Below are 60,948 nucleotides of genomic sequence, written 5' to 3'. Positions count from 1 at the left end.
CAAGCAGCCAGTTGAGATGTAAAGAGGTGGTGAGTCATAAGAAGAGGAAGGTATTGTAGAAAGTATGACCACGGCATCAGGGTTAGAGAAAGAAACATAAAATATATATTACCATTTAGATGTTACATCCTTAACAGTTTAAACAGAGATTAATAACTTGTCTATAAGAAGAAAGGTACAAATATATTATAATCCACTACAATTAGCAGTTGCATATACAAGACACACCCCCTTGTGTAGCCCCGCCCCCTTCCCACTGTCATATAAACACAGAGGAGGCAGAAGAAACTCTAGAACTTACATGCTTTTCTCATAGACAAAGACCAAGGATCATATTCCGTTTTCCTCAACAGTGTGACACTGTTTCCAAGGATTGATGGTCAGGACAAAAAGTCTTCTCAAGTGTCTTCATTCCATGCAAGGTGAGTTCCTAAAGAGATCAACAGAACGTTAATTACATAGTTGCATTTAATCGAGAACAGAGTGACGAGGCATATTATCTGTCACTTACTTAAAAAATGTAGTAAACCTGTTGCCTTAAAGTTACTAAGTAAATCAACTTAATGCTTAATTGAAAAAAAATAAGTTATGTGAACTTGACAATTCCACAGTACTTCATTTTTTCAATTAAGCATGAAGTTAATTTACTTAATTTTAAGGCAACAGGTTTACTGCATTTTTTAAAGTAATGTCAATTGATAACTTTTATAGGCTTATTATCAAATAAAACCATGAAAAGCATTTACATATAAAAAAAATATATATAAAAAATATAAAAAAACACTTGGCAAGCATATTTAATTTTTTGGGAGTTAACTTAATAAACTAAACACTAAAAATAAACAAATAAAACTATAGTTTTATTATTTATTTAAAAAATTACTCAAATTAAAATGAAAATATGATATGACATGATATAATATATATATTAACAAAAACTATAATAGTACACTGAAAAAGTTTTACAGTGTCCTATGCACTTACCATAATAATAATAGTAAATTTATGCTTAATTGCATACAACTAACCCTAAACCAAACCCTATTCCTATAACCCAATAGTTAGTACATGTTGTTAATTACTATTACTCAGTAGGCTACTTAAATATATAGTTACAATGTAACACAGACACCTTAAAATAAAGTGTCACTGAATATTTTTACAGTGTAATGATACTAATATAACACTTATTTATTGATTGGTTGATTGATTGATTGTGTGTAATTTGCATCCCTACAGGTCATACCATTATGGAAGTGGCTGTTTTGCTGTTGCTGACTATACCGATGAACACAGCCACACAAGTGAGACAGACACGGAGGTGTGTGCATTTACACACACACACACACACACACACACACACACACACACACACACACACACACACACACACACACACACACACACACACACACACACACACACACACACACACACACACACACACACACACACACACACACACACACACACACACACACACACACACACACACACACACACACTTTGGGTTTACATGTTTTACGTGCTACATAATCTCACACAGTATTTTCACATGTATTTAACAGGACACAGACAGAAAGCCTCTCACTAGTGAAGGGCATACAGAGGTCAAGGGACGTGACCATGGTCGGCACTGACAGAGAGACTCCATCAATGGAGACCAAAACCACCAGCAAACCCGATCCAGATCCTTTTCTGATTCTACAAACCATCCCTCAAAAAGCCAGAGAGTAAGTTAATCACTGTCCAGAGCTAAACATTTATCAAAGAATATACACTTCAAACGTTAAAAAAGTATCTTAGGCTCACTAAGGCTGCATTTATTTGATTAATTTTTTTTGTAAAACAGTGATTTTGTGAAATATTTTTTTACAATTTGAAATAACTGTTTTCTATTTTAACATATTTTAAAATGTATTTTATTCCAAATATTTTAGAATTCTTTGATCAGGATGAATAGAAGGGTAAAAATAACAGCATTTATTTAAAAAAAAGAAACATTTTCAACATTATAAATGTCTTTACTGTCACTTTTGATCAATTTAATGCACCCTCTCTGAATAGAAGATTTAGTGTATAAATATTATATGCAAGAACATAAACATATATATTTTTGTTTTCCTTGTCTGCTGCTTGCGGTTAAAGTTAATAACAAATATTAACAAGAACAAAACAAAAAGTGTGTTTCATATCGGTAGATTAAGGTTTCATTCATTAATATTAGCTAATTAACTAACATGAACTAACAATGAGCAATATTTGGTACAGTATTTATTAATCTTTGTTATTGTTGGTTAATAAAAATTCATTGTTTGTTCATGCTTGTTCAGTTCATTAACTAATGTTAACAAATACAACCTTTGATTTGAATAATGCATTAGGAAATGCAAATATCTTAAATCATAGATCAGTATAAATGCAGAAGCCCATGGATTGACATTTGTCTTCTCTCTCTCAGAAAGCGAGCAGCTCAGAGAGGCTGTCAGCTTGGAACATGTCAGGTACACAACCTGGCCAACAAGTTATACCGAATGGGTCAGAGCAACGGAAAAGACGAATCCAAAAAGGCCAACGACCCAACAGGATACGGACGCTGAGACTAAACATCCCAAACGAGCTTCTGCTCATTCATCAAAGGACAGAATGTGTTTGACTGGTACTGCTCAGGATATTGCTGATGTGAAAGAGTTCAAAGAAGAGAACTATTCTATATTATATGAACTAATTTACTAAGATATTGCATGTCTTTGATAGACTTTGTTTAGGCTGCTCTTATTATATAAAAGTTGTATGTATTCTATTTAAAAATTGTATATAATGATGACAAAAGTATAATTAATAAAAAACGTAACGACTTTATGGTTTAGAATTTGTGTTGTCCAACATGGTAGCTTCCTTTGGCATATTCATTTTGCTCTTGTGAATATGAAGGGTACAATGGGGCTTTTAACTAAAGGAAAATATGTCAAATATTTTGAGTACAAAAATATCTGACGAATAAAAAATTAAAAACTTTTTTTTTTTTGAATATTTAGATATTCAGTGTAAAGAAATATATTTTTTGATTTTCAAATATTTTGGCACTTAAAATGTTTGGCATAATTGAATAAACAATAAATAACACAATATTTTATTATTATTATATTTATTATTAATCTTATTATTAAAAATAGGTGATGAGGGGCATCTTTTACCTTACATTTAGAGTAAAATGTCTTTCAGCATTGAGGAAAGTTAATTTAATGTAACCTGCTTAATTGTAATTTAATATTTAATGTGCAATATTTAATTTAATGTAATTCGTAATTTAATATCTAAAATGTTGTTTTGATCTCTCTCTCTCTCTTTCTCTCTCTGTATATATATATATATATATATATATATATATATATATATGAAAATAATAAAATATAATTTTTATGAAATAAATAACATTTCTCACAGTTTTATATATTTATAAAAGAAATACAAGATTGCCACCAGATCAAATGGCATTTTAGTTCCGTTGTGGTAAATTAGGACACTTTTTTGGCACTGAGATAACTCAAATTATCTAAATGTTCCAATTATCTTGAATTATCCCTAACACAATAAGCACATGTATACAACAATTATAACCTGGCATTTTGTTGACGGTGATCAGACAAATCCTTTGTGTAGCGAACAATAAACCGGAATTTTGATTCAAGCATAAATGAGCATTATGTCTCGTCTCACAGGTAGCCTACTGTCTCGTTTTTAACACACACACACACACACACACACACACACACTTCCACCATCCCCTCTGTAGCCACACCCTGCGCGAGCGCTGGTTTCACCTGTTTTCTCAGGTAACCCGACAGTCTCGAGCGATCCCGGACTTCCTCTCACCGAATGGAGATTACGCGCTTCTGCAGGGCGCTTTGAAGTGAAACTTACTACAAACTAACAGCGACTTTATAAAGTCCATAAACAAACCAAGATGAATGAAAGGGACATTGAACAAGGTGGAGTCGTCGTGATGCCGAAAACAGATCTGGTAGGTCTGTCAGAAAGTTGATTACAGCGTCTAAGGCGACAACAGAAGCGCTTTTTGCATTTGATTTTGTATGGTTGTTTCAAACACGCTTTAGCTGTTTGCTTGTCATATATTATGTTCTTAAAGATTCAGTATTTTAAAGCATTCGGTGTCGTTAAGATTCAGTGTTGGCAATGAGCAGCAGGACTTCAGGGAGTTCCTCAAAACAACATACCATACCATGGGTTAAAACAAGACTGTGCGTGTGTGGTTGTCATGTGCGTCTTTTGTCATATGGCCTCACTTTACTAACTGCAGTGTTCATGTATTACAGTGCAGTTACATTTACTGTATTTTTTAAAAGTATTTTTTTTAAATGTTATTTATTAAAGTATTTTATGGAAGTTAGTCTGATTTACAGTCACCCTTAAGGTTAATCTAAATTATCATTAAATCAAACATTATCATTTCATTCAAAGTTGCATTCAGGGAAACAAAAAACAAAAAAAACTAAAAAAAAATCCCAGTTCATATGATCTAAATAAGTGATGAAGCACCTTAATGGCTAAACTGGTCTGTCTTGCTTTCCTGATGAAAGGGATGGGTGGGGATCTAATGATGAGTTAAAGTGAGCTGTTTACCCTAGCTTTGTGATTTTTCTCATTCTGACCTTCCTTGCGCAAAACCACTAGATAAGATAAAGTGTTACAAGCTTTGAAATTGCACTCAGTATTTTTCCCTCAATAGATCACATGATCAGCTTAATATACTATCTTGCTAACTTAGTGACATTGTTATTGTAAGTCCAAAACCACTGTTGTACTAGCTATCATGTTTTTAGTGCATTCATTAATTTTATTTTTATTTTTTTATTTTAGAGCTGGATTCCAAATTTCTTTAAAAAGAGAGTGTGCACAACATTTGTGGAGGACTCTTTCAGGTAAGATGTCAGACTTGGTGAGTGTTCAGTATGTCTTGTTAGATTCCTTCTGATCCGTCTGTTGTTTTGTAGCAATGGTGCTCTGTGTCAGTGTGGGTCCACGCGAGACACACACCCCTCAGCGGCCCTGGGCGATAACTTCAGCACAGCCATGGTCAGTCACTGGGACAGCACACAGCACTCCTCCGAACACCCCACAGACGCCTATGGAGAGCTGGAGTTTGCTGGGGCCGGCAAGAGACACAGCTATGTGAGTACCTCTCCATTGTGGATGGGCTGTATATGAGCTGTATGAGCTATAACGTTATAGATATTAGTGATCTGGATCGCATGGAAAATAGAGATTATTGAGATGGTCGGTCCATCACAGGGACCACACACACACACACACACACACACACACACACACACACACACACGTTCATTCACACTCACACCTACAGGCAAACTTACAGTCTCCAGTTCACCTGTCCTGTATATCTTTGGATTTTGGGGGAAAACAACGTCAACACAGAGAGAACATACAAACTCCACACAGAAAGAATTGTGACACATAGTTGTAGATGCAGACGATGATGAAGAAGATTTGTTAAAAGTGTTTAATTGGTTGCGTGACATCTGCGAGGTGTGGCTGGACAAGGCTGCTGTTATCCTCTGGTTTGCCCACTGTGAACACGGATCCATTTGTCCACGGCGCAAAGTTGATGTAACTTTCAAGGGTTCAGCAGGGATTGCCACGGGGCATGACGAAGCGGAGAAGGAAAAACTTTTCCATTTTTAGTACATCGTTGTCATGTAAACGTACCCTAAATTTGGTCTTCATATTACAAAAAGATTTAATATCAATCAACCCCTGGGACATAAAAATTGCCCAGAGTTGAAGAAATAACCACATTTAACAAATCAGTAGCTTGTTTCTGTAACTTAAAGTTGCTTCTCGCCATTGATTCCCGTTTTGATCTCTCTCCCCTTCTCTTTATCCCAGTTTTTGCGTCTCTCCAGCACAGCTGATTCATCCAGGGTCTTCAATATCATGAGGGAGCATTGGAAACTGCCGCAGCCCAACCTGGTGGTGTCAGTGGTTGGTGGTGAGAAAAAGTCAGAGGTCAAGACCTGGGTTCGAGAGGTGCTGAGGCATGGGCTGGTTAAAGCGGCACAGAGTACAGGTATCGTCTTCTCTCCACACTTAATATTATTCATATCTGTTTTCATGTTTTTCATACATTTCCATGCTATACAAAGGTTTGCATTATGCTACTTTCACAACGGTGTTAAAGTTGTGATATCGGAGTAGAAGTTTTGATTTACTGCCAGACTGTGATTTGTGAAAAGGTTTGCCTTGCGACTCTTTGTTCATAAATGTCAGACCTGAAATGATCGATGAGCAACCGAAAATTGCATGACCACAGTGATTTGAGCAAACTTCCACTCTGCCTTCTATTGTAAACTGACAAGATGCAAGAAGTATGAATATGAATTATACATTCATGTCTAGAGTAACTGCAAGTCATTAAAGACCCATAAATTCCTGCAGGACTATTTATTTCATCAACCTGGTGTATGTCTGGGAAGTCGCCCAGCAAGTTCTTCTCTGTGTGTATAAAGTAAAAAAAAAAAAAAAATTCCCTAAAAAAAATTATGCACAAAGCAATTTAATGGAAAATAATAATAATAATAATAATTAATATAAATAACTAAATATGACATAATTCATATTTTTAGAATGTTTGGGTCTGTGACAGGTAAAACAAAATCTTTTTGTTTTACAAAACAAAAGCAGCCAAAAATATATAAAAAACAATAAAATATAAGAATTCATAAGAATTATGACTAGTAAATATCATCAATGAAATAAAAAAAAGTAGATTTTGTATGTGGCTTACAAACACCTTATACATTACATATAGGTGCGTGGATCACAACCGGAGGGCTGATGGAAGGCCTCGGCAGGTGTGTAGGACAAGCTGTGAAAGATTATGCCACTGCAACATCTTCTGTCACTCTCAGTAAAGTGGTACTTATTGGCATCGCTCCCTGGGGCCTGGTGAAGAATCGGGAACAGCTCGTCAACCCTGAGGTAACGCAACTTAAAAAAATAAACAGTCCTGGTCAGAATCATTGGTACCCTAACAAAGAATGAACAAAGAAGCCTGTGAAGAAAAATCTGCATTAATCCTTTTGATCTCTTTTTTAAAAAAATCACAAAATTCGATCCTTTCATTGAAGTAAAACAGTTGGAAAATGTGGGGGACATCTCATTATGACATGTTTTTCTCCAATACACATTAGCCATAATTATTGGCACCCTTTTATTCAATACTTTTTCCCTCCTTTTGCCAAGATAACAGCTCTTCTCCTATAAATCCTGGTGAGGCTGAAGAACACTTGACGAGATCAGTGATCAGTGACAGTGACCCATTTTTGTGTTGGTTTTGATGTTTGTTTTGGATCATTGTCTTGATGGAAGATCCAACCATAGCCCATTATAAGATTTCTATAAGAGGCAGTCAGATTTTGAATTTTTTTGTTCCAGTCGTGTCTGGCAACTGAATATGCTGGAGTTTGTTTTTGGATGAGAGCAGAGGATTTTTCCTTTCTCAAACAACTTGTGATGTTTTTTTTTGTTTTTTCTCGGTTTTCTGACCCCAATACTCAATTTCTGCAATTTTCCAGCGGTGATCCTTGAAGAGTCTTTGGTCACCTGAACTATCCTCCTTACTTGTATAAGACAATGTAGACACACGTTCTCTTCCAGACAGATTCATAACATCGCCTGTTTTGGAACTTAATTATTGCCCTGATGTTGTAAATGGGAATTTTCAATCCTTTAGCTATTTTCTTACAGCCACTTTTCATTTTGTGAAGCCTAACAATCTTGCTGCACATCAGAACTACATTTCAGTTATGACAAATCCTGGAAAAGTTTTAGCATGTTATTGAATATGGCGATGTTGATGCATTTGGTCTTGACGAACTAGATCTGCTACACTGTACATTGGCGGTGGTTGAGGAGATTCCCCCCTTCTATGTAAAGCGCTTTGAGTGCCTAGAAAAGCGCTATATAAATGTAATGAATGATTATTATTATTATTATTATTATTACACTGCTGCTGCTGAGCAAGTATGGTCTTGCTACTGCTAACAGATACACAGACACGCTGCTGTGAGCATGTAAGATTTGCTGCTGCTGCTACTGCATAAATAGACATACATAAGTCCCGTAGCAGATCTAGGCAGGAGGAGCTGGGGGAGGTGGAGGGTTTCAGAGGGACTCTGATAGGGCGATGCAGGACTAACTTACAACAAACACTGACCCAGACTATTTAAACATTGAGCAAGCAATCTTACTGGCTGCAGGATCAGCAGAGGCCAATCAGCTTGTGCCAATGTGCCAATAGTGTGATTGCTTGCAGATTGCCGGTAAAGGACCTAAAAGCCTGTGCCCTCAAGAATTTCATAACTGAACTAGTTATTCTTCTATTTAATTTTTTTTAATCATTGTGATGTATGATCTATGGAATTTGGCCTTTGTGTTACCTCATATTTATACTCTTTATGGCTTGACAATTAAATGCTCCTAGTCACCCTGGTGTGCTAAAAATGTGTAAAGATGAGATATTCTTCAGAGATATTTTATTCATAAAAATTTCCAGGGGTACCAATAAGTCCACATGCTATGTACTGCATAGAGCAGTTGGTGTATGCAATTTCCCAATTTGAAGATAAACTACCATTCCACACTGAATTTGCATATGATCTTTCAGAACAACAGTGTCTCATTCTTTCTCTTAGGGAAGTTTCCCTGCAAAGTATTTAGTAAAAAACGGAGCACGGGACTCTTGCCATCTGGATAATAATTACAAGGCATTCCTTCTGGTGGATGATGGGACCATAGGGCGTAAAGGCGGTGAGGTCGCCTTCAGAGCCCGTCTGGAGGATTACATTTCACGTCAGCGCACAGGTACAAAAGGGCATTTTACGTGCTAACGTCCTTTACGGCATTAAACTTGATGGTCATGAGATACTTATGTTTAATAGAATATTACTGATGTAGAGATGAGTTTACATAATATGGTTTCATTGCAGTTATTTCATTGAACAGGAGTGCAACACGGTAACTAGCAAATACTTGGTTTGAACAAGGGAGGCTTAGATTTTTGGCCACCTAATGGCTATTTTGGGTGTTTTACAAGAGAATACCAAACTTTTAGATTAAAAGGCTACTAGGTGAACCATTCAGAAAGTGTTCGTAGAAGGTCATGTGAAGGTTTATTTTGACAAAGTATGACATTAGTAAGAGTTCAGTGATTCAGAGAACTGAAATATTAATGATAATCAATGAAAATGAATTCATTAATGTATATGTATGTATATATGTGTGTGTGTATGTGTGTATTAGGGCTGGGTGATAATCGCAATAAAATTTACGTCGATAACGATGATAAGTTGTGGACATTTTTTTACTCGGTATGGATAAATCAAACAGTCTATCACACAGCGGAAATAAACGTGACAACAGCCAGTCAGTGTATGTTGCTAATTTCACTGAAACTGAAACTAAAACTCAAAGATATCCACGACAAACTGTCAAAAGTAAAAGTTCGGTTTAACTTCAAGAAATTATGACAGAAATATATCACTACTGTATACTAAAAAGTACTTCTCAAAAAAAATAATATTTCTAAGGAATATCATAGAGGGTTCATAGAATATCTTAAAGGAATAAGAATTTTTTTTCATCTATGTTTTAAATTTATACAGTTTTGTTTTACAGCGTCTTATTTGACAAAAAATACAAATGCAATGTTTTGTTGTAAATGGATTGTTTTTCATTCAATTACATTTTAAAAACTTGATTAAATTGGTAAAGTTTATTTAAATTTGTATTAAATCATAAAACACAGAAAGCATTTCCTACCCCATTAATGGAAAAAAGTTTTTTTTGATGATAATATTTTTGGCCATATCGCCCAGCCCTATGTATGTACAGTATATATGTGTGCATTGTATTTTAAGGTTAAGATCTGTTTAATAAAAGCATCGAGGACTATATACTTGAATGCAATTGCTAAAACACAATCTCATGTGCAGGCAGTGCAAGTATTGACATTCCTGTCCTGAATATGCTGATATCTGGAGAAGCTACCATGCTGGAGGTGAGCAGATTCCAGTTTAATTACATGCACAACGTCCTCAGTCCTATCTCTTAATTCTCTCTTACAATGTTTCTTCATTTCAGGCATTAGATATCTCTCTGAAGAATTCCATGCCCTGGTTGGTCCTGGCTGGTTCGGGGGGGCTTGCCAATCTTGTGTGTGACATCGTGGAGAACGTGCAATCTGCTCCGATGCCCTCAACTGGAGGAGCAGAGAAGGAGGAAGGGACTCCCAACATGGAGCTTAGAGAACGATTGGCGGAGAAACTAAAGATATACTTTCCTTCAGAGCTGGAGATGGACAAACAAGTTGACAGGGTAAATGTTACACTCTTTACTTGATCACAAACATCAAAATACTAAAACTGAATTGTTTTTTTAGTGCTGTTTTTTCTTCTTGTTGTTGCTTGGCTGGTACCTGAAAGGTTTTAAGCATCTACCAAAACAAAGACCTCATCTGCATTTATAACGCGGAACAGGAAGGAGCAGATGATTTTGACACTGTGATGCTCAAAGTCCTTGTTAAAGGTAAACTTTAAACTGTTTATTACAGTGTTTCTGCATCTCTTCAACTTGGAACCCCTTCGGTCTACAGTGGACCTATTCATTAAATCTTTTTCTGTGTATCCTTTTTACTCTCTCTCTCTTTGTGTGTGTGTGTGTGTGTGTGTGTTAGCAAGTAAAAAACATGCTATGGGCAATTCTAATCCCTATACCGATGAGTTGAGGCTTGCTGTAACATGGAACAGAGTGGACATTGCCAAGAGTGAACTCTTCAATGGAAACATCGACTGGAAGGTAGAGGATTGTGGGAAATATACTGTAAATGGGCTTTTAAACTAGGGCTAGTTGTCGAGTGCTCCTGTACTTTAAACAGTACAGCAGGGCTCTCGAAAAGCCAGAGTCATGGGTTTGATTCCCAGAGAATACTTGAACTGATTACATGTATACCTCAAGTCAATTTGGATAAAGTGGCAAAATTTTAAATATCTAATGGAGGGATAAAATGGTTAAATACACTACTGTTCAAATTCAAATATTTGTGGTCAATGAGTTTATTTTTTAAAGAAAGATTTTAAAACAAGACAAATACATATTCAGCACAGCTGTTTTCAACAGTCATTATAATATGAAGTATTTTCTTGAGCAGCAAATCATCATATTAGAATGATTTGTGAAGGATCATGTGACACTGAAGACTAGAGTAATAATGCTAAAAATTCAGCTTTGATCACAGGAATAAATTACATTTTAAAATATGTTCAAATAGAAAACAGTTATTTTAATGTCCTTTTATGACCTTATACTTAGTCTTGATTTAGTTTTTGGGGTGTAAAAGAATGCTTTTTATATATATTTTAGATGCAAAGTTATACATAATTTAATCATGATACTTGTCAGAAAACTATGGTAATACAAACAGTAATCGATAACAAAACCATGGCTAATTTTCTTAAGGAGCGTAATAAACTTACACAAGCTACAGTAAACACTAGCCACGTTTCCATTACACTTCAAATTGCGCAAATTGAAATTGTGAATTGAAAATACTAATGGAAACACGTCAATTTTGCAAAAACTCCCATTTATCGCAAAAAAAGTTTTTACGCTCGCATGAGGTTGTTTTCCAGGCAATTCGAAAAAGGAATATTTCACACTCTAAGTTTGTCAACATTAGATATAATAATGAGTTCTCTTACGAGAGTACTCTCGTATTGCGTAAGCTAGCTTACGCTACGGGAAAAACCCTTTTCTCGAGAATACTGAAGCCAAAAAATTATCCTTAATTTTTGCATTAGTTTAAAACGCATTGCTGCATAAGCAGACCTAGGCAGAGCGGCTCGCGCGCCTATTGGTTGCTCAGCAGCAACTGCTGCAACCTATCCAGGACCTGCTCGGGACGAAGCACCAATGAGGGCGCGGGCGCCCGTGCGCGTCACGTCCCGCCAGAATGGGCGTGGCTACAGGCTATAAAAGCAGGCCCGTGAGGTTGTTCTCTGATTTTTCAACTCTTCAGCGAAGTGGACACTCACCTCGCTGTTCTCCGGAGAAGCTGCGCCGTCGAAGAGCCTTCAGCGGGACGAGCTTCAAGCCGGCCATCTCGCCGCTTCCTCTGCCGTTCCTGCTGCGCTATCCGGCGCCGAATATCCTTTTCATTACCTCGTGTTACGTTACACACGCTTGCATCTAAAAGAGCGAGGCGTTGATGCAAATGCCTCTTTTCAAAAAGTGCGGCTCCTGCCGAGCCGATCTCAGTGACGGGGACCGCCACATCCTGTGCGTTTCCTGCCTGGGACAGACACACGCGGACCACGCGCTTTCCCTGGGCGGCTGCCCGGAATGTGAAGTGATGTCTATGGCGACCCTGCGGGCTCGCCTAGCATCTTTCAGCGTGGATCCCGCCCCTCCGCTTCTCTCTTCTGGGCCGCGCCGTAAAAAGCGCCGTTCACAGAGAACACCGGAGGCATCTGCCGCGAGCGCTTGCATGCCGGATCTCTCCCCATGTGCATCGCTCTCTGCATCCCCCACCTCTATCACGGCCGGCTAGCCGCCCGCTGTGGATATCGAGTCGGGGGGAGATGACGCAGAAGGGGACAGCTGCTCTATCCTGGCTTCTGACTGCGAAGGCTGGTCGGGCTCCATTCCGGACCCCGCCCCTTCTCTTCAGGAATCGAGCGGTGTGCGGTCTACGTTCGACGCCGAGCTTCTTCGCCTGCTTACCAAGGCCGCGGAGGACCTCGGCCTCGATTGGTCGCTTCGTGACGAGCCTGCACCCAGCAGGCTGGACGATTACTTTCTGCCAGGCCGCCGCTCGACGCCTCACACGAGGCCTGCCCCCTTTCTTCCGGAGCTCCACGAGGAGCTCACTAAGAGCTGGAAGGCGCCATTTTCTGCCAGGCTGCGTTCTACTGTCTCTTCGACGCTCTCTCTAGTAGACGGCGCGAAAGACAAGGGCTACCTCTGCATTCCTCCGGTCGAGGAACCGGTAGCCACGCACCTCTGCCCGCCTTCCGCCGGATGGCAGTCTCATCCTTCACTGCCTTCCAAAGCCTGCAGGACTACTTCGGCTTTGATCGGTCGCGCCTACACCGCGTCCGGTCAAGCCGCGTCCGCACTTCACACGATGGCCATGCTTCAGGTGTATCAGGCCGACCTTCTCCGTAAAATGGACGAGGCGGGCCCGAACCCTGAGAATTTTAATGACCTCAGGAGCGCGACCGACTTAGCGCTACGAGACACTAAGTCCGCTGCTCAGGCCATCGGGAGGAATATGGCGTCTCTCACTGTCACCGAGAGACACTTGTGGTTAACGCTGTCCGACATGAAGGAGTCCGACAGAGCCACTTTCCTCGACGCGCCGGTGGCGCCATCCGGTCTCTTCGGCCCGGCTGTCAAGGGGTTTTCGGAACGGTACTCCGAGGTTCAGAAAACCTCCCAGGCTATGCGGCATTTCTTGCCGAAGCGCTCCAGTTCCGCTACGGGTCGCTCTAAACAGCCGCCCAACCGGAAATCAGCGCCACAGCCTCCCCCGCCGTCAGCCTCACAGCGCCGTCAGCCGAGGGATTCCCACCGCTCACGCTCTTCCAGCCGCCACAGACCGCCTCCCCCTCGGGGACCCCGGTCCAAGATTGTGCTGAAGGCAGAGCCCTCAAAGTCTTCCTGACCGCGTTAGGAAGACGAAGATGGTCGAGTCCCGCTGCGGCCGGACCGCCATCAAAATCAGCGCGCCTCGCTCTCACAGTTCCCTCAGCAGAGGTGACTGGAGATGTGTATTTCACAGCCAACGAGCCCGTTACACAACACGCTCGCCTGTACCCAAAGGCCGTTTTTACGGCCGCCCAAATAAATCTCAGAAAGAGCATTCTGTCTGTTTATTCGGCTCACGCCGATGGTGTTATAAATGTAGGTCATGTGCCCACTCCACAGTGTTCGCGCCTACATACAAACACGGCCGACTCAGTGACTCACACTCATTCACGGCCCATATCCATAAACTCGGCTCACGCCGTGTGTGTTTTGAATGTGGGAAAGGTGCCCGCTGTACAGCGCTCATCCCTACACACAAACACGGGCTGCTCTGTGATAAGCACTCATTCAGAGCCCCCGTCAATGAACACAAAACGTGTCCTGTGTGTAAATCACCCTCTACCAGACACGAGCTGTGTTATGTGTGTGCGAAGCGCGCGCGCGCCTCCATGAGCGCGCGCTCTCTCTCAGGCGCTGTGAGATATGTGCCACACACACACAGCGACAACAGCCCGCGCGTTATTCTCCCTCTAGCTTTTCACATAAAGGCATGGAGGGAGCTGCCGGGCGTGTCAGAATGGGTACTGAACACGGTAGAACGAGGCTATTCACTACAGTTCGCTCGCAGACCCCCTTGCTTTCGAGCCAGGGTCGAAACCACGGTGAACAGCGAAGTAGCACACCTACTTCGCGCCGAGATTGCGAAACTGTTAGAGAAACGAGCCGTAGAAGCCGTCCCTCACACACTGAGCGAGGAAGGTTTTTACAGCAGATATTTCCTCGTTCCAAAGAAGGATGGCGGTCTCAGACCCATCCTAGATCTCAGACGGCTGAACAGAGCCCTTATGCAGAGATCGTTTAAAATGCTCACGACCAGTCAGATTCTCGCGCAAATTCGCCCGAGGGACTGGTTTATATCTGTGGATCTGAAAGACGCATATTTTCAGATTCAAATAGCGCCCCATCACAGGCCTTTCTTGCGATTCGCCTTCGAGGGGCTGAGCTATCAGTACACCGTCCTGCCGTTCGGTCTGTCCTTAGCACCCCGTACATTCACGAAGTGCATTGGATGCAGCGCTCGCTCCCCTGAGACAACGGGGGATGCGAATACTGAACTATCTGGACGACTGGCTTATTCTAGCCCAGTCAGAGTTAATAGCGCACATGGCTCTATTACTCGACCATTTACGGGATTTAGGTCTCCAAATCAACTGGACCAAGAGTTTACTGTCTCCCAGCCAGATAATCTCTTTTCTGGGAACAGACTTAGACTCTGTGTCAATGACAGCGCGGCTGACGTCATAGCGCGCGCTGCAGATTCAGCGCTCAGCTGCAGCTTTCAGGGCCGGCAGCATTTTTCCTCTCAAACGTTTTCAGAGGATGCTGGGTCTTATGGCTTCGGCCTCGGCAGTGCTTCAGCTGGGCTTGCTTTTCATGCGCCCGCTGCAGCACTGGCTGAAGACGCGGGTCCCGCTGCGCGAGCATGGTCCGCTGGCCGCGTTCGCCTCAGGGTAACTCAGAACTGTGTCACAGCACTGAATCCCTGGAAGGCGGCAGACTGGTATCAGTCAGGAGTGGATCTGGGCATGGCTTCGAGACGAAAAGTAATCTCGACAGACGCATCCAACTCAGGTTGGGGCGCCCTCTACGAGGGCAGACCAGTGTTTGGTCTGTGGGCAGCCTCAGAAAGGCGCCTACACATAAACTGTCTGGAGATGAAAGCGGTCGAAAATGCCTTGAGATACTTTCTCCCCCTCCTCAAAGGCCACAACGTTTTGGTCCGCACGGACAACATGTCAGTGGTGTCATACATCAACCGCCAGGGCGGTCTCAGGTCACGGAGCCTTCACAAGCTGGTGGAACGCCTCCTCTTGTGGGCCCATCACAACCTGCGCTCACTGAGAGCATCACATGTCCCGGGCTCCCAAAATGTGGGCCCAGACATGCTGTCCAGGGACAACGTTCCCCCCGGGGAATGGTCCCTGCACCCTCAGATAGCCCAGTTACTATGGGACATCTTCGGCAGAGCGGATGTCGACCTCTTTGCGTCGACGGAGAACGCGCACTGCCCAGTATTCTTCACGAAACAGAGAGATGCGCTGGCCCACGACTGGCCCAGCCGTCCGCTCTATGCGTTTCCCCCGATCGCGATGTTACCACAGGTAATCAAGCGCATCAGGGAGAGCAAATGCTCTGTGCTCCTCGTGGCGCCGCTCTGGAGGAATCAAGTGTGGTTCTCAGAGCTGATGCAACTGACGAGCACGACCCCGTGGCCGATTCCGGTGAGGAAAGATCTCCTCTCCCAGGCCAGGGGCGCGATCTGGCACCCGCGCCCCAACTTATGGGCCCTGCATGCATGGGCCATCAACGGGTACCCGCTGACCTCCTAGCGGCAGTGTTGAACACAATTACTCAGGCTAGAGCACCCTCTATGAGAAGGCTCTACGCCTCTAAATGGTCAGTGTTTTCCGGCTGGTGCTCGGCCCGAAACTTAGACCCACAGCGCTGTAGCGTTGCAAAGGTTCTCTCCTTTCTGCAAGAGCTTTTGGACGAGGGCAGGTCCCCCTCCACGCTCAAAGTGTATGTGGCGGCCATTGCGGCGTTTACAAAACCTTTGCATGGCCGGTCACTAGGTAGAGACGACCTCATTGTTAGGTTCCTAAGAGGAGCTAGGAGGTTAAATCCTCCTCAGCCCCCTCTGGTTCCAGCCTGGGACCTCTCCTTGGTCCTGGAAGCCATGAAGGGCGAACCCTTTGAACCCCTTCAGTCCGTGGATTTGCGGTATCTTTCACTGAAGACCGCTTTTCTCATGGCTCTCGCTTCAGTTAAGCGAGTGGGTGACCTTCACGCGCTCTCTATGAGTGCTTCGTGCTTGGAGTTTGGGCCTAATGACTCTAAAGTTATCCTTAAACCGAGACACGGTTATGTCCCCAAAGTGCTTTCCACTCCGTTCAGATCACAAATCATTTCACTGTCAGCTCTTCCGAGATCTGAGGGTGAGGACGATGTGAATTTTCTCTGCCCCGTCAGGGCGCTGAGAATATATGTCGAACGGTCTGATGCTTTCAGGCAGTCAGAGCAGCTCTTCGTTTCGTTCGGTGGCCGCACTAAGGGCTTAGCCACATCGAAACAGAGCCTGTCCAGATGGATAGTTGACGCTATCGCTATGGCTTATAGGTCTAAGAACCTTCATTGCCCTCTGGGCGTCAGAGCGCACTCCACCAGAGGCATGGCCTCGTCGTGGGCGTGGTCTCGCGGAGTCTCGCTCCATGATATTTGTACGTCGGCGGGCTGAGCCTCTCCATCTACATTTATCAGGTTTTATAACCTGGAGGTGCCTGCCCTACAGGTTAAACTGTTGTCAGTCTAACATACTAGCTCTGTTCGCTCTCGCTGCAGATCGACACAGACTGTGTGTGGTTTGTGTTATACACAGGCTCCAGATCGACAGACCAGGTCTTCCTGTCTGTGATCGTTTTTCACCAGTCCTTCGGGTTCAGGTGGCTGACAGGCAGTGTTATCATTCTTAGTTCAGCCCACGGATGTACCTGGCTGTTCTATTGTATTAAGCACCCATTCCCACTCTCTGCAATGGTTATCTCTCCCTGGGCCCAACCCTCATCGGCCCAGATATTACCACTTACGTTTGTCGCCGGGCACATGCCCTTGGGAACGTGCATGTGGACCTTCTCTAGCACGCACGGCGTTTTACATTGGGTTCCCATAGCGTAAGCTAGTTACGCAACACGAGAGTACTCTCGTAAGAGAACGCTCTCGGTTACTAACGTATCCTCGGTTCTCTCTAGATAAGGGAACGAGTGTTGCGTAACCCTGCCGTGCTTGTGCTACTTCTGGTTCGCTTCAGATTGAAAAACCAGAGAACAACCTCACGGGCCTGCTTTTATAGCCTGTAGCCACGCCCATTCTGGCGGGACGTGACGCGCACGGGCGCCCGCGCCCTCATTGGTGCTTCGTCACGAGCAGGTCCTGGATAGGTTGCAGCAGTTGCTGCTGAACAACCAATAGGCGCGCGAGCCACTCTGCCTAGGTCTGCTTATGCAGCAATGCGTTTTAAACTAATGCAAAAATTAAGGATAATTTTTTGGCTTCAGTATTCTCGAGAAAATGGTTTTTCCCGTAGCGTAAGCTAGCTTACGCAACACTCGTTCCCTCATCTAGAGAGAACCGAGGTTACGTTAGTAACCGAGAGCGTTTTGTAAACGGAGTGGAAAAAACTCTTTGACAGCGACCACACTGTCTTCTCTAATACAGCTCAACTAGGCCTTGTCCGCTTTTGTGCGTATTCAGAAGGCGGGGATTATTTAAATGAGGAACATTATGACTTCACAAAGCCTGGAAAAAACGCGCTCTAGTCCAAATGAGTCGTTCGTTGTAGTTCTTGGAAAGTGGATTCTGTTAAATAAAATATCTCCCTTTGGAGTGGACTTTTAGCTTTTGTAACCTTGCAGATCCTTTTTTATGCTCAAACAGCAACATTACACACTAACTACAGTTGAAAAAGTGAAAAAGCATAATAGGACCCCTTTAAATAGTAATAATATTTTACAATAAGACTGTTTTTACTGTATTTTTGATCATATAAATGCAGTCTTGGTGAGCAGTTTTTCTGGTATGTGGTGATAACCTCGTATTTCTTTCCTGGCACATGCAGTACGATGATCTGAAAGATTCCATGACTGACGCGCTGATGAATGATAAACCCCAGTTTGTGCGTCTCTTCATTGATCATGGCCTGAACATTTTGAACTACCTGACTTACGAAAAACTGGAAGATCTTTACAACTCCATCCCTGACAACAGCCAGGTCGGCAAACTGCTGCAGAATATCCTGAAGGAGCGCAGGAACGAGTCCAGCAATAATAAGAAATACAGCATTAGCATTTATGAGGTGAGATCGGAAAATGATTGGACAAATATCGGCAGATTAATTAGTGTATTACCCCTCTACAGTAACACACACTGGAGGGCATAGCTAGGATTTCCCTTGCTACTCGCAAGTTATTCTTACCAGTTTTGTACTTGTATGCTAAAACAGTGATATTAAAAGACCAAATCCAGTATATACCTTATTGATAATACATACTATATACAGGCAAGCAGATGAGCCCAGAATATTAATGCAACACGCAAACTTGCATGCTAAACATTTTCCCATTGAAAACAATTATAAGGACAATGCGTATGTGGCTTAATGCATTAAGGCAGTGATACTGGAGGACCAAATTCAGTATACACCTCCTTATTGATAAAAATACTCTTTACAGGCAAGCAGATGAACCCATAATATGAACGAAACATGTAAAGTTTCATGTTAAGGGTTTTCCCTTTGAAAACTATTATAAAGTTAACTCATAACATGAAATGTATTGTGTTTTGTTTATATTTTGGGCTTATCTGCTTGCTTGTAAAAAATAATACATCATCAATAAGATGTATACCGAATCTGATCTTTTAAAATAAGTATATACTAAGTATATTAAGCGATTTTTACGTTAAGCATTGTAGAATGTCTCAATGTTTTTTAATGAAATACTGTGATGAGGGCTGTATATGGATCATAAGTGCCCAAAACTTGCAGTTTGTTCACATATCTTTGTTTTTCTTCTTTTGAGAGGTAAATGTTTGTGGATCGAAACTGTAGCAAAATTGACAGGCCTGTGCTGCAGTTCTTTAGATGTTTTGGCCGGTAGTCATGTGACTGAAAACTTTGAATATGCGCTGTTGTAAATTTCACCCGATTTCTCATCCCAGGTGTCCCAACTGCTGGAGTATCTGTTAGGAGATGTATGCCAGCCCTTCTACAAGTCTGTACTAATGGTGGACTCTTGTTCTACCAAAAGAAAAGCTTTTAAGGTACCAGACTTAGTACCTAGTACCTTAGAATTTAGACCTGTCTAGTCTGAATATTCATTTTTTCCCCATTCTTTCGTGTCTGCTCAGTCCCCAATAATAAAATGTCTTTAAAAACCTCCCTTCAGAAAGCATGCCAGGTCCTGCAGGGGGACTGTCTCTATCGGAAGAAGCCGTGTCAGCACGCGTGGTTATGTCTCTTCATCTGGGCAGTGCTGCAGAACCGCAGTGAGATGGCCATCTTCTGCTGGGAAATGGTAACATGCTTCTGATGAATTATCAATTTTTATCGATTTTATGTTCTGTCATTATTAGTCATATTGGACATTTAATTGTTTTATATTTAGATTACATGCGCTGTCTTTGAAAACTCACTTAAAGTTAATATTCAACCAAATTTATTAACTGTCAAAGTAAGATCTTTAGCAACTGAATATCACACATCTCGGGTGTGTGATAAAAAAAAAAATAAAATAAAAAAAAAATAAAATAAAAAAAAATATATATATATATATATTGTCGCAAAATCCAAATTGTATTTTCGCACAGTTTTCCATATAAAGTTTGATATGTATTTTATACATACAACATACACTATACTCGCGTAAAGCGATATATTTTTTAATAAACCTCAACTGCTTGACTTTTTTTTTTTTTTACTTTACCTGCATTAATACGGTACACTCACATAAAACTATTTACACTATATAGCAAATCTCAACTGCTTGACTTTTATTTAATCTTAAAATGTAATTATCACACAGCTCTTTATATAAAGTTGGATATAAAAGTATGTCCAACATTATCCGTATACATACAGCAATATACACTATATAGCAAAAAGCAACTGCTTGATTGCTGCAAAATTGTTATCGCTGTATTATTGCTAGATTAACTATATTATCACCAAGCTCTAATCTTCTAAATGCAACTATGTGGCATGAAGATATTAAAATATTGGAAACATTAACATCATTTTCTGTAATGCTTTGAAACAATGTGTATTGAGAAAAGCTCAATACAAATTAATTTGTATTTATGTATTTGTATATGTATAATGCCTAAATTTACTTTTAGCATTTAAAATGACCAATTTTAGTTTAACTCAATAGTAAGGAATCCTTATTTGTCAGCCATTAATAAAAAGTGAAATGTATAAAAGGATCTGCACTCTGATCTGCACTGCTGTTCTCTCTCAGTGCGGCGAGTCGGTACTGACGGCTCTGGGAGGATGTAAACTGTTGAGGGAGCTGTCTAAACAGGGGATTGAGACAGAGGCCAAGCTTTCCATCAAGGATTTGGCCCAGAAGTTTGAGAATATGGCTCACGGTATGATGGGTGAAAATATTCAGTTTTTGGCATCCTATAAACGTTCTAGTGATAAAACCCTCTGTTTTCTTCCCTGGCATTTTTTCGACAGATGTGTTTAGCATGTGCTACCAAACCAAAGCAAGTGATTCCTATAAGCTACTGATTCGCAAGTCTAAAATGTGGGGTGACGCCACCTGTCTAAAGATGGCCATGGCTGCTGACGCCCGTGTTTTCTTCAGCCACGATGGAGTACAGGTCTTTTGACATGCAAACAGTCATTAATAACATTGTTTGTTTGGTTTTGGTAAGTGTTTTTTTCTTAAAGAGTCTCTTTTTTTTAGTCGATGCTGTCTCAGATCTGGTGGGGTGAGATGGAAAGAGGAACTGAGCTCTGGAAACTTGCACTGACTATGGTCATTCCTCCTCTCTGCTACACCAACCTCATCAAATTCAGGTCAGTACGTCAACCATGTAACTTAGCTGCCGCTAGCTGCCTGTCCCCTGAACACACTGAAGTTAGGGATGGGGGGAAGGGGACGGGATGAGGAGGAGGGAAGGTCGAGCTAGCCTCCGTTTTGTTTGACAATATTTCGAATGTCAACAAGAAGTGATGTCACCCAACATCGCTTTGATCACCTTTAACAATGATCATTTTAATTCAGATCATCAGTATTTATTATTTTTTAATTAATAAAAAAATACAACTGCTCATTTTTAGTTGATGTTAGCATGCACAGGTTTGTTAAATATTATTAACTGATAAAACTTTTGATTTTAATGTGTTAGTAAATGTTGAAATTAACATTAACCAAGATTAATAAATGCATTAGAAGTATTTTTCATTGTTAATACCAATGTTGGTCATTTGATTTGACAGGATGGAGTAAGAGACAAACCAACTAATGTCACAGATCATCACCGAATTCCAATCCATTGCTAATATTTGCAGAAATTTGACCCAAACAGAACTCGAGTTTACAACATTTTGACATTCCATAAATATGATCCTATGTTGTGAGGAAACTGAAAGAATTTTGAACAAACTTGAAGATTACATTTTTAAGGTTTTTTAGCTCCCATCTGTGTCAAAAAAGACCTGAACAACCTTTTTTACTTGTCTACATTTACATTTTACATTTACATTTACATTTGTCTGTTATGCTCACCAAGGCAGTGGTGTAAAGTGACAGTGAAGACATTTATAATGTTACAAAATATGTATATTTAATAAATGCTTTAATAAATTTAATAAATAAATGCAAATAAATGCTGTTAATTTAACTGTGTGTCAAATAATTCTGATTTCTGAAAGATCACGTGACACTGAAGACTGGAGTAATGATGCTGACAATTCAGCTTTGCATCACAGGAATAAATTACACTTTAGAATATATTCAAATAGAAAACAGTTCTTTTAATTAGTAATAATATTTCACAATATAACAGCTTTTACTGTATTTTTGGTTAAATAAATGCAGCCTTGGTGAGCAGAAGAGACTTTTCAAATTATATATATATATTTTTTTATGTTTCCAAACATGACGGGTACTGTACAACACTCCCAAGAAAACAATTTGTTTTAATTTCAGAAAAGAAACAAATGAAGAAACGCTTGGAAAATGTCTTAATGAATTAGCATTACATCACACAGTGATGCGGAAATCAGTAACTAATAGTGAATAATTAACTAATCCATTTTTACAAGCTGTGAGTTTAACATTTGAAATGTATTGCTTATTAGGAATGACCGAAATTTTGATTTCTCACAGGAAAAAGGATCACGTGGAAGACAAATCGGTGATGGTACCTCCACCCTCAGCAACAGACTGTCACTACACAGAAACTGTCTTCTCCTTCAATGACATCAAACACCAGTAAATTAGCTTTTATTTAATACATCATGGATAAATATAAGATCTCTGTAGACAAACATACCTTTATCTGTGATCTTCTTATGATATTTACTAGTGAAGCCGAGCAAGAGGAATCAAATAATATCAGACGACCAACAAAAGGTTTGACTGTTCAGTTTGAAACCCATGGGCTAATAAACAATTTTCACAGAGATTTGTTCATTAATTGTCTTTTTTTGGTCTTTTAATTTGATCGGGTTGACCGAAATTTGTTGCCCTTATTACTTTTCCCTGTTTCTTCCTTCCTGTAACAGGTACTCTTGCACACGGCAAACCTAAGATGCCCTTTCTGGTTTCCCGCTGGAGGCAGTACTGGTACGCTCCTGTCACTTCATTTATCGGCAACGTTCTGATGTACTTCCTGTTCCTGTTTCTGTACGCCTACGTGCTATTGGTCGATTTCAAACCACCTCCCCCTCATGGTCCTGCCCCTTCGGAGTGTGTGCTGTATTTCTGGGTTTTCACTATCGTGTGTGAGGAGATTCGAGAGGTAGGTGCCGACACGGGTGCTTCACTTGTAAAAAATCGGCTTACAAGTGATCAGTGTTGGGGAACTAATGCCAGTTACGTAATCAGATTACTTCTTTCAAGTAACCAGTAAATAATGTTATTTTTTCAAATAAATAATTCAAGTTACTTTTGTTTTCCCATTTATTGAGTGACCGCTCTCTTGCCTCAATGTTGGGTAAATGCAGAGGCTTTTTGTGCGAAGTGTATACATGATGCTGTAGTTTTTGAGTTTCATAGTACATGTTGTTGTAGTTCTAGACTACAGATATACTCACATACAGTATTGTTCTAATTGAATAAAACAAGGAAATGCAAACTCAGAAAACTACGCAAACCTGCAATAATTAAATGTTAAATAACACAAATATACTTTATGTATTTAATATCACTTTATTAACCAATGTCGTCGTTACTGACCTTTGATGATCCAATTCCACCATACAAATCAGAAAAAATGACTTTAGTTAAACATCACATTTGTGTTTCTTTGTTTTTTTGCAATCCTTTTCTTCTGCGATCCAGAATGGGTTTGAGAGCCTCTACTGTAACAGGCTTGAATTTGCATTTCCTTCAGCCTGAGGCTGTTCATTTGACTTCTGGTGTGAAAGGGCCTTTACTTTTGCTAAAAATAGAACCTTTTTTGTTGTTATTTAAAAACAAACAAGCGAGCTCAGCCCAGGTGAGAAAAAGTAACGCAAAAGTAATTGCTTTTAATAAATAAATTTAATAAAAGAATTACTTTTTATAAGTAGCCTAACTAAGTAACGCAATTTGTAACTTTTTTAGGGAGTAACGCAATATTGCATAATATAATATAATATAATATAATATAATATAATATAATATAATATAATATAATATAATACAATATTATATAATATAACATTACTTTTAAAAGTAACTTTCCCCAACACTGCAAGTGATACAAAGAAATGAGAAAGAGATTTTCAGTTGAGTATAATGATTAATCCATCCATTTATTCTACTTTCTGCTGTCTTTCATTCCCAGGCGTTCATTGTGGGCAGTAAGACATTTACTCAGAGTTTGATGCTGTATGCTCAGGATGTGTGGAATAAGTGTGATGTTCTTGCCATCTCCCTCTTCATTGCTGGTTTGTGCTGCAGGTAATGGCCCTTGACAGTCCTGCAAGTTTTCATAAAAAATATTAAGCAGCAAAAAAGTTTTTAACATTGCTAAAAATAAGAAATGTTTCTTGAGCAGCAAATCAGCATATGTGACCCTGTACCACAAAACTAGTCACAAGTAGCACAGGTATATTTGTGGCAATAGTCAACAATACATTGTATGGGTCAAAAATATTGATTTGTATTTTTTTATGCCAAAAATCATTAGGATATTAAATAAAGATCATGTTCCATGAAAATATTTTGTAAATTTCCTACTGTAAATATACATATTTTTGTGAGTGGATGCAGCTAAATCGTGAACATAAATGGACAACTTTAAAGGCGATTTTCGCAATATTTCCCCCTCAGATTCCAGATTTTCAAATAGTTGTATCTCGGCCAAATATTGTCTTATCCTAACACACCATGCACCAATGGAAAGTTTATCTAATCAGCTTTCAGATGATGTATAAATCTCAATTTAAAAAAATTTACCCTTGTGACTGGTTTTGTGGTCCAGGGTCACATATTAGAAGGATTTCTTAAGGATCATGTGACACTGAAGACTTGGAGTAATGATGCTGAAAATTCAGCTTTGATCACAGAAATAAATTGCATGTTAAAATATATTGAAATAGAAAAGTAATTTTTTTAAGTTTAATATATATATATATATATATATATATATATATATATATATATATATATATATATATATATATATATATATATATATATATATATATATATATACATACACACACACACACACACACACACACACACACACACACACACACACACACACACACTTACACTTTTCCCCTTTATATTTTAAAAACATTATACATTAAGTCTTTTCAAGTATTGCAGGCTCTAGTATCAGGCTATGGTGTCACAATTTAGCAGTTATCGTTTACTAAATATTTATCATACCTGTGTGCATTCTACTACATTTTTGTGTAATCATCTGTATATGTGTGCCTTTGTGTCTGTCTCAGGATGTTCAGTTCGTCATACAGCATGGGACGTGGTATACTGTGTATTGACTACATGGTCTTCACGCTCCGACTCATTCACATTTTCGCTGTTCACAGACAGCTGGGTCCCAAAATCATCATACTTGTCAAAATGGTGAGACAAACAGAAACATTTTATAGTTCTAAGTTTAGCGTAAAATTCAGCGTATATTCCAGATGTAAAAAGTAAATTAAAATAAATAAATAAAATAAAAACATTTGAAAATACTTGAAAAATGCCGGACACCATTATATCCACTTATATATCACTCCTCTTTCTATTTTTCTCTTTCACAGATAAAGGATGCGTTCTTCTTCTTATTCTTTCTGGCGGTGTGGCTGAGTGCGTATGGAGTGGCCAATCAAGCTCTACTATACACATACGATCCAAGCCCTACTAGAGCGTTTCGGAGAGTGTTGTACAGACCATATTTGCACATATTTGGACAGATTCCTGTGGAAGAAATAGACAGTATGCTCACTTCTGATTTACACTTCACTTTACAATTAAAAATATTTTGCAAGTTTTTCTTAGCATCCACTGACTATATTGTATATTTGTGTGTGTTAAGCTGGCAAGTATTGGGATAGGGACTGCACAGATAATATCACATTGATTGATGAAGGGAAAGAGCCATGTAGAGACACCAGCCACAACTGGCTTGTGGTCATTTTGCTGGTCATCTTCCTACTGGTCACCAACATCCTACTTGTCAACCTGCTCATTGCCACATTCAGGTATTCTTTTTCTGTTCATTCATCCATCTGGTGTATGTAGCCATCAAATGACCCATCCATCCATGTATTTCTCTTGTCCTTGTGTCTGTTTGTGCAGCTATACATTCTCTAAGGTTCAGGAGCGCAGTGACACATACTGGAAGTTTCAACGCTATAATCTAATAGTGGAGTATCATTCTCGTCCAAATCTCGCTCCACCCTTCATCATCCTATCCCACATCAACCTCTTTATCAAAAGAAACCTCCGCAAAGTGCCATCCACCAAAATCCAACATTTTGGTAAATTATAGTAAACATTTTGGGTAAATTTGGTATGTAAGGGTGTGTTCACACTTCTAGTTCAGTTCTCTTGTTTTTTTTGGTCCGAACCAAAAAATAAATTGATACATTTAGTCCTGGTTTGCTCACACTGTCATTTTTAAGACTGGATAATTTTTTTTAAATATTTTTTGTGATGTATATTTTGCAACCAAACAATGCCAGGAAGTGCTTTTTAATCAAACTAAACATGCCTAGTGTGAACACACCCAATGATTCTAGTTCAAAAAGCAGATTTAAAAAAATATGACGTAACGTAAACATTTTATGAATTTGTCTCTTTTTAATAGCACTTGAATTGAGGGGTAGAGAGGCTAACAAGCTGGTGAAATGGGAGGCCTTGCAGAAGGAGAACTTCCTGGCTTTCGAGAGCAGAAAACAAAAAGGGACCGACTCTGAGAGGCTGAAACGCATGAGCGCTAAGTGAGTCAATCTGAATGAAAAATCACATTTTACTGTAATATAGACATACTCTTACAACTTTCTCACTAGTATTTAACAATGTGGATATAGATCTTAAGATGCTGTCACATAGGTGAAATTTTGCAGATCAAAAATCATTGTTCATTGTCAGTAGTGAAGCGATCTATGAAGTTCTGTTCACACAGAAGTCACTTTCAAATCGAGCAGCTTTCTGTTGGTCAACCCCGCAATTCAATGTGTTGGAAGTTTTTTTGCCCTCACATGAATTTTCAGATCACACATATTCCTATTAAAATGACTGGATTTCACCCACAAAATTTCGTCAGGCAATGCAAATGACAGCATCTTAATTGTGGACAATTCATCCATGGATGTTTCTTTTTTTTTTTTTTTATAAAGGTTTTGACCTCATAATGTTTCATCAGAATGTCATAACTGGACCTTCCGGTGAAATTGTCAAGCTCATACACAGCTGATACACTTTTGAGTGCCACGCCCACATCTCAACATCCAATCAACAGCGGATGAATAGAGCCAACTCCCGGCCCTACATTTTTTTTCTTTTTTGATAATCCGTTTCACTCAGGAACAGAGGTGTAAAGTCCAGGTTCAGAAAGTAAAAGTCCTCCTCAGTATTTTGTTACAATCACCTGGATTTGCTAATTAGCCCAGTTTTTCAGCCAGGAGATAGAACTAATTAGTGAAATCAACTGGCTGAGTTCATGGGTGGAATAAACATATGGCAGGACTTTTACTTTCTGACCCCTGGACTTTACACCTCTGCTCAGGTGTATGTCGAAATATGGAAGAAAACATGTCGCTGCTTCTTTTCCATTGGGACAGATGTGATTGTAAACCTTTTTACCTCAGATTAATGTGGAATGTTGATGTTTTGTGCATGTTTCAGGGTGGATGGTGTCCTCAAACAGGTTGGCGAGATCAGAGATGTTGACCGCAGACTGCGAACATTAGAATCAGAGGTAAAGACAAATGATGTGATATTTGTATTGCACTGTATATAGACTGTAGAAGCTGTTGCTCAAAGAGGAATACTCATCTATATGCAGATGGAGTTCTGTACATCTTCTCTTCAGTGGATTATGGAAGCTATGTCTCAAAGCAGTACGGCGAAGGGCACTAAAGCACACCCGACACGCAAAGGTACAACTGCTTGTGTCGCAGGACATACATTTTAAGTGTTTCTCAACTGGTGGGTCACAATTTAAAAATAATAGCATGTAAAAAAAAAAAAAATATATATATATATATATATATATTTATAATTATAATAAATTATCATTTAAATAAGGTGCTTCGAAATGTTTTTTGTTAGTCCAACAACTTACTCTTAAAATAATTTACTTTAAGCACCCCAAGAGAGATTTGAAGGTAATATTTAAATAATTTAACAACACATACTCATGTTTACGGTTCTCTGATATCGGTTAATGGTCACATGATATGAAATTACAATGATAAAATATTGAATCTTTTTTTATTACCCTAAGTGTTTTATTTGGATTGTTTTAAATTCTTAAAATATTTTAAATAAATGTTATAAATAAACTATTATTGTTATTAGTTTTAATTCTAATAATAAAAAATTAAAGATATATTACTGTAGGCCTAAATAAAAACAAATTATATAAATTGTTATTTTACAGTTATAATACTAATATATTTTATAATACTATATAATATTTTGTCATATATTGCGATTTGAAATGTTATTATTAGTTTCCACTCTAATTGTAAAAATGAATTAAATATATTGCTGTTGTAAATTAGGCCTACAATTGTACTGTAATATAAAAACATTAATTTCTATTTTACACAAAGTTATAATACTAATATTTATGTCTTAAGTGTCCTCACTTTCAAACATTTTAAACTCTCAAGCCTTTAACATTTCTAATAATAAAGCTTTTATTTTTGAGCATTACTTGTAAAATGCTATAAACTTCTTTCTGGAAATAATGCAATGTGTAAAATACAATTAATTGTAAGTACTCATGCATAGTTAGGATAGCATTATACATATATTTATCAGCTTTTAAAATGAAGGATGTTATTGATGGCAAAAAAAATTGTCCAATCAAACCAGCTGAGAACCTCAGCTTTAGTGGATGTAGGCCTATTTGCAATTGGCTGACAATTAGAAGACATTTTAATTTCCAACATGTACTGATGTTGTCACATTGATCTTTTCGTCATCAGCGGTTGTTTCAGCCTCCCTTGAGAAATGAAGAGCCTTCTCTTCTGTCTCTCACTCTCACGGACACATACAGCAAGAAGCCAGTCAAAGGAGGGGTGATGACTTGTCAAAAAACTACCCTCATTGTTTTGGTTTCCATTTTTAAATTGGTCATCCTGGCCTTTCCATGGTTCATCCTGCTCTTTCAACTTTAGTACTCCCAAATGACTTGTCCTCGTTTTCCATTGATTGTGGGAATGACTGGAGTAAGAGAACAGGGCACAGAATGTCCTTGAACTTACTGTACACTGAAAGGTCAGTTACGTCATCATGTTACATTCATAGATTAATCAAATAATAGTTTTATTGTCTGTAAATGTAGTTATTTTTTTAAAGGTCAAGGTGAATGTATTTGTAGAATCTGATTTTCAGAGCTATAACATTATTTAGAAGAAAGCGACATGACTTAAAAGCTTCAGTGGGAACAAACAAAGCATATTAGAACTTATGCATACAACATTTTATGCCTTATTGGTTGCAAACAACAAAAACAAAAAACACTTTACATTTATTGATTATGTAATCTTGGCAAATAATGTTACAGTACATCAAATAAGCCTAATGTTCAAAAGGATATTTTTTATATTAAGTCCAATAGAAGAGAGCGCATCTAAAGGAGAAGTGTCCAGTCAAGGTGTTCTATGGTCTAGATTTTTTAGTAGTCCATCAAAGAAAACTTTAGGAGGATCATGGCACTCTTTAAAATTAAAAAGCCTTTATTATCAGATGGCTACAAATCCTGGATATATATTGGCCTTTAATTTATAAATCCCAAATGTCTCCCTCTGATTCAGTTTAAGTTTCTATTCCCTTTCCTAATAGTACTGTTCACATGATCAACATTCTCAGGATAGAAGGGTTATTACTGTTATGCATTTAATATAAATGTCTTGCCATAGGATATTCTTCATTGCCCTTCCTGATGGCATATTTATGTTCAGCCAATCGATCTAATAACCGTCTTTTTGTTCTTCCAATATAAAATACTTTACATTGAGGACATTCCAGTCTATAAATTACATGAGTAGTTTGACCATTAATAAAATGTTTAATAGAATAGATCTTGTTTGTGTAGAAGCGTTTTATCTTGTACAACATTATCACAATGATTACAGTGATGACATTTAAAGCATCCCTTAGGTTGAACCCATAACCAGGAGCTTCTTCGAGTCGGTGGGAAATGGCTATGAACTAATTTGTCCCCTAAGGTTGAACTTTTTTTTAAACTTATCATTGGAGGATCTGGAAACACATTTCAAATTCATCACTTTGTAAAATGCACCAATTTTTTTATTATTCCTTTTAAAAAAATCAGCGACTCAGCGATATTTTTATATCTCACTGTATTAGTTGACAAAACAAACAAATTAAACACATATAATTGAGTGTTTTTTACAGTCAAACATGAAACAGATTGACGCAGTGAATGTTTACAATTTTAATATAGCAAAATATTTTGTACTTTTTCGTAAGATCAAATATTATGTAGCATGCTGTAACAATGTTCTTGGATTTTGCATGTTCTTTGTTTTGTTTTTGTGCATATTTATATAGTTTCATTTTGTGATGGCATTTTATTAACTCTTTCCCCGCCAGAGTTTTTGAAAAAGTTGCCAGCCAGTGCCAGAAGTTTCATAGCCCCCAGAATATTTTGTTGTATAAATATATGAACATGCAATATTTCAAAGGAAAGAACCGAACCTCTTGCATTCTTTTTTTAATCAACATTTGAATGTGGGTAAGTTTAATAAATAAAAAAAGCAACATTTTGAGCAAACGATCCAGAACGATGATCAAAACACAGATGGAGTAGATCAAGTCCATCAACACCCCCAAAGATTCACAGTCCTAAATCTCGTCCTGGGTCCACATTTCATTCGGGAACGTTAGACAGTTGTGATTTATATGCTGTTTAATGTTGATGATCGGATTTCATTTTCATATGCATCTGCTTACATATGCTATTGCTTGTTTCTGCTTCTTCTTTTCCTGTGTTTTAATAAGGGGATTCAGTACTCTTTCAGAAGATGCATAATAGCGCCCCTACTGTATAACAGTGAAAACACAGAGGGCTGGAAAATTCAGTCAATGGCGGGGAAAGAGTTAGGAGTTCTTCATTGTTTTTGATTTTTATGATATTGTATTTGCCTGTTGTTTTTGTATTGGACTACATTTTAATATACGTGTATCTAATAACTATTTAAAGGATTGTGAGTGTAACTATTTAAGGGATTGTAATGTCAACCTCAGCAGATGAGATAAATAGATTGTGTGTCCACGTTTGCCTCTCAGATTTCAGGAGCAACAAAGATCCTTCACTATGTTCTCTCTACCCTAATCCTCACCCCTCCAAAACAAATTAACACAAGCTAAAAGAATCCCAATGTTCTCTCTGGACTTGTACACCACACTAAGTTTTCTTGAAAATGTATTCTATTAAATGTGATCTACAAATCATCCAAAGACTATTAAAGTGTCTGTATATAATATGAGTTTTTCTTTTATTCATTTGTAGGGCTTGTTTTGTATGTTTTATGGAGGGTTCAGGACAATAAGAGATTATTACAATTAATTATTACATATTTTTTATGCAAATGTTTTGGCTAATTAAAAATATTTACATTATAAAACTGATACAAGAGCAGGCAAATAATAATAATAATTTAGATTTACTTTGAAACCATTTTCACTCAGAAATTTCTATTAAGTTTCACAAATAGAAATAATGTTGTGATTGATGGACAGATGTCAAATTCTGATGTTTCAGAAGGGTGGAAAACAAAATATTTTAAACTTGTGAGATATCTATTATCCGTCTTTAAAATAACCTATTATATGTGTTGCCTAAATATCAAGGACATTTTGATTTTCCATTTCATGACCCTTTTAAGTATGTAGCCTACTGCTAAAGTACTTTTTTGTACACTTTAAAGAGCACTCTAGCAAATAGATGTTTCAGAGCTAACAGACTAAGGGCCAGATTTACTAACAGCTTGTGCCACTGAAAACCCTCTTTTGGCATAAAAAAAAACTCAGGATGAAATTGTGAAACAATTGCACAGTTATTTTTGTAGCTGAGCTTATTGCGTACATGCATTTGTAGGAGTTTACCTTTCAGACGTAAAATGTATTTAGGTAATTATTTGAATATATTCTGCAACATGATTTACTAAGGTTTGTGGATGTCAGTTTAATGATAATGAAACACCTTTATTTAACACCCGAAAAATCTTAACCCATTTTGTTCTTGACATCCTGCGATAGTTGCTGAAAAGGATCCACAGAGAAACCGAGCGCGCCTGGCAGAAGAAAAAGATTTTCTCCACTCGTGTTCATGTATTTGGAATGCCAGAGGAAGACGTTATCCGAACATATTGTTTGCTGAACCACATTATAATTTTTTTCTATATGAAAATGACTATATATTAATGAACTGTGTCGGGTCTTTAATATGTGGATTGTTAGTAGATCACCCGCAGGACTTCTGCACTTTCATGGGATTGCGGTTTCACTCTAATGTGCCGTTTGAATAAATCTGACCTAAAGACTTGGGTTTCAAAAAACTGATACAGTAGAGGAACGTGGAGAACTCCACTGGCTTTTAGATGTGAAAATCTTCTGGAAAGAAAATACAAATTCTTTACATTTTCATTGCCCGAAATGTAGCAGCTGCAGAGAGAGGAGTTAAAAGGGTATGATATGGTTAAGAAATAATATAGAGTACAGATGTGACCTTTGGAAAAAGAGCTGGTATAGGGAAAGAGAGAGTGAGCGAGGGAGGGATGGAGTTTCAGCAGCTGAGTGATCTACTGAAGGTCAGATCATGCATGGTCTGCTGCTATCGAGAACCTCTTTATATAGCTTTCCACACGCCAGTTCCAGCCAGGCCTAAGGACAGCTTCACTCAATTGTGTGAATGTTTGTGTTGGTCCTAAAGTTGATTTGTTCCTCCCCGTAATCTTCCTTTTATTAATCTCACTTTCTCTCGCACATTCACATCTAGACAAAGATGTATTAATAAAGGGCATTACAAGTGTGTCTCGTGCATGTGGCCCTGTCAGTCATCTCAGTATGTTCCTCTGTGCAGAGAATGGTGTGAGTGTACATGTGACCGCACAACAGAGACCAGCCCCCTCTCTGTTACTCAACTAACTCTAATTCTCTCTGGTGGATCCGGCGACTGCAGCTCCGAGGAGGTTTGAAGGGTGTCCTTCTATGTGATCTTGAATCCTGGACCTGTTGAGTCTTGGAATCTTAGGTGGATACAAACACATTCTTATAGACTGGACTGTCTGGTTTTTCCTGTTGCATTTGTGTGAGGGAGTGAAGGCAAGATGGCAGTTTCACGCAGCTGGCTGTTAGGGCTTATCATAGCTCTGCTTTGCACTGGAGCGCAGGCCGAAGAAAGGCTCCGAAGTGAGGAAGCCGAGGAGCTGGGAGGTCTGGAGATGACTGGAGGTGAGAAAGAGGAGGTGGATGATGAGGAGGAAGGTGGAAACGCATCGGAAGAAGGAGATGAGGAAGAAGAGAGAGCTCCTGAGGAAGAGGCGTCTCCAGAAGCTGAGATAACAGAGGAGGAGGAGGAAGAAGAGGAAGATGATGAGATAGAAGGAGTAGATGAAGAACAAGAAGCTGCTGAGGAAGATAATGAGACTGGAGGAGTAGATGAACAAGAAGAAGCAGAGGAAGATGAGAGAGGAGGAGAAGAACCAGCAGCAGCAGATGAAGATGATGAGACGGGAGGAGTAGAAGATGAAGAGGAGGAAGAAGCAGATGAAGAGGAGGAAGAAGCAGACGAAGAGGAGGAAGAAACAGATGAAGAGGAGGAAGAAGCAGATGAAGAGGAGGAAGAAGAAGCAGACAAAGAGGAGGAAGAAGCAGAAGAGGAGGAAGAAGCAGATGAAGAGGAGGAAGAAGCTGATGAAGAGGAGGAAGAAGCAGATGAAGAGGAGGAAGAAACAGATGAAGAGGAGGAAGAAGCAGATGAAGCAGAAGCAGGAGACGAGGAGCAGATGGAGGAGGATGTAGAAAGATTAGCAGAAGATGAGAAATCAGCACAACAGACAGCAGAGGAAGAAGAGGAAGAGGCAGATGAGGAAACTGCTGATGAAGAGACTGTAGTTGAGGATGATGCTGAAGGTACAGTAAATACTGAATTAGCCTTTACAGAGAATCAATGTCATGTGCTCTTACTTACAAATGCTTGTTTTTCTGTATCACTCTAATCACTGGTTCCTATTGAGCTGGCTTCCAAGGCCACATCCTAACTGAAACTGAAGCTCATAAGTGACTGATCTGGAATGCTTTGCTTAGGCAGCAGAGCTCTGTGTGTCAAACAAATAGCCCTCTTCTCAGATTCAACTCACTATTGAATCGATTTCAATAGAGTTTACCATTAACATGTTGCTAGACTAAAACTTTGATGCTCTAACAGGCATAAAAACACAAATATTGAGTAACAGTTACTTTAATCAAATTATTCCATTCAATGCTTTTCATTATTTCTTTGTTCATCTTCCATCTTCAATGGCTTTTTTTCTATAGTTTGTCTCAATGAATAATGAGATTGGTCAAAGGAAGGTAACTCGAAGGTAAAAAGAATTATTGTGTCTACATTTTAGGATGGACCTATACCTTAACCCTGTAAGGCCTGATATTTTAGGTAATAGTCAGAACATTGAAAAGCTTTTTTAAGTCTAATATTTGATCAGGCTTTTATGGTTCATATAGTAAAAATATGGCCAAAAATATTAAATACAGAAATTCTTCTATTGACAGCAACTATCACTTTGATGCTTCAAAAAGTTCATAAAGAGATCGTAAAACAAATCCATATGAGTTGAGAGTTTTAGTCAAATTTTTCTGAAGAGACACGATCGCTTTATGGGGCAGATTCCCGGACAGAGATTAAGCCTATAGTCCTAGACTCCAATGGGCTTTTAAACCAGATTAACAGAAATCTGCTCTCACTGTCATGGTTTTAAATAGCCCTAGATTTAGTCCAGTCCAGCGTTTAATAAGATGATTTCCTGAGGAAGACTAGAGATACTTCAGGACTAAATTGAAACTTAAATTAAACCTGCCTCCTGTAGAAGCCCATCACAACTTCAGATTAATGTTGTGAACAGCATCAAAAAAACATTATACATACAGTACACACACACACACACACACACACACACACACACACACACACACACACACACACACACACACACACACACACACACACACACACACACACACACACACACACACACACACACACACACACACACACATTACTTGGAAGTAATACATGTGTGAATGTATATCTGATTTGTTGATGCTGTTCACTTCATTTTAACAATTCATTTTGATTTAACACCATTGTATGAAGTTTCTGGTTCAAATGGAATTGCTTCATGTTAAATTGACTTGAAACAGTTACTGTTTAACTGAAATGTTCTCATTTTTAAATAACATGTTTCAGTCAAGTAACCCAATCAAACAGGAGTTTCTCTTCCCATCATGCTTTGCACAGGGCTGAATTGGGATACATTTTTTAGCAAGATGAGAAAGTGGAGAGACCTTTTAATGTTTATTGTTCTATTATGTTGGTATTTAAAAGTTTCTGTTATGTTAGTGTTGTGGTGAAGTGTTGATCTTGTGCTTGGGTTGAGGACCTGCTGACAAGACTTCTAATTGAATAATAATAAAGCAATCACTATGATAATGCTCTAGATGAAACCATTATCACTTCTAGTCTGCCAACACTGAACATCACATGTGTAAAGAAAAGTTATGTTTAGTTTGTTGTTCTGTAAATCACAGGACTAAACAAGCAGCATTAAAGGATTATTTGAAAAATCCAATTTAAATGAAAACCATTTATTTAAGTTAAACTAAAACCATTTACACATATACAGTACATTATATTTAGAATCTATCTATTCTTTAGAATTCATTACAGATTTCCAGACATTCCTTTTCTTTTATTCCACAGCTGATGTGTGCAGTTTATTTCGATCGTTTTAAAAGAATGTTCTCGTGTTTAGTAAAAAAAAATGTTTATTGCAGTCTTTTTTCAGCTGCCATTGTTTTCCTTGGATTTGCTTCTCAGTTCCATGCAATTTTAAGCTTTTCTCTGTTCATTCCATGTTTTATAGGCAACCTCTGTCATGCTAATTCAGATTAGCATAGTCCAGGTGTTAGAAATCTGTACTTAATCTGTGTTTCAGAAAGCCATTTTTTAAGTCACAATTAACTATTCTAGATTACGGCCTACTCCTGTCTTAATTTAAACCCTGTCCCATACAGGGAAACCGCCCCATATGATGAATTTAGGCTTTTTTTCACATATAAACATTCATGAACTCACACATCAGTTGTGTTAAACAGAAGCTCAAGCATGTTCTTTTTGAAGTGTCAATAGTTGCGTAGCTGTCAATGGAGACACAGAAAGCTCTCAAATTTAATCAGAAAGATGAGACATGAGGGTGAGTAATTAATGACTGAATTTTCATTTTTGGGTGAACTATCCCTTTACAAACTATCAATTAGATAATCATGAAGTTGATTATGTAGAACATGCTTTTTAGCAGTTTTGATCATGTTGATCATTTAGAGGCCTTTGAAAATTGCTGTATCTATGATACAGTAGGCTTTATAGGGTTGTGCTCTCTACGTAGGCATTCACAGGTTTGGAACACAGCCATTGTCGGCTGTCTAAAGTCCTGTGTATACCCTTCAGTTAGTCAGTGAAGTCACACATGAGCCTTAAAATAGCTCACTATATCTGAACAGCTACAGCAGCTGAAATATTCCAACCACTTTAAGTCCTTTCTGGTTGAATGCTGTTGACATGCACCTAACAAATGGCATATATGTTACATGGTATCACACGACTGTATGGCCACCAGTGAAACCTAGGATCCGGGTTTAGCTTTAGTTAAAATTTACAAGCACAAAGTACATTTCCGTTTTAGCTGTCATTTGACATAGAACAAAGAAACCATACCTATTATCTATTAAACCAACTACTGTCCGATTAATATTTTCTTTACCAAACTTATGGCATTTAATGGCAGTTTCAATGAATGGAGCAGGAAAAATGGTCTGAAGCAATTTATTGAACAAATAAACTGTGAAATAATGTTGACTACAGGCTGGAGTTAGAGTTGTTGAACCCAGTTGTACAATGACCGTATGATGGCCTGATGGTTTAGATTGAGCTTTATCTTGAAAAGGTTCAGCTGAAAAGTGGCGAAGGTGTCCGAAAGGCATGCAGAGTATGAGGTGAGATTAGGGTTTCGATAGGTTAGAATGACAGGTAGAGCTGGCACCATCTGCGTAGGAGTGATATGGACTGCAATGTGAATTTGGACTGCAATGTGCCTTTATGATTTCCCTCCGTCGGGTTGCTTTCACACTGGCAGTTTAGTGCGGACCGGGGCACGGTTCGCATGAAAAATCGCTAATGTGAACGCTGTCATCGGACCCGGGTGCGCACTAGAGTACCGAACCCGAGACTACCTGGAGGAGGTGGTCTGAGCTCGGTTGCTCCCGAACCGTGGTGCGGTTCGCGTTAATGTGCAAGCAACACGGACTCGGGTGCGCGCTTGTTCAGGAAGTATAGTATCCCGCGCATGCGTATCACGGTTCACGGTTCATGGCTTCAAGAAAGAACATTCAACTGAGACTGCATTACTGTCAGTCACAGAAGCCCTACGGATCGCAAAAGCTGCTTCCAAATCTTCAGTCCTCATTCTCCTGGATCTGTCTGCTGCCTTCGACACGGTGAATCATCAGATCCTTATGTCCACCCTCTCATCACTGGGCATCACAGGAACTTCACTCCACTGGTTTGAGTCCTATCTCACAGGTAGGTCCTTCAAGGTCGCATGGAGAGGTGAGGTATCCAGAGCACATCAGCTGACCACAGGTGTTCCCCAGGGTTCAGTTCTTGGTCCCCTCCTCTTCTCCATCTACACCACATCACTGGGACACATCATACAGGCACACGGTTTTTCCTACCACTGCTATGCTGATGACACGCAGCTCTTCCTCTCCTTTCAACCAGATGATCCCACAGTAGCTGCACGGGTCTCAAGCTGTCTGGCGGACATCTCCACATGGATGAAGGAACATCACCTGCAGCTCAACCTGGCAAAGACTGAGCTTCTCGTCCTCCCTGCCAATCCGTCTCTACAGCACGACTTCACCATCCAGCTAGAGTCATCATTAATCACCCCATCAAGATCGGTCAGAAATCTTGGAGTAACGTTTGATGACCAGCTGACCTTCACAGATCACATTTCAAAGACAGCTCGATCATGCAGGTTTGCACTGCACAACATCAGGAAGATCAGGCCTTTCCTAACTGAGCATGCAACACAACTTATCGTCCAGGCCCGGGTCATCTCTAGGCTTGACTACTGCAATGCTCTTCTGGCTGGACTTCCAGCATGTGCAACCAAACCCCTACAGATGATCCAGAATGCTGCAGCTCGTCTTGTCTTCAACGAGCCCAAGAGGGCCCACGTCACTCCTCTGTTCATCTCTCTGCACTGGCTACCTCTCGCTGCTCGCATCAAGTTCAAGGCACTGATGCTTGCTTACAGAACTATCACAGGCTCAGCTCCCTCCTACTTTCACTCACTCCTACGAGTCTACATCCCTACCAGACACCTACGATCGGTCAACGAGCGACGTCTCATGGTTCCATCACAGAAAGCCACAAAATCACTTTCCAGAACATTCTCATTCACAGTTCCATGCTGGTGGAACGCTCTCCCCACCCTCATCCAGAATGCAGAATCCCTGACAACATTCAAAAGACAGCTGAAAACCAATCTCTTCCGCACTTAACCTTATAGAGAAAAAAAAAAAAAAAAAAAAAAAAAAAAAATTCCTTTCCCTTTGAAACATCACTTATCAGGCTTATGCTACTCTGAATAATACCTGAACTTCGTATTTTGAGCACTTCTTGCGTTGTTGTTGCTTTTGCCTCTTTATGATGACTCGCTGAATTTAGTCCTAATTTGTAAGTCGCTTTGGATAAAGGCGTCTGCTAAATGACTAAATGTAAATGTATCACTGTCGAATATCATTGTTTCCTCACACGAGTTGTATTCTCCATGCGTTTTCTGCGTGCGTTTGCGATGACGTAAGATCACTGCAAACGCACCTGGGTTCGATACAACTAATTGAGTGTGAAACCAGACCAACGCTGCGGGGGGCGCCGGAAACGAGCGCACTCGGGTTCGGACTGCCCCCCGCAGCGTTGGTCTGGTTTCACACTCAATTAGTTGTATCGAACCCAGGTGCGTTTGCAGTGATCTTACGTCATCGCAAACGCACACGGAAAATGCATGGATAATACAACTCGACTGAGCATAGCTGTAATTTGTCTGTTTTTTTGGTGCTATTATGCACAACATAGTGAGAGACATCACCTCTTCAGTGTCCCACAACGTTCCCCTGCCACTCATGGTTGTCGTGTGTGAGGAAACAATGATATCGACAGTGACACGCATGCGCGGGATACTATACTTCCTGAACAAGCGCGCACCCGAGTCCGTGTTGCTTGCACATTAACGCGAACCGCGCCACGGTTCGGGAGCGACCGAGCTCAGACCACCTCCTCCAGGTAGTCTCGGGTTCGGTACTCTAGTGCGCACCCGGGTCCGATGACAGCGTTCACATTAGCGATTTTTCATGCGAACCGTGCCCCGGTCCGCACTAAACTGCCAGTGTGAAAGCGCCCAAGAATAAGAAAGGACTCAGCACTGAACCTTGCACCCCAGTGATTAGCTGATGTGTCTTGGACACAAATTCTCTCCAGGAAACCTGAGAGTTGACTGAACACAACTCTTTCAAGAGCTTGTGACAGAAAGTTGGCAGGACTATTCTGTAGCTTTCAACTGTTGTACGGTTAAGTGTTGTTCCTGAGCCTGCTTAAATATGGTGGGAAAGTATTAAGAGATGTAGTAAGAGATGCACTGATGTGAGAGAGTGGAGTTTGAGAGATCTCTTGTTACAGATCCTGTGATTAGTTTGCATGTGTCTGAAGTGTTGCTGATCTTGTTTCGGTAGTACCTAAGTGACCTTGGCAGCAGAAACAACAACAGGAGGAGAATGAGATGATGGATTTATTCTTGCAGTAATTGCATTAGTCAGCAGTAATGAAGTGTGTGACAGATAACTGGAGAAAGGGATGGTCAGAGAAATGCAAGGAAGTGATGATTATTAGGGATATAGTTATGGATAAAGGCCCCGATATACTCACGGCAAAGTTCTTTTTCGTTCTTTGCTTAGTTCCTATTCAAACTTTGAAATACCTTTACGGATAGCAAACATCCCAAAGATTCCCACACTGCTTGGAGTGGCATTTAGCTGCAGAGTTAAGGTGCTGTATGTAATTTTTTGACTGTACTAAAGCATAAAAATACCATAATGTTTGCAGATATTTAGGAAACATGCTCATACTCATTCTTTGAAAAACAATACTACAGCCAGTTATTTTACTTTGAAATGTGTGTTCTGTGTCGGGATGTCTTTTTTTGTATTGGTCTGTGTGATCCCGCCCCAATTTACCCAATAGTATTTCGACACCACAGGTTGCCAGTTGGCAAAAAACACAACATTTTGCAGCCATGGAAGCCGGCAAATGAACTGGATCAGAGATTGCAGATTCTACCCGACCTAAAAAGCCTCAGCATCCATCTAAATATCTCTATGAACGGGAGCGTATTAAAACGTGGATAAATCAACTCATCAACTTACAGTGTGGAAGTTTTCTCGCCTTCCGTTGTCCATTGCGTTCGTTCCTGTTGCGTGTCCTCAAACTGGCAACCCGCGTGAGCGTCGAGTCTGAGGAGGAGGGGGCGGGGAAACAACTCTCTCCAATATTTTGAATTTGGAGTGCAGTGCCCATTTCAACTGCTAGCTGTCAATATTACATACTGCACCTTTTAGCTGCAACACACCTGCCTGCCTGGAAATTTCTGGTGGGCTTATCCTAATACCCACACTTGCGTCACAGGTGTTTTTAATTAGGGCTGGAGCTAAGTTCTGCTGAAAGGCACAGGATTGGACACCCCTGCTGGGTAGATCCATGTTGTCTGATTTGCAGGTTTTGACACGGTGAGAGCTACCACTTCCTCTAAAGAATCAACTACTAGTACTTGTTCATTTAGAGCTGAGCCTAACACTGACTGACGGATACTTTTTGCTTAATGGTTAAATGTACCTCTGGTGCCTTACCCATTACTAATGAAGACCTTTTTTAAACCCCATCTTTCCCTCGTGCTGTAGAAACTGCTGAGGAGGAAAATGTAGAGTCAGAAGAGGTGGTCTCCAAGGAGGATGAACAGTATAGGTCAGGCTCTTTCTGTGGCCTTTGCTCAGTCTGCGAGGTAAACCATGCTTCTACCACACTTTTTACCGATTTACACATTCCACAGCCTCAACATATGTTAATGAGTTTCAAACAAACTCAACAATCATGAAAAAACATCATGACGTCACCATGATCAGTGCATGAGGTATTAATATAGTTTTACCACATGTCAAACCCACTTGCATGACCCATGCTAAAGTACAGATCTGGGCTGCATCTGAAATCACATACTTCCCTACTATATAGTAGGTGAAAAACAGTACGTGACAAAAGAAGTATGTCCGAATTCACAGTACTCATAAAAGAGTAGGCAAAAAGTTCCTGAATGACCTGCTACTTCCGATGAGATTCTGAAGTGTGCATATGATGGACTCTTTATTATCCCATGAGGCCACGGGAGAGGATTTATGAATGGCAGTGAAGCAATGCAACTGATGCTGGTAGGTCACATGATAATGACAACATTGCGAATGTAGTACGTCCAGATTACATTCATACTACACACATTCATACTATATCGAACATACTTTTTTAGTGGCCGTGAAGCAATTACTTATTCAAAATAAGCTACTCAAGAGAGTATGCGATTTCAGACACAGCCTGGTGTGATCCCTTCCTAAATTCCCCCAATAAAGGGCAGAGATGCAACTTCTTATCTGTGTCTGGCTCTCTCTTTCCTCTCAGCACTGCAGTACCTGTGACAAATGTCCCTGTGAGGAAGGAGACACATCAGCACACTGCCATCACTGTGAAGTAAGTGTTACTTCGTAATATTATCAAAATCTATATTAATACACTACATGGGCAAAAGTCCTGTATGTGGACAACCGAACAATACACCTAATTTTAACCTTAAAAAGTCCATGAACATGTTATGCATCAAACTACCCTCTTACACTTGATTTCTCCTTCCACAGGGTTGTTCATACTGCTACATTTGTCCGGTGATCTGTGAGACCGTCTGCCAGCCAGGTAGGAGACTGCAGACGCACACTCTCGATTAATGCTAGAGTTTCAACGTTTCGGAAAATTACAGTGCATAGTTTAATGCTGATCCAAAAACTTTTTCAGATCTATATATTTTATGTAATCACTTTCAGTGTTTTTGGATAATATTTTGGAAATGTTTGTTTTTAGGTGGAATTCTTGATGTATTGAGCGGTTCTCTCTACCAGTAAGGATATAAAATCTATGCAGACTTTACTTGCAGAAAAATCACATTCATATATTCTATATTCATTCATACATACCTGTTATCATTCATATCATTCTTTATTTGTGTGTGTGTGTGTGTGTGTGTGTGTGTGTGTGTGTGTGTGTGTGTGTGTGTGTGTGTGTGTGTGTGTGTGTGTGTGTGTGTGTGTGTTTGTTTTGTTTTTGTCCTCATCTTCACCTACAGGACTGTGAACACATTACTCTGAATACGTTTGGTGTTCTTCACAGCGCCATCTTTTGGTGAACAGAGGAACTACAGACTAGCGGTCAGATCATTCACTTGTAGGCCTGATTATTTGACTGACCAGATCAGGGGATTTTCACTCTGAGGCCAATAATGGGAGTGGACAACCTACTGTATCCTAGATAAACCTGAGGAACTACCAGGACCCTAATGTTTACCATTTAATGGCACTTTAAAGGTGACTTTAGATGCTGCGTTAAATTAATAACAATTAAATATGATTAAGTGCAAAGGTTCTCGTATAAAATTGTACAATATTACTGTTTTTGACTGTATTTTTGATCAAATAAATGCAGCCTTGGTGAACATAAGACTCTTCTTTTATATACATGTTTAAAATCATACTGACCCCAAGCTTTTGAATGGTATGTACAGTATAGAATAATAATAGTGAAAAAGTTCTGGTCAATGTCTATTTGTATAAATATGTGTCAGTTTATCATAAAGTGTCATTCTGTTTTCAGATTACTCAGTCTCAATCTCAATAAATGAGTAAAATGTATGAGTGTGTGAATAAACACGATAAACACAATACAGTATTAAAGAAATAGATAAATGCCACACAGTATGTCTCAATTTGTAGTGCAGAAACACCAGCATATTATATTTATATATGTTTTTACACTGTTTTTCCCTCAGCTTCTACTGTAATTGTGTCTATTCAACATTTGATCGCTTTTTATTATTTCCTATTAAAAGGATAATTCACCCAAAAATTAAAATTATTTCATTATTCCAAACTTGAGATTCTCTCTTCCGCTGAATAAAAAATAAGATATTTTAAAGAAGGCTGGTAACCAGACAATAGACGGTAGCCACTGACTTCCATAGTAGGGAAAAAAAAAATACTATGGTAGTCAATGTTCACCGTCAATTGTCTGGTTTCCAGCCTTCTTAATAATAATCATAATCATAATCATCATCGTCATAATAATAATAATAATAATAAATAATAATAATATAAATATATATATGAGAGAGAGAGAGAGAGAGAGAGAGAGAGAGAGAGATTTTTGTTTTGTTTTTGTGTGTGTGTTCAGCAGAAGACATGAGGGTGAGTAACAACAACATGGGGGTGGGTAAATAATTACATCATTTTCCTTTTTGTGTATGACGGCATCATGGCAACAAATGTTCAAGGTGGCTTCATTGATGGATTTGTTTCATTGTGAGTCGCATTTGCAGTGTACATCCACTAGAGAGCAGTATTACAATTTCAATTTAGTTAGGAAGTAATGAAAAATTTTGCTTTGGCGACTAACTGAAATAAAACATGTTTAAGGTTTTCATTTTATTATTTATTTCAAGTAAAAAAAAAAAAAGATTTTAGTTTTAGTTAGCTATAATAATCCTGCCGAGGACGTCTTGTATAGGCCTATTGAACCAATGCTTGTCACGCAATTCTGGTTAACTAATTATAATTGTGGAAAAATGTAAGCTATAATTACAGTGTGCAGTGACTAAACTGAACTCTCTCTCTCTTTCTCGTTCATTTTGAAAAACACCATGTCTTGTATTCTAGTCTGATATTCTTATGGTAAACCTCCTCCACCATACCTAACTTAACTGTTTGATCTGAGCAAAAGCTTGAAAGAAATGATACAAATGAGCTGAATGATAGGATAAATGACATTATATCCTCTTTATGCCGTCTTCTGCTTTAAAGTCCCCATGAAATCATATAGTCAATTCTTGTTTTTATGGGGGCAGGGTTTATTATAAATAATATCCGTGCACATCATTTTTTTAAATTCACATGCCACAGAAGTACTGCAGATTGAGAATCACTGATGCATTTAGTATAACCTCTGTAAGACTTTAAAGGCACAATATGTAAGGTTTTTGGATTCAAATATCCAAAAAACCATTAGAACAGTGTTATATACAGTGTTATATACACTATATTGCCAAAAGTATTGGAAAACCCCTCCAAATCATTGAATTCAGGTGTTCCAATCACTTCCATGGACACAGTTGTATAAAATCAAGCACCTAGGCATGCAGACTACTTCTACAAACATTTGTGAGACAGTGGGTCGCTCTCAGTGAATTCAAGCGTGGTACCGAGATAGTATGCCACCTGTGCAATAAGTCCATTGGTGAAATTTCCTCACTACTAAATATTCCACGGTCAACTGTTAATGGTATTATAACAAATTAGAAGCAATTGGGAACATTAGCAACTCAGCCACGAAGTGGTAGGCCCAGGGTGGGAATTATGTAATTTTAGGGGCAAGGCCATTTGGCCTCCACCTTTTCTTTTTTTTTAGGGGCACCAAGGCCATATGACAGGGCACAAAGGCCATTGAGTACAATTCAATGGTTTTCCCATTCAGATTGATACCATAACATCCTAATTTGGAATAAGACATGGATTATGACTTTAAAAAAACAAAAAAAACATTATTTAATGAGAGAGAGAGAGAGAGAGAGAGAGAGAGAGAGAGAGAGAGAGAGAGAGAGAGAGAGAGAGTGTGCCATTACATCCAGAAGGTATACACCCTCACACAACAATAGAAACAACATAAATGCCAATAAAAGCATTCAGAAACAACACAAATGCCAATAAAAGCATTCAAAATATTCATTCAGTCCTCTATATCATGTGAGAATGTGAGTTATTAATTATGATTATCAAAGTTTACATCCAATATAGGCTATAAACAAATTTTGTGTAAACATGTTATAATTTGCCTATATATATATATACATACATACATACATATACATATATATATAACATAAATTGTAAGAATATGACTAATAGTAAAGACTAGTACTAATAAATAAACATTAGGCCTATACTAAAGTTATTAAATAGCAGTCCCAAACTAGTTTTTGTTAATACAATGTTGGTATGAGCCACTACAGTCATTTAAAAATCTAAAAAATAACACAAAGATAAAATAGTGGCATTTTGGGGTTAATATGGAAAGGACAGTTACCATGGTGAATACACAATATTAATTGTAACTGTTAATGAAACATGGAAACTGCTCCTGGTGAATAGAATAGAATGAAAATCATACCTGCATTACTTTTATTTCGTGTAATTTACAACGTAACGGCGTTTCATGCTCGTAGTTTCTTTTGCACTTGATCAGTGAGGCGATACAGCGCGCGCGCCGCCGCATTTGCGCGTGCAATTGAAGAGTGTGCGCTACGAGTACAGGATAACGGCTGACAGGACAAGAAAGTCATCTCAGCGTACACTTATGTCACTGCCTGGTAGTTCCTATTGTGCTGGGTTTTCTGAAGTAGTCATGATTCGCCTCTCATAACATAACATGCTCTAAACGCGCACGCAGAGTGGAAAAGGAGGCGCGGGGAGCAAGGATCACAGCGCAAATTTGAACTATATCGATATGCGATATGGTCTAATTCCATATCGCATTTCAAAAATATATCGATATATATTTTTATATTGATATATCGCCCAGCCCTACACTGCACCTGCGCGAATCCACGAACTAATTGAAGTTCAGAGACTACTTGGGTGGCTCGCTGTAATTCAAAGCAAGCCCACTATGCCGCACTGGCGCTTTATACATGGAACTTGGACAGGGCCAGGGCACACAGGCCACTGTGGCCGTACGATGATTTTTTTTTCACGGGGCATGAAGGCCAAAGTGTAGGGCAACGGCGGCCATGGCCGCGTGGCCGCGGTATAATTCCCACCCTGGGTAGGCCACGTAAAATCACAGAGCGGGGTCAACGCATGCTGAGGCGCACAGTGCGCAGAAGTCGCCAACTTTCTGCAGAGTCAATAGCTACAGACCTCCAGACTTCGTGTGGCCTTCAGATTACCTATAGGGTTTCCACGGCCGAGCAGCTGCATCCAGCCTTACATCACCAAGTGCAATGCAAAGCGTCGGATGCAGTGGTGTAAAGCCACCACCACTGGACTCTAGAGCAGTGGAGATGTGTTCTCTGGAGTGACGAATCACGCTTCTCTGTCTGGCAATCCGATGGACGAGTCTGGGTTTGGCGGTTGCCAGGAGAACGGTACTTGCCTGACCGCACTGTGCCAAGTGTAAAGTTTGGTGTGGGGTTGTTTTTCAGGAGTTGGGCTTGACCCCTAGTTCCAGTGAAAGGAACTCTTAATGATTCAGCATTCCAAGACATTTTGGACAATTTCATGCTCCCAACTTTTTGGAAACAGTTTGAGTATGGCATTTTTTGGTCAATATAGTGTATTTTGTTTACTTGAGTACTTTATCCCAGACGTTTATAAGAATGTTTAAATCCAGAGAAATAAGCTATTTTAACCAGGACACGGACCGTGTCTGTCCATGTGTTGCCTGTCAATGACATACCCGGGTTACCCTTGATTTCCGGATATACACTCACCTAAAAGATTATTAGGAACACCTGTTCAATTTCTCATTAATGCAATTATCTAATCAACCAATCACATGGCAGTTGCTTCAATGCATTTAGGGGTGTGGTCCTGGTCAAGACAATCTCCTGAACTCCAAACTGAATGTCAGAATGGGAAAGAAAGGTGATTTAAGCAATTTTGAGCGTGGCATGGTTGTTGGTGCCAGACGGGCCGGTCTGAGTATTTCACAATCTGCTCAGTTACTGGGATTTTCACGCACAACCATTTCTAGGGTTTACAAAGAATGGTGTGAAAAGGGAAAAACATCCAGTATGCGGCAGTCCTGTGGGCGAAAATGCTTTGTTGATGCTAGAGGTCAGAGGAGAATGGGCCGACTGATTCAAGCTGATAGAAGAGCAACTTTGACTGAAATAACCACTCGTTACAACCGAGGTATGCAGCAAAGCATTTGTGAAGCCACAACACGCACAACCTTGAGGCGGATGGGCTACAACAGCAGAAGACCCCACCGGGTACCACTCATCTCCTCTACAAATAGGAAAAAGAGGCTACAATTTGCACGAGCTCACCAAAATTGGACAGTTGAAGACTGGAAAAATGTTGCCTGGTCTGATGAGTCTCGATTTCTGTTGAGACATTCAGATGGTAGAGTCAGAATTTGGCGTAAACAGAATGAGAACATGGATCCATCATGCCTTGTTACCACTGTGCAGGCTGGTGGTGGTGGTGTAATGGTGTGGGGGATGTTTTCTTGGCACACTTTAGGCCCCTTAGTGCCAATTGGGCATCGTTTAAATGCCACGGCCTACCTGAGCATTGTTTCTGACCATGTCCATCCCTTTATGACCACCATGTACCCATCCTCTGATGGCTACTTCCAGCAAGATAATGCACCAAGTCACAAAGCTCGAATCATTTCAAATTGGTTTCTTGAACATGACAATGAGTTCACTGTACTAAAATGGCCCCCACAGTCACCAGATCTCAACCCAATAGAGCATCTTTGGGATGTGGTGGAACGGGAGCTTCGTGCCCTGGATGTGCATCCCACAAATCTCCATCAACTGCAAGATGCTATCCTATCAATATGGGCCAACATTTCTAAAGAATGCTTTCAGCACCTTGTTCAATCAATGCCACGTAGAATTAAGGCAGTTCTGAAGGAGAAAGGGGGTCAAACACAGTATTAGTATGGTGTTCCTAATAATCCTTTAGGTGAGTGTATACCCTTGTATACATACCCAAATATACCCTTCATATGTTTTATTAGACAAGGGTAAAACTGTTTGGATACATTTATAGACAGAAAACGAATCATTGTTATATAGGTCAACACTGTTAAGTCTTATTGTTTGAATTGCTTGTTTTCTTGATTTTCTGCGAGTAGCCTACCATGTTATTACAGTACCTCAGAGAAAAACACTATTTTGTCAAGTGGCTAACATAGCATAATCAGATGCAGCTTTATTTTTAGTAACAGTAATGCAGCATTTTCTCGGTCATACAATATATTTTAAAATTAATTTCAAGCCATCAAGCAAATATGGTATTCTAATATCAATCTAGTTTACTGCAGTGTGCAACAAGTGTCTCATAGCAGAGTATGCACAGAGTAACGTTAGAACGTCATTTTCAACAGACAAATGTAGGCCTAAATGATAAAACAGCGCTGAATTACCCCACATACACTTGACCTGAAGAATCTGCGTCTGCTGCATAATAAAAGCTCCACTGCTCTCAAGCCGTGTCTCGCCCTCGTCTCTCATTAGCAATCACTCCAGCGGCCTCGAGCACTCGGCCCTACTCTGCTTCATACGACAGTAACACTGATAATCTCATTCATGAATATTATTTCTACCCGAGTCCCATCGGATTCTTTTTCCTCCGGCTGTGAGGTGCAGACAAAAAATCCCATGATTTCACGCTCAATATTGCTACGCACGCAAAATCAATCTACGCCTTTGTTTTGAACAGATGATCTCTAGTGGCGAAAAACTACATATTTTTTTGTATTCATCATACATCAGAGACTTATTTTAAATCTTGCAAAAAATGGCCATAATAGGTTCTTGTGCCTTTAAAGGGAGTGTCCGTTTTACTCCAGAAAAGAACCATAAGAGCTGAATAAAACACAGTGCAAGAAGTGTGCATTAAAGTCTTATCCATAAACTCTCTCTCCCTTTCATTATCATCATCAAACAAAGCGAATTACACAAAAAGACTTGTTCCAACTAACAGGGGGGTGGGGTGAGGTTGGGCACATTTCCTTCAAAAACAAAAGTATCCACTGCGTCTTTAGCGGCTCAGATGTCGGGAGTAAATGAAGACTGCTATGTTCATTCTTACATCAAACAACAAAACACCTCAATCCCTTAGGGGACACTACACCTGCCCCGGCGTCGACACAATGGTGGATTGTGTACAGCTCACTATGCGGGTCTAAACATAATTAAGGCTTTGGAGTAGCCTAGTCAAAGTCCGGTTGAGATGCTGTGGCATGACCTTTAACAGGCCGTTCATACTCGAAAACCCTCCAATATAGCTGAATTAAAACAATTCTGCAAAGAAGAGTGGGCCAAAATTCCTCCACAGTGATGTGAAAGGCTCATTGCCAGTTATAGCAAACACTTGTTTGCAGTTGTTGCTGCCAAGGGTGGCACAACCAGTTATTAGGTTTTGGGGGCAATTACTTTTTCACTTAGGGCCATGCAGGTTAGGACAGCATTTTTCCCTTAATAAATGAAACCATCATTTAAAAACTGCATTTTGTATTTACTCTGATAATCTTGAGTGATATTAAAAAAATTGTAATATTAAAATTTGTTTGATGATCTGAATAATTTAAGTTTGACAAAAATGCACACAAAAAAAATCAGAAAGGTATTTATATGTATATATACAGTGTTGGGAAAAAATATTTGCACCCTTCCTGATTATTATTATTTGCATATTTGTCAAACTTAAATTATTAAGATCATCAAACAAATTTATATATATATATAGTGAAGTGGATCAAAAAAGTTCATCAAAGTTGTCCTAAGACAAGAACAGATATTGTTGTAATTCATAGATTACTTTGATGAAAGGTTTTTATCCACTTCAAATGTTGACTACTATATGTATATATATATATATATATATATATATAGAGAGAGAGAGAGAGAGAGAGAGAGAGAGAGAGAGAGAGAGAGAGAGAGGCTATATATATATATACAGTACAGGCCAAAAGTTTGGAAACATTACTATTTTTAATGTTTTTGAAAGAAGTTTCTTCTGCTCATCAAGCCTTCATTTATTTGATCAAAAATACAGATTTTTTGTTTTAATATTGTGATATATTATTACAATTTAAAATAATTGGTTTTCAATTTATTATGGGCCTACTTTAAATTATCATTTATTTCTGTGATGCAAAGCTGAATTTTCAGGATCATTACTCCAGTCTATCACATGATCCTTTAGAAATCATTCTAAAATGATGATTCATTATCGAAGTTGGAAACAGTTCTGCTGCTTAATATTTTTTCATAACCTGTGATACTTCAAAGTAAAAAAATAATAAAAAAAAATAAAAAAAAGGAGCAAATGTTTTAAAAATAGAAATCTTTTGTAACAACAATATACACTACTGGTCAGTCATTTGGGGTCAGTAATTTTTTTTCTTTCTTTTTTTGAAATAAATCAAAACTTTTATTCAGCAAAGGATGTGTTAACTTGATAAAAAGTGATAGTAAAGAAGATTTATATTATTAGAAAATATTTTTTTATTTTGAATAAATGCAGTTCTTTTTAACCTTTTATTCATCAAATATATTAGGGAGCAGAACTGTTTCCAACACTCATAATAAATCAGAATATTAGAATGATTTCTAAAGGATCATGTGATAGACTGGATGTCACATGTGACACTGAAGACTGGAGTAATGATGCTGAAAATTCAGCTTTGCATCACAGAAATAAATGATAATTTAAAGTATAATAAATTGAAAACCAGTTATTTTAAATTGTAATAATATATCACAATATTATTATTTTTTTCTGTATTTTTTATCAAATAAATGCAGGCTTGATGAGCAGAAGAAACTTCTTTCAAAAACATTAAAAATAGTAATGGTTCCAAACTTTTGGCCTGTACTGTATACACACACACACACACACACACACACACACACACACACACACACACACACACACACACACACACACACACACACACACACACACACACACACACACACACACACACACACACACACACACACACACACACACACAAAAGACTCAAGCACTGCACCTAGAGGATATCTGTTTATCTCTGCTCAGGTGATGTGTATATCATTTTTTGTATCTTACTGTCATATTATTCACAAGAATTAGCCCTCCATCTCCCTCCCTCATTTTCACCCTCTATCTCTTCTTGTATCTTCACCGCAGTCTGTGTATTTTCTTATCACACTCTTCTCTTTCAGCATCCTGCACATTTTTGCTAAATTCCTTTGGGCGGCAGGTGCAGCAGACTTGTGATCTGATCATGTGACCACATACACACGCGCCTGTGCTAAATCAGTGCAATCAGTAAAATTATGCAATGTCATGTCATCTTCCCTTGTGACTCTGTTCTTTTTCTGAAGCTGCTCAGATTCCTTACAAAAATGTATTTTGACGTTTATCGGCCACAGCAATCTCTCACAACTGCGAAGTCTTTGCGTCAGCTGCTCTCACGGCTGACGTTTCATCACCTGCTGGTAAATTGTTCATTTGATATGAACAATTTATGCTTCTGCCCGTGGGTGCCCACACTCGATGCCGAACACATGTATTCCTTATTTTATTGAAATATTGCAAGAGCAAATACATTACCAACTGAATATAAACATATCTTTATTCCATAAGCAAATTATATGCACATAAAAATACAAAAAGCTGCTATTTTAATTATTGTCATTTGGAAAACCTGTGGAGGTCACTGCATGCTTAAGACATGTTGAATAAGCAAAGGTTTAATGACAGGTCACACACCCAAAAATGCTTTTATGGGTCACATAAAACCATTGTGCAAAACAACAAGTGAAACCACATGACCTTATTCCCTTTGTATGCGCATATAAACTCTAAATGAAAAGAATGAAAGAGGAAACAAAGAGAATTAAAAAAGCTGTGGGTTTGCGTACAAAGCCAACTTTAGGAAATAGCTAGAACAAAAATTACAACCAATCTTTTTGACAAAAATTAAGTTAATATAACAATCTCAAATGTTTAATAACTAAGCATTCATTATGCATGCAATACTCATCAGTTATAGAATAATGGGTCATGTTAATTTATGATGTAAATGTAACTAATATAATCAGTATAATTTAATCATCCATCTTTCCATCCATCCATTCTTCAAACCGCTTCAAACCCTATTTAGGGTCGTGGGGTCAGTTGTTTTTTTCTTGAATATTTTTGGCAATAACTAACTGTGTGTCAGGGTTTGGTCCAAACGAGAAGAGACGGTGATATATTTGCAAGTGGTTCGATTATTAAAGGGATAGTTCACCCAAAAATGAAAATTCTATTATTATACTCACCCTCATATCGTTCCAAACCCATATGACTTTTGTTCATCTTCAGAACACAAATGAAGATCTTTTTGATGAAATCTGAGAGCTTTCTGTCCCTCCATTGACACAACCACTTTGACGCTTCAAAAAGTTCATAAAGATATCATAAAACTAATCGTAAAAACTAAAAATGTTCTGAAGAGACAGGACAGTTTTATATAATGAACAGATTAAATTTAGGCTTTTATTCATGATTGCATCATATGCGAGCGATCCCTCCGTCAACATTCATTATTACCGATTTTTGGGAAATGAAGATAAAATCCAGTGGAGTTGGAATTTTCTGGTGAATTTATTTTAAAATTAGTTTTATGAAATGTTTTTAAAATTGGCAGGCTTTAAAGTTATTTAGAAAATGACTCTGCCTACATCTTGTCTGAGCCATTTTACTTCCACATTTGTATTTTATTATAGAAATACATTATATAGAAATTAAATGTTCCAAATGGCATGGGATGAGAATAAAATAAAAATGAATAAATTAGAGTAAAGTAACATTGTTTTAAGTTGTAATAGTTCTTATAACCTGCTCCTGAGAAAATAAGTCGCTCTGGTGTAAAAGTTATACCTCAGTTTTTGGAACTCAATGTTTGGGTTATCTGCTTACTTATCCGTAAACTTACCTGGATATTTTGCATAACCTGCGTTCTTTTTTTTTTTTTGGCGAGTGCATCTCGTGTTCATGGTTTAGTTCCAAGATCACGTGTCGGATCACTGATCAAAGAAAGCTGAAAGGGATTAAATTATTAAATTAAATTAAATTCAAGGACAAACAAGCTTGAGCTATCATGTTGGTATAGTTTCAGCATCTACCAGCTAAGGGGAAGTGCTAACCAGCCAATTTATGGAGAGTACTCCAGAAAGCAAGGTTAACTTACTGCCACATACTGTATACCCTGAACTCTCAAATAATTAACCCAAACCTTGCTTACTTGGGGTATGCCAGTTCCAAAAACGTGACCACGGTCATTAAACCCTATATGTTCACAGTGAAGGCATTAAATGTGTAGACACCCAAATGACACTCTATGCACTTATACAATATACTCAACAGTGTTGTGTATAAATTATACAAGGTTATTTTGTCATTTAACATTGGAGTCTGGTTGCCCCTCCCCTCTGCTACATATTTAAAGTTGCAACAATTGAGTGCATAAAGGAACACTCCACACTTTCCCCCGGTTAATTAAGGACATAATCTGGCTATTTAAAATTCACCTTTTCTTTTTGGAATTTTCAATGTGAACACACTGCTCACTATTCTCCAAAACAGCATAAAGCGCACTGCTATTGTATGCAAAAAGTATGTAAATTGGGATGCTGCATCTATTCTCAACAGAGCACCGAATCAAGGAGTCACCGTGAAAACAGAGCTAAGAAGAAGAGCCCCATACTTTTTCTTTCATCTTCTTTTGTTTAATTGCGATTTACATTCTTATTACATATCGCCACCTACTGGGTGGTTGTGCAATCCTTTTTTTTAAATCGTATATTCTAATCTTTAATCAGTTTTTACTCTGAACAAGACTTATATTATTTGTTTGATGCTAAATATGTAAATTATTAAAAGAAAGATATATTAAGGTCTGTGCTTGCTAAGATAATATGGCATCACAACATATATTTCCATCAAGAGGTGCATACATTTTTGCTCAAGATCATGTATTGACCATGCAAGAGTCCAGCACTCTGTAAATCTCCTCCAGCACATCCCAAAGATGCCAACAGCCACATCACCCTGTAGCCCAAGACTGGTTGCCCACTGAAGCTAAGCAGGGTTGAGCCTGGTCAGTACCTGGATGGGAGACCTCCTGGGAAAACCAGGTTGCTGATGGAAGGGGTGTTAGTGAGGCCAGCAGGTCTGTGTGGGTCCTAACGCACCAAAGTGATGGGGACACTATACTGTCAAAAAGCACGATCCTTCGGATGAGACGTTAAACCAAGGTCCTGACTCTCTGTGATCATTAAAAATCCCAGGATGTCCTTTGGAAAAAAGACTAGGGGTTTAACCCTGGCATCCTAACCAAAATTGTGTGTGTGTATAAATACTGTTTATGCCCACTGGAGCATCATCAATTGGGTACGTTTACGCTGAATACCTCTAAAGTAAACTAACCTTGGAACATAACCAGCTCCTGAGAAAGTAAACTGAAAGTTTAGGTTATCCGTTTACTTATCAGTAAACCTACCCAGATATGTTGCATAACCTGAGTTCTAGAATGCACCCCTAGCCTTGGAATTCTTTTTCCACTCTTCTTTGCAAGAACATTCCAGATCTGTAAATTGTGAGAACATCTCGTGTTCATATACCCCCAGAGATTTTTTTTCTTTAATATTTTTGGCGATAAATATGTCTGTCAAAGTTTGGCGGAGATGAGGAGAGGAGAGGATCTATTTGCACAAGGTTAGTTTAAAAGAAAACAAAATACCAGGGAACACTAGAAAAAGAAGCACGGAAAATCAAATCATACATTGACCTGGATGGACAAACATGTAAAACTGAGAACTGTAAGCTGGAGACACTGGAAGAACTGGTTGAGGAACAACCACTCCCCGAGAAGACTGGAAATTAATATTTGAACTCACTCTTGTACACCATTTGAGATGCAAAGTCTCATCTCAGAATACATCTCTTCACCCCTTCCCCCACTCCCCCTCTCTCATGCTGAGATCACATGAAAATCACCCAAAAATCCATATGGTTTGATGTGAATAATTATCATTGAGTAGTATACATGTTTGGTTTCATTTGAAATATCTCAGTGCGACTGGTACAAAGGTCTCATTCCCAAATAAGTAAAACAAAAGGTAATAAGGTTTTTAAAAGTGTAGAGATAACTGGCACACAAAGGAAGGTGGTCTCTAGGCAAATGGTCTCCTACTCCCAAAAGCAGAGGTGGAAGTAACGAATTACAACTACTCACGTTACTGTAATTAAGTCGTTTTTTTGGGTACTTGTACTTTTTTGAGTATATTTTTAAATCTGTAATTTTACTTGTACTCAAGTACATATTAAGCTAAGTAATCTACTTCGCTACTTGTAAAATCACATTTCGTTACTGAGTACAATTTGAATTGATATTCAAATCTTTGAATGGCATTTCGGTAGCCAATAAAAATATTCGATCGTTAACGGACCAATAAAACCCCTGATATTTGGACTGAATGAAAGCCGCCGCAGTCGCAGCAGGTTTTGAAGAGCTGATCATGAAGGAGGCGAGGAGCTCAGAGTGATTAATGGCTGGACTGAAAGTTTGGAACAACAAACTACATAGTAGTACTGTCAAAATATCTATATTTTGATACATATCAATACTGAAATATCTGTCAATACTCATTTTGGCCTATACACCAATACGATACCAGCTGCGTGTTCTCATTCTCTCATCTCAACGACAGCGAGTTTGACACACCCGCCTCCCCTCAGCGCGGGATTGCAGGTAGGCCTATTACGCATAATTTTATTAATACCTGCAAGTTTCTATGGCATATTTTAATGGCAAATGTCACGAACAATATTATAACGCGAGGGCACATTCATGTAATCGCAGAAAACTGGACGCGAGCTCTCAAATGTAGGCTACGTACGAATGAACTGGACTCGGATATTGAGTGTGCGCTCACTGCAGACTCAAATGACGTCCAGCTCCAATCTCTTCATGCTCTTGAATTAAACGCTGTCAAAAGTTATGAAAAATCTAGTCTTTTTGCAAATTAAATTCAGTTTGAATTGAAATCAAGCTTCCTCGTGCTGTGTGTGAGCTATTGCAACAGTTCACGTTACCCTATTGTAAAGACAAATACACTGAGTGAGTAAATATTTGATTATTGTAATGGTTATTGATCAATGTTTAAATATGTAAACAAAAGCCTGAATTAAAATCTCTCCTTATAAAGTGGACGTGTCTCTTCAGAAGACTTGAATTAAACTTTTCCATTCAAATAGATTACTGTTACAATGAGTGTTGTGCTTTTCAATGCTTGAAAATAATGATTGCCTTGACAAAATGGATGGACAAAAATGTAGAAATTAAAATATTTAGTATGTAGTAGTTTTCCCGATGGTATTAAAAATTATAGGCTAGGCCTACTGAATATTGACATATTTCAAGGTGTCATATTGAAGTTAGAAATTCCAGTATCCACTAATTAATGTCCTTCGACAATAAGGTAAAAATGTGTTAAAAGTAGCTATTTTCTACATAAATCTATGATTTGGTTGTATATTTTTATTGGTAATGCATTAACTATCGCCAGCTAAAAAGTAATTAGTAACTAGTACTCCGAGTAGTTTTTGAGAAGAGTAATTTGTACTTTTACTTAATTACTTTTTTGACACCAGTACTTTTACTTGTAATTGAGTATTATTTCAGCAATGTAACGGTACTTGTACTTGAGTACAAATTTTCAGTACTCTTTCCACCTCTGCCCAAAAGGTGTCAACTCTGAATGTAAATTACCATCGTTAGCAGATGTTTCCATGTGAAAGAAGTTTCTGTCTATTAAATGAAACACAACAAGAGGATCGGCGCGACTCTGTACCTCAGATCAGCCCGTGAATGCTGGGAGCCTCCGGGACTCTCAGCATCATGTATTTCCCAATGTTGGGCTCGCATCTCTTCTCTTTATTCCAGAACATTTGATGTTTTGTATTGATTATCTTTGAATTGATTATGTAATTGGCATGATACATTTACCGGACATAATAAATTGTAAACATTAGATTTTATTCTAATCGACTCTGACATTATTTTCAGTAAAGAGTTAAAAGGAATAGTCAAACATTTGCTCACATTTATATAGACAGAACCTCTTTCACATGAAAACATCTGCTAACAATGGGAATTTACATTCAGAGTTGACATCTTTTGGGGGTATGAGACCATTTGCCTAGAGACCACCTTCCTTTGTGTGCCAGTTATCTCTAAACTCTTAAAAACCTTATTACCTTTTGTTTTACTTATTTGGAAATGAGACATTTGTACCAGTTGCACTGAGATATTGCAAATGATACCAAACATGTATAGTACTCGATGATAATTATTCACATTTAACCATTTAGATTCTTGGGTGAGTTTTTGGTAATCTCAGCATGATAGAGAAGGAGTGGGGGATGAGGGGAAGAAATGTAGATTAGGATGAATCGGAGGTGAGACTTTCATCTCGATAGAGCACAAGGGTGAGTTCAAATGTTAATTTCCTTTGTTCTCTCAAAGAGTAGCTCTCTCTTCCAGTTCTTCCAGTTCTTCCAGTCTTACAATGCACAAATATCATTAAAACTTTTTCATTTATGGAGTCAGATGAAATAACGAGTTAATACATTTGAGAAAATGTATTTCATTTAATAAAAAATACTTTGCAACGAGAAAAGACAGTAACACGCAGAGAACTTCCCCGCTGGTCGGATGCCTACTTTGGGCCGATTGAGCGCGGGTTTACAGGTGGTGACCTCGACGTGATCTCGCAACACAAGCGAGCCTTCTTTCCAGCAAAGTATTGGGATTTTAAAATCAACAAGAGGTTTGAACATCTTCTCTTTCTTCCGCCATTGTGATAAATCAATTCTTTTTGCCTTTTTAGAAATGTTGAGGGAAAATCAGACACATCCTATATAAACACATTTATGGAATGGGTCGGAATACCCAGTCAGACGGACACCGAAAAAGTCTGATAAATTGAGAATTAGACACAACCACACATGAGGGACATGATAGCGGCAGCGCAGATGAGGAATGAAAACTTACTTACATACCACACATGGAGAGTACAGAGGCCACTGCAAGGGGGGGGGGGTTCGATGACCTGAGGGAGCATCGAGACCGGAGGGAACGCATAAATTGGGAGGCTGGGCCATTCGTAGGCCAGCGCATCCCTGCCCTTTGAAAAGAAGATTGGGCAGTGAGAGTTGTCTTCTGAGGCGAAGAGGTCTACCTCTGCCTCGCCGAAGACTTTCCACAACAAAAGAACTGTCCGAGGGTGGAGAGACCATTCCTCTGGGGGAACGTTGCCCCGAGATAGCATGTCTGCACCTATGTTCATCGTGCCCGGCACGTGAGCCGTCCTGAGTGATCGCAGGTTGGTGTGAGCCCATAACAGCAGCTGTTCGGCTATGGTGAACAAGTTGAGAGACCTGAGACCGCCCTGGCGATTTATGTAGGACACCACCGCCATGTTGTCCGTACGGACCAAGACATGGTGTCCCACCAGATGTGGGAGGAAGGTTTTTAGGGCTAGAAAAACTGCTCTCTTCTTGAGGCAGTTGATGTGTAGGTTGGAAGCGTCTGTTGAGATAACCCTCCTCTCTGAAACCAATTCCATGCTCACACCCTGCTGGTACCAGCTGATGTCCTTCCAGGGGTCCAGGGCTCTGGTACAGTGCTGGTCTACCCTGATGCTTACGAGGCCCGAGCACCACGCATGGGCTGGAACTTGAGGCATTAAGCACAGCTGAAGGGGGTGCATACGCAGTAGGCCTGGTTGGAGTACTGAAGATGCCGAAGCCATAAGGCCTAAGACCCTTTGAAACGTTCGGAGGGGCACACTGGAGCCCTCTTTGAATGACGCGGCGAGCCGCTGGATTGATAGAGCTCAGTCCGGCGTGGGCCATGCTCTCATATGAACAGAATCTAAAACTGTTCCCAGGAACGTTATCCGATGGCTGGGGGACAGCATACTCTTGGAAAAGTTTAACCTGAGCCCGAGGTGTTCTAGATGGCCGTGGAGCCAGGCTTTGTGAGTATGGGACTCCGCCTCTGACTGAGTCAGTATGAGCCAGGGGGGAGAGAGCCGTATCCATGCACTTCGTGAATGTACGAGGCGCTAGAGCCAGTCCAAATGGTAGGACTGTGTACTGACATGTCTGCTCCTCGAAGGGGAATCTCAAGAATGGCCTGTGATGGAGGTTCACTTGGATGTGAAAGTAAGCATCTTTTAGATCTACTGAGAAGAACCAGTCTCCTGGGCGAATCTGTGCCAGGATGTGTCTAGTCGTAAGCATCCTGAATGGCCGTACCATGAGGACCTTGTTCAGGTGTCTGAGATCTAAAAGGGGTCTCAGGCCGCCGTCTTTCTTCGGAACGAGAAAATAATGGCTGTAGAAGCCCGACTCGCTTTGTGATGCGGGAACTGTCTCGATAGCCCCTTTTGCTAGCAGACTCGACACTTCGGAGCGGAGGACATGAGCCATAGTGCTCCTTACCGAGGTGTAAATTATAGCGCGAGAGCGCGGAGGTCTGCGGGGGAATTGAAGCGTGTAACCGAGCATTACAATATTCATTGCCCAATCTGACACTTCGGGAATGGCCTGCCAAGCCAGAGCCCGATAAGCCAGAGGCTGGATCACATCTGAAGGCGGAGCGCCCAGACTCGGGGGCACGACCCGACAGAGGTTTAAGTGAGGAAATTTGCTCGATTTTTGCTCTGTGTGGGTCGCTGTTAAAACAGCGTTTGGGTGCAGGGGTACGTGACAATTGACGGGCCCATGTTCTGCATTAAACACAACTCCAGCCGCCTGAACTGAAGAGGGGGCTGTGAGATGCACTCGAGCGATCTTCAGGGGTGGTCCGGCAGCGGCGGGACATAGACCCTCTTTCCGACGGCTTCTTAGGCTCATGGTTCAGCGTGAGCTTCGGCTGGGGGCCCTGGCGCTTGGGGAACGGGTATCGTTTTGCTGGCTTAAAGCGTTGGCCGGTCTCAGCCGCTGGGCGGGGCTGATAGACCTGCGGCGCTGGTTTCTTTGGTTGCGGCGTACTCCTGGGGCGCCGTGAAGCCGAACTAGAGCGCTTGGGCAGGAAGTGCTTCATCGCACTGGAAGCCTTCTGCGCCTCAGT

General features: G+C 39.5%; 3 protein-coding genes across 3 annotated transcripts; all 3 read left to right on the top strand.

The window, feature by feature from the left end:
• Nucleotides 1–302: 302 nt before the first annotated feature.
• On the top strand, nucleotides 303–3,134 carry LOC309484995 (uncharacterized protein). The gene is made up of 4 exons (XM_082151574.1): nucleotides 303–422; nucleotides 1,240–1,321; nucleotides 1,569–1,733; nucleotides 2,462–3,134. Exons 1-4 carry the CDS (start codon nucleotides 377–379, stop codon nucleotides 2,598–2,600), a joined length of 432 nt encoding a protein of 143 aa, XP_082007700.1. The 5' UTR covers nucleotides 303–376; the 3' UTR covers nucleotides 2,601–3,134.
• A 681-nt stretch (nucleotides 3,135–3,815) lies between these two features.
• Nucleotides 3,816–31,817, top strand: LOC309485077 (transient receptor potential cation channel subfamily M member 4-like). Its single transcript, XM_082151670.1, has 28 exons — nucleotides 3,816–4,024; nucleotides 4,882–4,943; nucleotides 5,016–5,193; nucleotides 5,929–6,109; nucleotides 6,851–7,020; nucleotides 8,736–8,904; nucleotides 10,035–10,099; nucleotides 10,183–10,416; nucleotides 10,524–10,626; nucleotides 10,775–10,896; nucleotides 18,518–18,754; nucleotides 19,618–19,719; nucleotides 19,845–19,973; nucleotides 20,916–21,045; nucleotides 21,137–21,282; nucleotides 21,369–21,481; nucleotides 22,797–22,901; nucleotides 22,996–23,042; nucleotides 23,195–23,430; nucleotides 24,460–24,575; nucleotides 25,580–25,712; nucleotides 25,895–26,069; nucleotides 26,170–26,335; nucleotides 26,433–26,614; nucleotides 26,944–27,076; nucleotides 27,984–28,056; nucleotides 28,144–28,237; nucleotides 29,294–31,817. Exons 1-28 carry the CDS (start codon nucleotides 3,968–3,970, stop codon nucleotides 29,320–29,322), a joined length of 3,687 nt encoding a protein of 1,228 aa, XP_082007796.1. The 5' UTR covers nucleotides 3,816–3,967; the 3' UTR covers nucleotides 29,323–31,817.
• A 1,650-nt stretch (nucleotides 31,818–33,467) lies between these two features.
• On the top strand, nucleotides 33,468–43,518 carry LOC309484909 (uncharacterized protein). Its single transcript, XM_082151383.1, has 6 exons — nucleotides 33,468–34,469; nucleotides 41,628–41,728; nucleotides 42,397–42,465; nucleotides 42,630–42,684; nucleotides 42,850–42,886; nucleotides 43,112–43,518. The coding sequence occupies exons 1-6, from the start codon at nucleotides 33,665–33,667 to the stop codon at nucleotides 43,131–43,133; spliced, it is 1,089 nt and encodes a 362-aa protein (XP_082007509.1). The 5' UTR covers nucleotides 33,468–33,664; the 3' UTR covers nucleotides 43,134–43,518.
• Nucleotides 43,519–60,948: the final 17,430 nt, after the last annotated feature.

Source organism: Leuciscus leuciscus (genome assembly GCF_965113295.1).
Source record: "Leuciscus leuciscus genome assembly, chromosome: 21".
Lineage (NCBI taxonomy): Eukaryota > Metazoa > Chordata > Actinopteri > Cypriniformes > Leuciscidae > Leuciscus > Leuciscus leuciscus.
Note: the sequence above shows the minus strand (reverse complement) of the source record. Positions and strands in the feature narration are given on the sequence as shown.

What these genes read in the sequence shown, in the direction of transcription:
- LOC309484909 (XM_082151383.1), top strand. Translation starts at nt 33,665, where the DNA reads ATGGCAGTTTCACGCAGCTGGCTGTTAGGGCTTATCATAGCTCTGCTT. An exon ending in AGTTGAGGATGATGCTGAAG is followed by an intron (nt 34,470 to 41,627) that starts GTACAGTAAATA and finishes CTCGTGCTGTAG; the next exon opens with AAACTGCTGAGGAGGAAAAT. An exon ending in TTGAGCGGTTCTCTCTACCA is followed by an intron (nt 42,887 to 43,111) that starts GTAAGGATATAA and finishes CTTCACCTACAG; the next exon opens with GACTGTGAACACATTACTCT.
- LOC309485077 (XM_082151670.1), top strand. Translation starts at nt 3,968, where the DNA reads ATGAATGAAAGGGACATTGAACAAGGTGGAGTCGTCGTGATGCCGAAA. An exon ending in TGGACAAACAAGTTGACAGG is followed by an intron (nt 10,417 to 10,523) that starts GTAAATGTTACA and finishes GGTACCTGAAAG; the next exon opens with GTTTTAAGCATCTACCAAAA. An exon ending in ACAGCATTAGCATTTATGAG is followed by an intron (nt 18,755 to 19,617) that starts GTGAGATCGGAA and finishes TTCTCATCCCAG; the next exon opens with GTGTCCCAACTGCTGGAGTA.
- LOC309484995 (XM_082151574.1), top strand. Translation starts at nt 377, where the DNA reads ATGGTCAGGACAAAAAGTCTTCTCAAGTGTCTTCATTCCATGCAAG. An exon ending in CAAGTGAGACAGACACGGAG is followed by an intron (nt 1,322 to 1,568) that starts GTGTGTGCATTT and finishes TGTATTTAACAG; the next exon opens with GACACAGACAGAAAGCCTCT. An exon ending in ATCCCTCAAAAAGCCAGAGA is followed by an intron (nt 1,734 to 2,461) that starts GTAAGTTAATCA and finishes TCTCTCTCTCAG; the next exon opens with AAAGCGAGCAGCTCAGAGAG.